Source organism: Peromyscus californicus, unplaced genomic scaffold (genome assembly GCF_007827085.1).
Source record: "Peromyscus californicus insignis strain IS unplaced genomic scaffold, ASM782708v3 Scaffold_9__1_contigs__length_137607984, whole genome shotgun sequence".
NCBI lineage: Eukaryota > Metazoa > Chordata > Mammalia > Rodentia > Cricetidae > Peromyscus > Peromyscus californicus.
In genome coordinates, this window is record NW_026294617.1 from 39,293,335 (window position 1) to 39,365,423 (window position 72,089).

Genomic DNA, 72,089 nt, shown 5'->3' on the forward strand with positions numbered 1-72,089 from the left:
ATTTTAAGGACATATACTTAACTAGAACAAAAGATCCTTTAGGAAAACATCAAAATAATAAAGCTGGTGCCAAGATGAAGTTACAAACCAATGAAGTGAATGTTGATAAGGACAGCTGATCCAAACACAGGTGGTTGGCCTATCGATTCCAGAATAAACATACAGTGAAGAGCCGCACTGGTCACACAGAAATCACCCAGAGAGACGGAGAGCAGAAGGAAAATGACAGAACTGTTAGGTGTGTATTTCAGTCTGATTATTTTTTAGAAGCATCAACTAATTCAAAAACAGAAGTTCAAACTTGACTTCCATTCACAAGCAATTTATGATCCATAAAATTTGTTCATATCACAAAAAAATTCATAATTAAAAAAAACATTGAATAGAACATGTATGTAGTTTTTCTGGAGCTAAAAAAGAGCAGTTCAATTATTTTCCTGATATACTTTTCTTGAGGGTGATTTTCATTTTATGAGATCTGATAATTATTATCAAAATAAAAATTCTTACCTACACAAGCATTTTATTATAAAATAATACCCACTGTGCTACAAATTTACATTTTATTGTAAATTTTACAATTTACATTTTATTGTAAAATAATACCAACTATGCTATAATTACCTTATTTCTTATTACTTTATGTTTTTATTTCTACTCATATTACAAATGATATACTTTATAACTAGTATTGAAATTATGACTTTAATTTAAAAACTAAATGTAGTTCTTTACACATGTATTTTTAAGCTGTAAAAGACTACTTCTCATTCTATATATTCATTTATTATCAAACACATTAAAATAAATATAAAAATGCAGATAAAATTATATTTGTCCATATAACTTGGTCTACTTCCTTTCTAAGTCATGATTGGAAATAACCACCTTGAGTAACACTGACGACAAGACACATCTGGCCCAAAAGAACAAGACAGCAGATGAGCAAGCCTCCTTCCTATTTTATATGATGTTCACACAAACAAGAGAGAAAGCAAACATTATTCCCTCTGCTTTCAGAGAACAAAAGATTAAAGCACCAGCTGGTGCTGCCTTCCTGAAGCCATCGATCACAGACGTGATTGCCTAACAGCAACTTGAAGAGGACAACATTTCATATACTGGGGTGAAGTTATATGGCAAGAAGAGACTCACCTCTTCAATCTTAGGACTTCTGGACAGACAGACAGACAGACAGACACACACACACACACACACACACACACACACCATACTCACCATGTGTGTGATCTTTGTCCACATATTTAAAGTGTATCATTTTTGACATAACTGCGTACCAGGAAACCATGACCAGCTCAAGATAATAAGCATGTCTCTCAGCCCTGACCATTTCCTTTTATATCATTTTTATTGTACAGTTACTGTACAAAATGATAGGCTTTTATAATGGCATTTTCATTCAAGTTTACCATGTACTTTGACTATATTTAACTATAGATTAGCCTCTTCTGTCTGCTCCCTTGCCTTTCACTAGTCCTTTTCTTATTTGCAGAAAAATATTCCTCCTATTTTCATGGTGTGTGTGTGTGTTGTGTGTGTGTGTGTGTGTGTGTTGTGTGTGTGTGTGTGTGTATGTGTGTGTGTGTGTGTGTGCAGGTTCCACATATGAGAGAAAATATGGTACTTGTTTTTGTGAGATTGAGTTGTTTTGTTTAACATGATGATCCACAGTTACATACATTTTCCTTGTAAATAAAATAATTTCGTTCTTCTTTACCCTGTGGTATATGTGATAGTTGATCATGATTGTCAGCTTGACTGCGTTAAGAAACACCTAGGGCCACTCCTGCCAGGGAAGCAGGTAGACTACCTGCAGCCCTTCACCTCTCCAATTCCCCAGTCTCATGCCAAGCTTTGCAACAGAATGCCTGCTGCAGCCTCCCTCTCCATTTACCTCTCTCTCCAGCTAATCCCTCAATAGTCCTCTCCTAATTGTCCTCCTCCACTCTTTGGTTTATTTCAATACCCGAATATTGAATATCCAGCAGGCACTATCTAGGAACTCACAGGCCACTTCTGACAGGGAAGTAGGCAGATTAACTACATGTTCTCACCTCTTCCTCCATTCCTCCAAGTCCAATTCCACACTCATCCTCAACTCTCTAGACTTCCTGTGCTTTCTCCTAACTCTATGCTTTCACTCTCAGGGGAATAACTAAGCAGATCTTGGGTGGAACACTCAACTTTCTGCTCTCTTGGGAAAGTCCAGCCAGGTGCCGAGCCCATTCCCAGTCCTAAGTTTCAGGTCCCAATAGACAGAAACACATTTTACCTGAAACTGTAGTCCTCACACTTATCAAGAATTCAGAAGATTTTCCAACAGGCAACACAGCCACCACACTCTTCTAAGAACCTGATAGAATACAGAAACAAAGGAACAAAATACACACCCAACAAAGATAAGACCAGCTGTCAGCATATGGAACTACAATCACTACAATCCCAGATGCCTAGATGCCAGCATAAAAAGCACAATCAATAACAGCCAGGACAATATGAATGCACTAGAGACCAGCAACCCTACAACAGATCCGGAGTATTCCAACATACTTGAAACACAAATAAAGACTTTAAAAAACCTTTATAAATATGATAGAAGTCTATAAAGAGGAAATTAATAAATTCCTTAAAGAAATCAGGGAAAGCACAAACAAACAACGGAAGGAAATGAATAAGACTGTGAAAGTCCTGAAAATGAAAGACAGACAATAAAGAAAACCAAAACTGAGAGAAATTTAGGCCGGGCGGGTGGGTGGGGTGGCATATGCCTTTAATCCCAGCACTCGGGAGGCAGAGGCAGGCAGATCTCTGTGAGTTCCAGGCCAGCCTGGTCTACAGAGTGAGATCCAGGAAAGGCACAAAGCTACACAGAGAAACCCTGTCAAGAAAAACCAAAAAAAAGAAAAAGAAAAATTTAGGAACTCAAGCATGAGCCTCAAGGCAAGCTTCATCAACAAAATACAAGAAACAGAAGAAAGAATCTCAGGCATTGAAGACAGAATAGAAATAAATAAATACATCAGTCAAATAGGTTATTTTTAAAAAACTACTGCCACAAATTATACAGGAAACTTGAGACACTATGAAAAAAAAAAAACAAATTTAAGGATAATACTAATAAAGGAAGGAGAAGAAACCCAGGTCAAAGGCACAAAACATATTTTCAATAAAATAATAAAAGTAAATTTTCCTAACCTAAAGAAGGAGATGCCTAATAAAGTACAAAAAGCACACAGAACAACAAAATGACTGGATCAGAAAAGAAAGTTCCCTTGGCATATAATCAAAACACTGAATGTACAGAACAAAGAAAGTATATTAAAAACAACCACTATGGAAGTCAATAAGGTTGTTCCTCAGAAAACTGGGAATCAATCTACCTCAAGACCCAGCTATACCATTCTTGGGCATATACCCAAAGGATGCTCCATCCAACTACAAAGATACTTGCCCAACTATGTTCACAGCAGCTTTATTCATAATAGTCAAAACTAGAAACAACCTAGATATCCCTCAGCCAAAGAATGGATAAAGAAAATGTGGTACATTTGCACAATGGAGTATTACTCAGTTGTTAAAATAATGATATCTGTAGCCTCCAACTCCAGATCCTTCTGCCTCTCCTCCTTCAACAAATCCTCCTGGCCTGCACCTAGGCCCTCTGCAAATAGTAGACAGTTGTGTAGCTTAGTCTGTTTGAGGGGCCCCTGGCAGTGGGATCAGGATGTATTCCTGGTGCATGAGCTGGCTTTTTCTGGAGCCCATTACCTATGGTTGGACACTTTGTTCACCCTTGATCCAGTGGAGAGGAGCTTGGTCCTGCCTCAACTAAATGTACTAGTTTTGGAAGAGGGGGATAGGGGTAGGTCTTGGAGGAAGCTGGGGGGAGTGGGGTGGAGGGTTGAGAGGGAGATCTTTGGTTGGTATGTAAAATGAATTAAAAAAAATTAAATAAAAAATAAAAGAAAACACCCCCCCCCCCAAAAAAAAAAATAATGACATCATGAAATTTGTAGGCAAATGGATGGAACTAGAAAAAAAATCATCCTGAGCAGGGAAATCCAGACCTAGAAAGACAAATTTTATATGTACTAACATATTCACTTCTAAGTGGATATTAGCTATTAAGCAAATGATAATCATGCTACAATCTACAGACCCAGAGAGGCTAAGTAACAAGGACAGCTCTAAGGGGGATGCATGGCTCTCCCTGGAAGGGGAAATAGAATAGATTTTGTAAGTGGACTGGGGGCATGTGGAAATGAGAACAGGTTCAGGGATAGATGGAGGGAGAGAGGTATGGGGAGAAACAACTGGAATTTGGGGACATTTGGGGGTGGCAATGTGGAAACCTAGTGCAATAAAGAATTCTATGATGGTGATCCAAATGAGGACTCCAAGTAATGGATGATATGGAGCCTGAATTGGCCATCTTCTGTAACCAGGGAAGGCTTCTAGTGGTGGGACTGGGACACCAATTCAGCCACAAAACCTTTGACCTATAACTATCATGTTTGTAAAATATGCTGGCACAATGGTGGTATAGAACTTCTGGGAGGGGCCAACCAATGACTGGTCTAATTTGAGGCCCAAACCATGAGAGGGATACATCCATATGCTGCATCTAAGAAACACATACCTCAACATCAAGAATACACATCACCTAAAGGTAAAGGGTTGGAAAAGAGATATTCCAAGCAAATGTACTGGAAAAACAAACTGGCATGGCTAGTAAAATATCTGACAAAATATACTTTTAAACCAAAACTAATCACACTACATACTCATCAAAAGAAAATCTACCAAGAGGATACTGCAATTCTTAACATCTATACCCTGAAACAAGGCTACCCATATTTGTAAAAGAAATACGGTCTACAACTTAAATCACATACTGACCTAAAAAACACTGGTAGTGGGAGAATTTGATACCACTATCTCACCAATAGACAGGTCATCCAGACAAAAATTAAATTAAACAGAAATTCTAGAGCTAAAAGAAATGGACCTAACAGATATTTACAGAACATTTTATCCAAACACAAAAGGATATACCTCCTTCTCTTCACCTCAAGGAACTTTATCCAAAATTGTTCACATATTTAAGACAGACACAAAGTAAGTCTTAACTTATACAATAAAATGGAAATAACACCCTTCATCCTATCTGACCTCACACAGAATAAAGCTGGATATCAACAACAACAGAAATAACAGAAAGTTTACAAACTAATAGAAATCAAATAGCTCTATACTGACTGAAAAATGGGACAAGCCACAAATTAAAAAAGAAGTCAAAGACTTTTCTCAAAATGACTGAAAATGAATACACAACATACCCAAACTTATGGTATACAACGAAGGTAGTTCTAAAAGGCAAGTTCATTAAGTGCCTAAATAAAAAAAATTATTGGAGATATCATCTCATACTAGAAACTTAACAGCACACTTGAAAGCTCTAGAACAAAAAGAAGAAATAATCAAATTCAGGGATGAAATCAATAAAATAGAAACAAAGGAAACAAAACAATAAAAAGAATCAATGAAACAAAGAGCTGGTTCTTTGAGAAAAATTAATGAGATTAACAAATCCTTATCCAAATTAACTAAAAGGCAGACAAAAATATCCAAATTAACAAAATTAGAAGTGAAAAGTGGGACATAACAATAGGACACAGAGGAAACCAAGAGAAACATACTTTAAAAACTGTCCTCTAATAAATTGGAAAATCTAAAAGAAATAGATAATTTTCTCAATGCATATCACTTACCAAAGTTAAATCAAGATCAGATAAGCATTTAAACAGACCTCTAATTCCCAGTGAAACAGAAGGACTAATGAAAAGTATCTAAAACAAAAGAAGCCTAGGGCCAGATGGTTTTAGTACAGAATTCTACCAAACTTTCAAAGAAGAGTTAACCCCAATACTCCTCAAATTACTCCACAAAATAGAAACAGAAGGAACATTGCCCAAATTCATTTTATCAGGCCACAAAATACACTGATATCCAAACCACATGAAGACCCAAGAAAGAAAGAATTACAGATTAGTTTCCCTAATGAATATAGATGCAAAAAATACTCAATAAAGTACTTGAAAATCTAGTCCAAGAACATATCAACCACCATGACTAAGTAAGCTTCATCCCATAGATGCAGAGATGCTTTAACAAATATAAATCAATAAATATAATCCACTTTGTAAACAACTGAAAGACAAAAACTACATTATTTTCTCATTAGATCAGAAAAGGTCTCCAAGAAAACCCAACACTATTTCATGAGAAAAGTACTGGAAAGTTTGGGAATATAAGGAACATACTTCAACACAATAAAGGCAGTTTACAGAAAGCCCATACTCAACATGATTGGCAAGAAGATCAGAGCAATTCCACTAAAATCTAGAACAAGCCAAGGTTGCCCACTCTCTCCATTCCTATTCAATATAGCATTTGAAGTCTTAGAAAGGGCAATAGGACAACTGAAATAGATCAAGCAGATACAAATTGGAAGGGAAGAAGTCAAAGCATTTTTTTTTTTTTTGCAGATGATAAGAGAATATACATAAGTGACCTGAAAAATTCTACCAGGAAACTCCTACACCTGATAAATGCTTTCAACAAAGTAGCAGGATACAAAATTCACTCCCAAAAAATCAGTAGTCTTCCTATATACAAATGACAAATCAACTGAGAAAGGAATCAAGGAAACAACACCTTTCAAAATTGTCTCAAATAATATAAAATATCTTGGGGAATCTATAACCAATCAAGTGAAAGACATATATGATAAAAACTTCAAGCCATTGAAGAAATAAATTGCAGAAGATATCAGAATATGGAAAAGTCTCCCACATTCATAGGTCAAGAGGATTAATAGTGTAAAAAAATGGCCATCCTACCAAAAGCAATGAACATATTCAGTGCAATCCCTACCAAAATTCCAACACAATTCTTCAAAGATCTTGAAATGACTACATTTGACTACGTATGAACACACACACACACACACACACACACAAAAAAAAAAAAAAAAAAACAAAAACGGGATAGTTATAACAATGCTGAATGATAGGGAAAAAAACTGCTGGAGATGTCACCATGCCCAATTTCAAGCTGTACTACAAAGCTATGGTAGTAGTAGTAGTAGTAGTAATAATAATAATAATAATAATCATGGTATTGTCACAAATACAGACATGTTGATCATGGAATAGAATCAAAGGTCCTGACATAAATCCACTCACCTATGAACATCTGATTTTTGATAAAGAGGCCAGAAATATACACTGGAAAAAAAGAAGCATCTTTAATAAATGATGCTGGTCAAAATGGATGGCTGTATTAGAAGAATCTAAATACATTCATACTTATGACCCTGCACAAACTCAACTCCAGATGGATCAAAGACAACAATTTAAAAAAAAAAAGAACAGATACACTGAGCCTAACAAAAGAGAAAATTGGGAATAGACTTGAACTCATGGGCACAGGAAAAGACTTTTTGAACTGAACATTGTTAAAAACAGGTACTAAGATATAAAGTTAGTAAATGGGACCTCATGAACCTGAGAAGCTTTGCAATGGCAAAAGACACTGTCATTTGAACAAAGCAACAGCTTCCAGAAGGCTAATATCCAAAATATATAAAGAACTCAAGAAACTAGATACCAAGAAAATAAATAACCCAAATAAAAATGGGGTACATATCCAAATGCAATCTTCAACAAAGGAACTCAAATTGTTGAAAGACACTTAAAGAAATACTCAACGTACTTAGCCATCTAGGAAATATAAATCAAAACTACTTTGGGATTTCATCTTACACCTGTGTGAATGACTAAGGTCCAACAAAACAAGTGACAGCTCATGCTGGTGAGGATGTGGAGTAAGTGGAACACCCGATACATTGCTGGTAGGAGTACACAGCCACTGTGGAATTTCACATGATGTTTCCTCAGGAAAATGCAAGTTAATCTTCTTGGAGATCCAGCTATACTATTCTTCGGCATATACCCAAAGGATGCTTCATCCTACCACAGGGACACTTACTCAACCACATTCATTGCTGCTCTCTTTATAATAACAAGCCAATGGAAACAACCTAGATGCCCCTCAACAGAAGAATGAATAAAGGAAACGTGGTGCATTTACACAGTGACGTATTACTCAGTCTTTAAGAAAAAAATAACATCATGAAAAAATAACATTATAATAACAAATGGAATGTACTAGGGAAAAAAGGTATCCCACACTAATAAAGACAAGTATGGTATAGAATCTCTTATATGTGGATATTAGCTGTGAAGTTAGGGATAAGGAAGCTGCAATCCATAGAATCACAGAAGGAAATTGTAGAGTAAGGGACTAGAAGGAACAGATCTCATTAGAAAAGAGAAATAGAATATATATTTATGGATGAATGGTGGGGGTTGGATGGAATGGAAGGAGGATCAGGTGGGGATGGAAACAGGAGAGAGGGTAATAGAAGGGAATATGGGGAGAGGTGGCTAAAATTAAGGGGCATTTGAGGAGTAGTATGAAAGCCTCATACAGTAGAAACCTCCTAAAGTACTTACATATATGAAGAATGATCGAAGCAAAATTGCCAAATAATGGGGAAGATAGAGCCCCAATTAGCTATCTCTTGTCACCAAATAAAACATCCAATACTGAGTTTGGATTGCATCTAATTGAATATTGGCCAAGGGGTTTCCACAGGAATGCCTCCCCCACCCCCCACCCCAACCCCCAAAACCCAGGCTTTTGCCAAGATTGCAGGTTGCTCTCCAAAACCTGACAGCAAGGCCTCATTGCTAAAGACAATGCCTATACAACACAATGAACACTGAGATGGCATGGTGGTGCCTACAAAGAGCCTTCACCCCTATGTTCCAATGTCTTTGTTACAGGAAGGTAATCTGCTCACTATTAAAAGAGAAATCTAAGCACCAAGCCATCCACAAATGCTTTATGTACAATGATGTACTACCTGCAAGATATGCTAGGGTAATGGTGGCACAAAGCTTGTGGGAGTAATCAACCAATAACTGTTATGACTTAAGGCACATTACATGAGATGGAACTTATACCTGACACAGTTTGGGTTACCAACAAGCTGAGAAAAGATGGCCCAGGGACCTAGGGCAAATCCAAATAAAACTGTTCAAAAAGAAAAAAGAAAAGATATGAAGTGGAAAGAATGTAAGAACCAGAGGAAACAGAGAACATTAAGGAAACAAGGTCCTCGAAGTCAGCACGAGCAAAGCTCATATGAACTCACAGAGACTGAAGCAGCAAGCACAGGGCCTGCAGGAGTCTACACCAGGCCCTCTGTGTTTATATTATGGCTTCCAGTTTAGTGTTTTTATGGGATTCTTAAGTGTGTAAATGAGTGGGTCATTGACTCTTGTGCCTTCTCTTGGGCTTTTTTCCTTCTGTTGGCTTGGCTTGTCCAACTTTGATGCAATAGATTTTGTTTTATTATATGTTAAAAAACCAATTAATTAATTAATTAATGAAAATATAGCAACTAGGGTAAAGGTTCACAACTGAATCATCACTTATATCTCTGTAAGATGGAAAATCAGTTTTTTTCCAATGGAATGAAGGACATTTTGTATAACAACTACTCCAGGACAGCTCTCAAGTTCAAGACTAGTTGACCAAGAACAGACTTTTAGTGTTGTTACAGTTTTGTTTTTGTATTTTTTTTTAATTTCAATGATGTATATTGTTTTTTTAGGTTTTGTTATTGTATTGGGCTTTTGGTTTTTGGTTTTGGTTTTGGCTTTTTTTTTTAAAGAAATGTACATTCATTTTCTTCATATATCTTTTGCTATCCCTTTACTCTAAGCTGATAACTACCATTGAGCAGATATGGTTTTCTGATCTGCCATTTCTTTTCTTAAATGTTTTATTTTTACTTTATTCACATGTATGAATACTTTACCTGAATGTACGTCTATGAGCACCTTTATTCCTGCTGCTACCAGAAGAGGCCATTACATCCCCTGGAACTGGCGTTACAGATAGTTGTGAGCCATCATGTGGGGTCTGGGAACAGAACCTAGGTCCTCTGGAGGGTAAGAACTTCTCTTTACTATACTGCCACCTCTCCAACCCCATAGTTGGAGGCAGTAACAGGTGAGAAAACACATTCAATGTACGTAGAAGTTCTACTGGTCAGTCTTTCTTCACCTTCTCCTCTCGATCCTCTTATTCCACCCCCTGATGCATCCATGACTATCTATTCTATTTCCCTTTCCTAATGAGAGCTATCTATCCTCACTAGTCCATTACTCTATACCTAATCTCTGTGATTCTAAGGGTTGTAGCTTCATTATCATTGACTTAACAGCTAATATCCACATATTAGAAAAAAACTTGCTGCATTTTCTTTCTAGGTCTGGGATACCTGCATACATTCACACAATCTTAATCACTCAAAACACAGCTCTTTGCTTTCTCTCTGCAAAAATGATCTATTTGCATACTCACAACAAATGAAATTAAGGAAAATCAGACCATCCTGTGCCTTCTCACATTCATGGCATCTAACACCAACTGCACCTTTAAACTTCTAGAACTGCCCTACTTTTCCCCTATTCTACTCATGTTCACTTGAACACAAACACATATTTCATGCCTCCTTCCCTCTTAGCCTTCTGACCCACATTTCTCACTTTTAGCTAACAGTTTATTTACTGAAAATGCAGACACAATCAAAGGACAGCTTTCCAACAGGTGAACAGCATATCCACTATCTATCACCAATGACCAAACAAAGCAATAGGGTTTAAAATAAGTCCACAAAAATATCATTGAGCTCATTTTGTATTGGTCATCTTTTTATTTTAAAATGTTTCTCCTTCTCCAATCTTTACAGACTCACCTATGATCTGTTGTAAAACATTTCCATGAATGCACTCTATGGCTCTTCCTAAACTTCCTAAATAAACTCTTTGAAAAGTCACTGTAGCACAATGTACCTAGATGTTGAATGGATGGATAGATAGATGATACATAGATAGATAGATAGATGGATAGATAGATAGATAGATAGATAGATAGATAGATAGATAGATAGACAAATACATAGATAGATACATAGAGTGATAGATAAGGTACATATGTACATACATAGATGATGGATTGCTCCATTCATTAATAGTTGACTTTTAATTTTCTAAGTCATATATTTATATTCTTCACTATAATTGCATACTTATAAGTAGCATTTCCCCAACTATGATCCCTGGGTAAAGTGATCTTTCAGAGATATTTTTGGTTTCATGTAATCCACAAAGGAATCTAACATGTCCTTATTATATATGGTCAATAAAACTCATGGATTGTTGATGTCAGCAAGATTAGCATGATGATATTACAAAGAAATTCATGTCACAATGATGAAGTTTTAACTACATATATATACTCTTTATTTTCGAGTTGATTTGACATGGAAGATCATATTTATTTCATTGGATTTGTAGAATCGCTGAAATTCTATAATCGAAGAAATCAACTGTGTCTTAGGGTTTCTGTTACTGTGATGAAAACACTATGACAAAACATGAAGAAAAGGTTTATTTGCCTTACACTTTCACATTGTAGTCCACCACTGAAAGAAGCCAGGACAGGAATCTAGGGGCAGGAGCTGATGTAGAGGCCATGGAGGGGAGCTGCTTACTGGCTTGCTTTCCCATGACTTGCTCAGCTTCTTATAGAACCCAGGACCACCATCCCAGGGATGGCACCACCCACAATTGGCTAGGGCCTCCTCCATCAATCACTAATTAATAAAATACCCTACAGCTGGATCACATGGAGACATCTTATTTTCTCAATTGAGGCTCCCTTTTTTCAGGTGACTCTAGCTTGTTTCAAGTTGACATAAAATTAGCCAAGACAGACTGTATTTGATCCAAAATCTCTTTCCAATATTGTTTGTTATACAGGATTGCTTAATGAAGATAAAACATAAATGTATGAAATACAGTGCATGTAGAGATCAACCCTATGAGTACACATTTTTCTAGGTAAAAAAAAGTTTATCTGCATGCCAGTTAGTCTAAAGAAAAGTGGGAAGGTGTAAAGCAATGTGATGATATTTTATTTGTGCTGTAATGTGGGGATATTTTATTTGTGCTTTAATAAATAAAACTTGCCTGGAGATCAGAGGAAAAAGCGAGCCACAACACAGAAGTCATGCAATGTTAGCACCTGCCTTGAATCCTATCACTTGGCAAGCAGGATCTCTGTGTGTTCAAGGCCACAATGGAAGCAGAGCCAGGTGTGGTGGCACACGCCCTTAATTCCAACACTAGTTAACCATGGAGGTCTGGAGGTCTGTACAGACAGACAGGAAGTGACAGAGCTGGGCAGGAAGAGGAAGTGATGTAGCTGAATAGAGAGAGAGCAAATCAGATGGTAGAACAGCAAGGTATGTAGGCATGGGTAGACAGGAAGTAACTAGCATTTGGAAGCTGCAGAGTTGGTGAGGTAAGGTTGGCTGGTGGCTTTCCCTATTTCCCTGATCTCTCTAAGGCTTTTACCCCTATATTTAGCTACATGGTTTTTATTTAATAAGACAATTTAGAAAATCATCTACAAAGTAACTCTTCAAGAGTCTACATCCTTGGGGGATCCAGGGTTGTAACTGAAGGCTTCAAATATACAAGCAAATACAATGTTTTAATATAGGTACATTTCCAAACATGTTTAATGCTCCTCAAGAAAACTGGTATAATAGGAAACAATAGCAGACATAGTTTAAGCACATCACTAATGTGTTTATCATTTAACAAATACAGATATGGATGCCAGTGTGTTTCTATTATTCAATTTGTGGGAGGCACTGGATAATATGTTATAATTTATTATAGAAAGGTTATTATTAGTCACAATTATTTCTAAGAACCATGGCAGTCAAATATAAGCAGCTTTTTTTTCCCACCCCATGGAACCTTCTCTAAAATCGACCACATACTTGGCCACAAAACAAATCTAAACAGATACAAAACAATTGGAATAACCTCCTGTGTTCTATCAGACCACCATGGTCTAAAGTTGGATTTCAACAACAACAAAAACTACAGAAAACCTACAATCTCATGGAACTGAATAATACCCAACTGAATCACCAATGGGTTAAGGAAGAAATAAAGAAAGAAATTAAAGACTTCCTAGAGATCAATGAAAATGAAGACACCACATATCCAAACATATGGGACACTATGAAAGCAGTACTAAGAGGGAAATTCATAGCACAAAATGCCCACATAAATAAGTTGGAGAAATCTCACACTAGTGACTTAACAGCACACCTGAAAGATCTAGAACAAGAAGAAGCAAAGTCTCCCAGGAAGAATAGACGCCAGGAAATTATCAAAGTGAGAGCTGAAATCAATAAAATAGAAACAAAGAGAACAATACAAAAAATTAATGAAACAAAGAGTTGGTTCTTTGAGAAAATCAACAAGATAGACAAGCCCTTATCCAAAACTAACCAAAAGACAGAGAGAGAGCATCGAAATCAACAAAATCAGAAATGAAAAGGGGGACATAACAACAGACATTGAGGAAATCCAGAGAATCATCAGGTCATACTTCAAAAACCTCTATTCCACAAAACTGGAAAACCTAAAAGAAATGGATAACTTTCTGGATAGGTGCCACATACCTAAGTTAAATCAAGACCAGATAAACTATTTAAATAGTCCAATAACCCCTAACAAAATAGAAAGAGTCATTAAAAGTCTCCCAACCAAAAAAAGCCCAGGACCAGATGGTTTCAGCGCAGAATTCTACCAGATCTTCAAAGAAGAGTTAATACCAATACTCTCTAAATTGTTCCACACAATAGAAACAGAAGGAACATTACCAAACTCCTTCTACGAGGCTACAATTACCCTGATTCCTAAACCAAACAAGGATACAACAAAGAAAGAGAACTACAGACCGATCTCCCTCATGAACATTGATGCAAAAATACTCAATAAAATACTGGCAAACAGAATCCGAGAACACATCAAAACAATTATCCAACATGATCAAGTAGGATTCATTCCAGGGATGCAAGGGTGGATCAACATACGAAAGTCCGTCAATGTAATACACCATATAAACAAACTCAAAGAAGAAAACCACATGATCATCTCACTGGATGCAGAAAAGGCATTTGACAAAATCGAACACCCCTTCATGATAAAGGTCATGGAGCGATCAGGGATACAGGGAACATACCTAAACATAATAAAGGCAATTTACAGCAAGCCAACAGCCAACATCAAATTAAATGGAGAGAAACTCAAAGTAATTCCACTAAAATCAGGAATGAGGCAAGGCTGTCCGCTCTCCCCATACTTATTCAATATAGTACTTGAAGTTCTAGCCAGAGCAATAAGACAACATAAGGAGATTAAGGGGATACAAATTGGAAAGGAAGAAGTCAAGCTTTCCCTATTTGCAGATGACATGATAGTATACTTGAGCAACCCCAAAGATTCCACCAAGGAACTGATACAGCTTATAAACACCTTCAGCAACATAGCAGGATACAAGATCAACTCAAAAAAATCAGTAGCCTCCTATATACAATGGACAAAGAAGCAGAGAAGGAATTCAGAGATACATCACCCTTTACTATAGCCACAAATGACATAAAATACCTTGGGGTAACACTAACCAAGCAAGTGAAGGACCTATATGACAAGAACTTTAAGTCCCTGAAAAAAGAAATTGAAGAAGATGTCAGAAAATGGAAAGATCTCCCATGCTCATGGATAGGCAGGACTAACATATTAAAAATGGCAATCTTACCAAAAGCAATCTACAGATTCAATGCAATCCCCATCAAAATACCAACACAATTCTTCACAGACCTGGAAAGAATAATACTCAACTTCATATGGAAAAACAAAAAAACCCAGGATAGCCAAAGGAATCCTGTACAATAACACAACCTCTGGAGGCATCACGATCCCTGACTTCAAGCTCTACTATAGAGCTACAGTAATAAAAACAGCTTGGTACTGGCATAAAAACCGACATGTGGACCAATGGAATCGAATTGAAGACCCTGACATTAATCCGCACACCTATGAACATATAATTTTTGACAAAGAAGCCAAAAGTGCACAATGGAAAAAAGAAAGCATCTTCAACAAATGGTGCTGGCAAAACTGGATATCAACATGTAGAATGTTGCAAATAGATCCATATCTATCACCGTGCACAAAACTTAAGTCCAAGTGAATCAAGGACCTCAACATAAATCCAGCTACTTTGAACCTGTTAGAACAGAAAGTAGGAAGTAGTCTTGAACGCATTGGCATAGGAGACCACTTCCTAAATAGAACACCAGTAGTACAGACTCTGAGAGAAACAATCAATCAATGGGACCTCTTGAAACTGAGAAGCTTTTGTAGAGCCAAGGATATGGTCAACAAGGCAAGGTGACAGCCTACAGAATGGGAAAAGATCTTCACCAACCCCACATCTGACAGAGGACTGATATCCAGAATATATAAGGAACTCAAGAAATTAGACATTAAAATGCCCAACAGTTCAATTAAGAAATGGGCTATAGAACTAAACAGAGAATTCTCAACAGAGGAAACTCAAATGGCTGAAAGACATTTAAGGAATTGCTCAACACCCCTAATCATCAGGGAAATGCAAATCAAAACAACTCTGAGATACCATCTTACGCCTGTCAGAATGGCTAAGATCAAAAACACTGAAGACACCTTATGCTGGAGAGGATGTGGAGCTAGGGGAACTCTCCTCCACTGCTGGTGGGAATGCAAGCTTGTACAACCACTTTGGAAATCAATATGGCGCTTTCTTAGAAAATTGGGAATCCATCTCCCCCAAGATCCAGCTATACCACTCTTGAGCATATACCCAAGGAATGCTCAACCACACCATAAGAGCACTTGTTCAGCTATGTTCATATCAGCATTGTTTGTAATAGCCAGAACATGGAAACAACCTAGATGCCCTTCAACTGAAGAATGGATAAACAAAATGTGATACATATACACAATGGAATACTACTCAGCAGAGAAAAACAATGACATCATGAGGTTTGCAGATAAATGGATGGATCTAGAAAAAATCATCCTGAGTGAGGTAACCCAGACTCAGAAAGACAAACGTGGTATGTACTCACTCATAGCAGGATACTAGATGTGGAACAAGGATGATTTGTCTGCTACTCACATCACCAGGGAGGCTACCTGGAAAACAGGACCCCAAGAAAGACACAGGGATCGCCCAATGACAGAGAAATGGAATGAGATCTACATGAACAGCCTGGACATGAGTGGGGGTAGTGAAAGGCGAGGGTCGAGGGAAAGAGAGCTTGGGGGAGCGGGAGATCCCAGCTGGATCAACAACAGAGAGGGAGAACAAGGAATAGGAGACCATGGTAAATGAAGACCACATGAGAATAGGAAGAAGCAAAGTGCTAGAGAGGCCCACAGAAATCCACAAAGATACCCACACAACAGACTGCTGGCAATGGTCGAGAGACAGCCCAAACTGACCTACTCTGGTGATGGGATGGCCAAACACCCTAATTGTCATGCTAGATACCTCATCCAACTACTGAGGGATCTGGATGCAGAGATCCATGACTAGGCCCTGGGTGGATCTCTGGGAGTCCAATTAGCGAGAATGAGGAGGGTTAATATGAGCGAGAATTGTTGAGACCAAGGTTGGATAAAGCACAGGGACAAATAGCCAAATGAATGGAAACACATGAACTATGAACCAATGGCTGAGGGGTCCCCACTGGATCAGGCCCTCTGAATGAGTGAGACTGTTGATTGGCTTGATCTGTTTGGGAGGCATTCAGGCAGTGGGACCGGGTCCTGTGCTCATTGCATGAGTTGGCTGTTTGAAACCTGGGGCCTATGCAGGATTGCTTGGCTCAGTCTGGGAGGAGGGGACTGGACCTACCTGGACTGAGTCTACCAGGTTGATCTCAGTCTGTGGGGAAGGCTTTGCCCTGGAGGAGATGGGAATGGGGGGGGGGGGCTGGGGGGAAGGTGAGGGAGGCGGGAGGGGGGAGAACAAGGGAATCCGTGGCTGATATGTAGAACTGAATTGTATTGCAAAATAAAAAAAAAAGGAAAAAAATATAAGCAGCTTAAAATGTACATCTCTGGTTCACACATTTGATCAAGTAATTCTATTGCTGTCCTACTTAGAAGTCAGATTTTCAGGGCAAGAAGAACCCTTGGAATGAGAACATTGTTGAGTTACAAGCTGTGGGAATTTAAAGATATAAAGGGTCAAAGAACCAAATTCCACAGGACATGGAAGCACAGCAACTATGAAGCATAAACAAAGAAAGACTTCAAAAATTAAAGTGAAAATGTAAGATAATAATGTATTTAAATGATTTGTATAAAATTTCAGATATTACTGAATGATTTTAGCCATGTGAATCCTATTATTGTTAACAACATTAAAAATTGTTCCAATATATAACTGCTTATTAAAAATGGCATTTTGAATGATATTTATTGTGGATATTCTTGAGAGTTTCAATTTTTAGCCTGTAACATTATATCTCTGGGATTTGAAATCTCAGAGGAAATATGCAAGTCCAAAAGGATACTTTATAATTAAGTCTGTGTGATAAACTCCATTCCAGAATTTGGAAGGCCCTGTATCCCAGGGGCTCCCACATCAGTCTTGACCTCTGGTATGTAGGAACTGTCAGTGACCCCTGTGCACACACATGTAGACATGACTTTATAAAAATCAAAACAAGCTTTTTTGAAATATCTTGCTAATTTATCATATCCCTGAATGTCCTTTTTTTTTTTTGGTTTTTTCGAGACAGGGTTTCTCTGTGTAGCTTTGCGCCTTTCCTGGGACTCACTTGGTAGCCCAGGCTGGCCTCGAACTCACAGAGATCCGCCTGCCTCTGCCTCCCGAGTGCTGGGATTAAAGGCGTGTGCCGCCGCCGCCGCCACCGCCGCCGCCGCCGCCACCACCATCCGGCTCCTTATGTTTTAAAACTGAAGAATATCTAAGATATTTTTGTAAGGACACCAAGGGGTAGAATGATGTATGGTTCATGCTCTTAACATCTTTTAGTACATAATAAGTTTAGGCTTGACTTTGAGAAAAACAGAAAATCCCAAAGCATTTATTCCCTGTTTTCATTAAATAGTATCTTCAAATAGATGGTCCAGGAAATTCTTAAAGATGGGTTTAATTTTGCCCAAGTTGAAGAGTAGTCATTCTTTAAAATAGCACACAGTTCCTAACTGATACATCTACAACACAACTCCTGCACCCAAGCCCCAGGGATCATTGTGGAAGAAAGCGCAGGAAGATTGTAAGAGCCAGAGGAACAGCCAGTTCTGTGAGATTGTGCTTCCTAGAAATGCCAGATGCTACACCCATAAAGCCTCACCACCATGACTGCCTAAACATGAAATGAACAAGCACAAGAACAATAGATACACATGAAATTGATGGGGAAAGCCCATGAGGTTTCAACCCTACAAAGAATACAGACTAAAGAATGCAGAGAGTATGAGAAAATCTTCTCCATGGAGGAGCACACCAACCAGTTATTCAATATCAGATAGTCAGCACCGAAAACATGCATATAAATAACACTATACAGATTGAGAAGGGTAGAGTTATGTACTTAGGAATATATATGCAAATGTACATGTACATACACACACGCATGCACACACGCATGTATATATGCATGTATATAACAACAAGTAATGAGAATAAGAGGTCATGGTTTTAAAAAAAAGAGGGTTCTGTGGGAGGATTTAGATGGATGAAAGAGAAAGGGAGAGAGAGATGTAATTTTATTATGATACAAGAAAAATAAATAAATGGAACAGGGTTGACTCTGGCCCTGATAAGGTCCCCTGTTCTAAGTGTGTGTGGTGGAATTGACTGCTTTGACAGACAAGCGCAAAGAATAATGTTTTGGAAACAATTCCTCTCTTAGATGTGAACCTTTAAAACACCAATAGTGCAACATCTTTTTGTTCTGGTTCACAGAGGCAAACCTGTGAGGAAGGTGTCCCATGTCCTTGACTATGAAGTCCACTTATGAGAATGAGATTCAGGACACTTTTGGAACACGCATGCTTCGTATCAGTATTGTTAGCTTTTAACTCATTTCAGTGAAAGAGTCTACTGTGAGCACTAAGGAGACTAAGGAACTTTCCAGTAATCATTTCTGTAAGGATTTCATTACCATCCTTTTCAAGAAACATTTGTCTCATGACTCTAAGGGGTAAATAAGGCAGGGGAGGAAAGAAACATGCTGGGTGGTTTTTTTTTTTTTTTTTTATTGCTAAGCTTGGAGCTTTTAAAGTTAGACCCTCCTGTGCAGACAAAGCAAAGTACTTTTACAAGTCAATTTTGTGTTTGCTAAAGTATTTAGTTTCTGACATAATAGGTTTTCAAGTGCACAGTGGTTTAAAATATGGTGGTTTCTTGCATGTGTATTATATATATATATATATATATATATATATATATATATATATATATATATATATATATATATATATATATCTTTGACCACATAGGTGTGTGCATGCCATATTTCTACTAGCTATGTGTGTGTGTGTGTGTGTCATATGAGGGCATGTCAGTGATGTTTAGTTGCAAGTTCAAGGACTTATGGTGTGGTTTGTTGATAAATGCTTAACAGCCATGCCTGTGAAAAGTATGGTTTGGAAGTACAGTGGAATTAAAGTGCCCATGAATGGTTCCGACTCCACTTGGATTGCTTTATGCCTAATGTGGGCCAGGCAAGGAGTGACTGAAGCTGACATTGCAGAAAGTGCAGTGGGTACAGACAAGAACATGAGGAATCTCGATGAAAATCTGTGTCCACCAAACAAATGGGAAACCTAATCTGTCTACCTAGTATAGTAACACATGAAGTTTTTAGATAACACCACTCCAGTTAAAACAGACACCACAAAAATGCCTGGTTGGTCCAGCATTGCCCACAGCAGAAAAAGGCTGAGGGCTGAGCCCAGCTTTACATAGTTGTCTGCCTGTAGTGAGTACCACAGCAGCCCAAGCAGTTTGGTGTCAAAGACATCTAATATGAACAAGGCACCACCTTGATTCTCTGCTGGAGTGGCATCACAAAAAACTTACAGAGTAGAGAATCATCGAGACCTTTACCACTATGCAGTACTGATGAGCTGTTCTCCATCACAATGTCAGCCTGTGTTCTCCAAGGGCAGCAGCAATGATCCAGAATGAGTAAAAACATATGCAATACAGATCTGACAAAGGTCTAATATGTGAAATATGTAAGTAACCCCCAAAATTTAGTAGTCAAAATAACGCACATAATTTGTCTTGAATAAAAAATAGTCATATATACAGGTGATAAAAGAATGACTCTTATGATTTGAGAAATCTCAATACTCATATTAAGTTGCACAACTCCAATCCCAGCAATTGAGAGTCTGAGACAGGAGGTAGAGGAGTTCAAAGCCAACCTGTATTACATACTGAAAAATGTCTAAAAATATGGTCAAGTTAGAACATGGACAGTCATTTCACTAAAAAAAGACATGCAAAAGGAAACTAACTATATAAAATGTATTTGGTTAAATATATTTCCAAGGAGTTGAAAATAAAATTAGAGAAGCACTAGATGCTGTTGAAGGTGTAGAGAAACTTGGAGAATCATACACTCTGGTGAAAAAATAAAGCGATACCTCCACATCCAGTTCCTACAGCACTGAATGTGATGCCTTCATACAGCCCTCAAGGTTCAAACTCAGGTATTTACCCTGGAGAAATAAAAACTTCCATGTACAGAGAAACCTATATGCAAGTGGTTGTAGCAACTTCATTCTTACTAGCTCCAAACTGGAAACATCTGGAAACAACCCAGATGTCCTTCAACTGTTGAATAAATAGTTAAAATGAACTTTTGTATATACATGCCATTGAACAGTCCTCAACCTTAAAAATGAATGAATGAATTAGAAAATGCAACCACAGAGCTGTATCCCCAGAGAATCGCAAAGTCCTAGAAGACTGCATGCTTCATAATTCATGCTTAAATTATAGAAATGGATATCATATTACAAAGATTTAAGGATATGGGACACTGAGGCATGGCCAGAATACAGAAGGGCAGCATCCTGGTCCTCGGGATGACAAAAGTGCCGTGTCCTAAGTAAGTCTGTCAGGGTGAATCAACAGCTTTGCAGGACTGGACCAGGGGGACCGTAAAGGACACCTGTGGCTTCTCTCAGTTGTTTCGTATGACTACTGGTGACATCATAATTATCCCCAATAAAACACTTAATATTAGAATGTGACCAGAGCGCACACAACGAAGCAGAATTACACAAATGAAACACATTTGTGAGCAATACCCGTACTGTTTGTTGTCACAATCTGAGTAGAAACCTCTTTGGCCACATTGATCTGTTCTCGACACTTACATTTTCTTCATCCTATACCTCGTTTACCCTTTTACTTTTGTACTCAACTTAGTGTTAGATGTTACATGGGGGTTTGATTATTGGAAGCAATAGGTGATTTTTATTTCTTCAGAATTAAAAACAATATCATTTTATAACAAATTTAGGACTTTGTCCTAATGGAACACCTATAAATAAGTTTTATAGTATGGATTGATGGCAAGTGTTAACAATTTCTTAAAGACATGGAATGCAAACTATAGTCAACAAAAAGGATATAAATTCTGGAAAAAAATCTTTCCCATTTGTGCAGATAAAACTTAACAGCTATGAAATAAATGAAGAATACTGTGATAATTAAATACTTAAACTACTGACACTGGTAAGAGAAAGTAAGCTATATGCCTTGAAATTTACATATTTTAGCAAATGTACTATTTATTTGATGTCAATGACATGCTTGCCCTTCCCATTGTCCACTGGACTGGCACACAGATCCAGCTTCCATACATATCAGTATACCTTTGATGTCCTGATTTCTGCTCCTTGCTGTGATCTCTTCCCCTCCCCGCTTGGTTTTAAATTCACAAAGTGGTAGAATATGTTAGAACATGTTCCCCTGCCTTCCCTGTTACACAAACCATCTGATAGACTGGGTTCCTGCTCTTCTTTGTATGCATGATTCTTCTCACTATTTAAAAAAAAAGACTTGTGTAATGAACAGAAAATAGCACTGTCCTTTCATTAGTCACAAACCCAAATACCACAAAATTAATTGTGCATAGCATTCTAATCAATGCCCTAGATTCCTTTAAGTTGTGACCCTATAAATCTAGAGTAAGAGAGTAAAGTTCATACTAAAAACATTAGTGAGCATTAAACCAGTCACTCATTATTTAGACCCTGATATTTTGTGAAATGTTTTAAACAAAAATTTCAGACATAATAAAATGACTAAAGCCACAGTAAGTGAATCAACTATGTTCAAACTGACCAGTAGTGAAAATCAAGGATTTTATTGTTGTTGTTAAATTCTAGCATAGTGGGCCAAATAGAAGCTAGACAAATTGTGTCTAACATGGAACCAAGTGTGGAGAAAGACTGTCCTCATACCTCTTGTTTGCCATCTGTCACTCAGCCCAAATTTGCTTCAAGTGCATAACAACAAAGACTCAATGATGATGGCAAGTTTTCAAAGTCAAATGTTAGATAATATTTAACTCAACAAATAACACAATGACACATTTGCTAGTAGAGACTGCAGAAAAGACAGCCACTTAGGAGAGTATTACATAAACTCGATTCTTTGAAACCCAAACAGTAACAGTACTGTGTTATAGACTAGCTGATGTGATACGGATGGACTGCAAAAGGAAACTTCACATTTGACAAGAGCATTGACAATTTGGCAAGGACTTGAATAGAAGAAGACAATTAATTCCTTGGGGTCACACACACAAAAAAAATACTTGCAGTTAGGGTTTGCATATGAGGGGACATTTGCTGTTTATCTTTCTGTACCTGAGTTACAACACTCAGTTTAATTTTTTCCTTTGAATTTCAATTCTTCTGTATAGGCAAGAAAGAGTCAGTTACATATAGGTGCTATGTGTGCTTGTCCATTCATCTGATTAGTGGGCATTCATCTGATTATGTTGAATACCTGCTCTGTAGTTCAGAGGCTACAGGTGGGGACCTACCATGATGGTTTTGCACAGTGGATATGCTGTCAAACTGCCTTCTAAACACTCATGTTTACACACTTCCATTTGTTCTATGGTCGGCCTTGGTTAAATAGCTTCTTTGTACACTGGGCAGTGGTCAATGAAGAGATTCATAACTGCTCAGAGTCCTGAGGATAAATTACTGGAAGTGCTTAGCCCTAAATGAGATATCAGTATCAACCCCCTTGCCAAGGCTCAGGAAATATCCCAGGAGACTAAGCAGAAATAATGTAAGAGCTAGAAGATGTCGAGGAGTGCTGCAGAAGGTTGTCTTCTGGACATGACATGACTATTGCACTCATGAACACAGCAGCTGTGATTATTTGAGCAGGATTGAGACCGGAGGAATTCCACATGGATGTGGGAGGAGCTTATGAAATCTCACCCCTAGTTGAGGAGCTACTGGTAGCTGATAGTGGCTGGGAGAGGGATCGTCATTTGTTTTGGTCAGTGTGGCCACTATAGGTTGCCCATGTTCTGATTCGTGACTCCACATTTAAGCACACACAGATAACAACAGTTGGATGCGGTGGGATATAGAAAGAGGGGTCATGAGATTGGAAGGAGACACATGAGAAGGGTCCCAGGAGAGAGGTGGGAGGGGATGGAATAAACATATATGAAATTCTTAATATATAGGAAAAAATTCTTGATGTTGGGTTTTATGCCTATGTGTACACTTATTTCCCATGACTTTAACTGGTTAGGAGACATGTCTTTGAATTTATTATTGAAAAGAAAGTGAAGAGTGAGATAAGTGATGAAATAGCACCTCAGGTATGAGAATAAAGTAGAAATTAAGAGAGAAAAGAGAGCTGTTTCTAGTCTCTGCCTTTTTCTTCAATCAGGAACCTAATCTCAATAAACAATTAATTGAGTCAACGTATACGAAATATAATAAAAATAAACAGAATAAGACAAAGCAGTTGAACAGCCAATTAGCAAATAAAATTTTTCAAATTTGAGGGTGCCACTCTCCTACCTTAATGAATCCAGCGCTCTTTGATCACGTTATGAGCATGTAATTTGATTTTAGACTTCACACAAATGTTTGGATTTCACAGATCTTGATTTCCATCAGGGAAGCAAGAAAATATTATTTGGGGGGACTAGGTGCTACTCGAACCTCTCACAACCATTTGCCTGGTGAAATCTGAATTTAAACTGGAAGGCAAAAGGTAAGTTCTTTGTGTTTCTCAGCACTAATACCAGAAGGACTCAGAATCAACTGTCACTAGATATTTTTGCAAATAGTACGTTTTAATTAAACAAAAAGCAATTATTTGAGTGGGACCTAGTGATACAAACCAATATTCTAGCTGCTTAGGAGACTGAAACAGAAAGATTGTAAATCCAAGGCTAACCTGGACAAGTTAGTAAGACCCTGTTCCAAAACCAAAACAAAACAAAGTAAAAAAAATAGGATGGAGGATATATCTCATTGGTATAGAGGGGTAAAGGGTTTACTTTGTCAAAAATGAGGTCTTGCATTCAACACTCCCAATAGTGCAAAAAAGGTGGGGGGCCACTAAGAGTATACCCCTACAATTCCAGTGCTTGTGACATAGAGGAATGAGAATAAAGATCTTAAGGCTAGTCTTGGCCTCATCCATAGGGAATGTAGATGAACCTGGGATATATGAGACTCTGGATTACAGCAGCTAAATAAAGTAAGTTTTAAAAATATGGAACTTCACACTATGAATGTAACTTTTTTTTTAAGATGAGGTTTTCTTGACTGGCCTTGAGCTCAATATATAAACCAAGATAGCCATAAACTCATAGAGATCCTTCTGCCTGTACCTTCTGAATGCTAGGATTGAAGTTGTATGCCACCATGTCCAGCTAATGTGACTCTCAAATGACAAGTTTTTATCTATTTTCCCTTTAGAGAAGAAATGGATATTTGCTCAGACAGAATTATAAATAGACTGTATTTCATGATAAAGTAAATTCAGCTAGTAGAGCAGGGTTGGTGTCTAAAAACTGCAAGAATATAGACATACCCTCCTCTACTGTATTCCCTTTGCTCTGATCTCTACAAAACCACTGTTAAATGAAGGCGTTCATCATCTTCTTAGGTTCATTTGACCCTTGGGGGTTGTTATGAATATTTCTCCTTAAGGATTTAGGGAAATTTTCTTGGCATGAATAATTTTCCTGGCTTGTTATCCGGTGAAAATGCTTGACCCTTAGGCCAACTGCTTTTCCATACAGACTGTTTTTATAATGAAAGAATGTATCTTGTAAGCATGCCCAGAGGCGTTGCTAACAGGACCATCACATAAACACTTCAATATTTTATCTTTGACTCTTGTTTATGTAAAATGCTCTGGGTTTTAGATGGAAAAATCTAATTCTTAAATTTGATAAATAATAAATCTTGTAAATAATTGCTAACTTTAATAGTATTCTTCAAAATTTATTTTATTAGAGAAAATCACATAAAATTACCATATTTATGGTAAAAAGTATTTAATAGCACTAATTTTACATTTTGACCTAGCAGTTTCTTCTTTTGTATGAGAGCCAGAGTAAGGCCTAATGCTCAGTTTGAAGAGAAAACACAAGCCCAGAAGGTCTGGCCCAGTCCTTAGTCAGCTGTGTGTTATGGGCAATGTATGTAAGTTTTGTTGGGCCTCAGTTTCTTCAGCTGAAAATTTGGGCATTCATAGTTTGCTCTGTACCACATTTTTGTGAATATAAAGGAATTGGTAGGTGGAGAAAATTGGTATGTGGCCCTAAAGACCACAGAAGACACATTGGGAATCATTGTCTTAGATGGAACTGGCATTTGATTTCTCTCTTCCCTCTGAATTTTTTTTTCTCTTGAATTCCCTGCTGAGTGAATTTGATTTTTTCCCCCTGTGGACTTCTGGTGCATGCTTACTGGACTTTCAAGCTTTATTTTCCTCTACTGTGAACATAGGGAGCTTTATGGAATGGAGTCCCTGCCCCTTCTGAACAAGGAAATCAGCTTAGGCAAGTTTGTTTCACAGCTCACACAGCCAGTAAAATGCAAAATCAGGACAAGGATTCAGTGATCTTCTTCCCTTGCTGGTTCTTAGAAGAACGTTTAAAATTAGCATGCCTGTGCCAAAACCAACAGCATTAAATCAAAGTTACCATTCAGAAGGAAGTTTGATTTATCAAAAATTTCTGTAATAATTAATCTTTAGCAAGCAACTATCACACACTGTATTGGTCAACAGGGCTAAGCCAATCTCCAATCTACAGTATAATTAATATATACACTTCTATGTAGACAAACATGCTTTCTAGGATTGTCACAAGTGTCCCTACTTTACAGACAGGAAAACTAAAAATGAATAGGTAGTGAGCTTCAATGTGTGACCTTGTTTCTATAAACAAAGAAAGCAAAACCCCAAAGTTTTTCCCTCTGAAATATTATATTCCTGAGAGACGTGTGCTCTCCTGGGCAGAATTTGCAGATCTAGTACAAAGGGAAATATTTGGCCCCTTGTTATAAAATTAATAAAAATTTAGAACAAGTATGTGACCACACTGTGTGGAATCAAGAGTGCAAAGTCTGTGTGCTGGACCTGGGAGGTGGCCCAGCAGCATGACAATAATCCTGTCCTGACTGGACAGACTCTTAGTCTGCTCTCTGTACCTGTGCTCTGTAACTCTGAGTAAGGCAGCATGGTAGGAAAAGAAGAGCAGTGTTCAGTCTGTTTATTATGTCTGCCTGGTTGTCAGCAGAGGGATCCTGAGGCAATGCCGCACTGGGCAGGACAGCAAAGGTATCAGGTTGCAGTCCCTCCTCTTGGAAAAAAAAGAGAAGTACAAACCACTTTTTTTTTGACTATCAGGATGTAGGGCAAAGAAACAGGAAGCTTTGGGGAACTCCAGGCACCCACAAAGGGGGAATCACCTTGCCCCCCTCATAACGGCAGTCAAAATTTATGAAATACTCTCTTGTACCTTTTCAGCTTGGAGGAGTCTGCCTAAGAGATGTCTGAAATGAACCAGCCTGACTGGCTACTCCAACACATTCTCTTTCTGAAAATGATACTCAAAAGTAATCTCTAGCCTTTTCCCTCTGTAAGTAGAAAATGCCTGTGATTATTTCTCAGACCCTAGCATGATCCTCAGTATAATCCCTATGATTCAGGTCAAGCCAACCAGGTGTTTACTTGAATATAAAACTGATGTAGCCCTGAGAAAAGGCCAGGTGTGTTTCCTGTCTGAAATGGTTGGTCGGCTCTTCCAGGTGCCTATTCAGGGCACCGACTGGGATGCGTCTACTGCCATCTCTTGAGATTGTCATTTTAAATAGTGCCTCTTTCCTTAATCCCTAGCCATTTGATGTACTTTTTTATGTCTCCTGAATTTAAGCATCGGAAATAAAATGGATACAATCAAAAGTTCTAGCAGTCTTTCAACAGCACATTGATTGGGTGCATGTTCAGACTGGCTTCCAAGGGTTCATGTTATAGTTCCCTCAGGATTTCTACGAAGCAGTTTAGTTATTGTATGCTTAATACAGACGTCACCAAAAATGTGAAAAGCAAGGAAAAAAGTGACTCCAACTATATATTAAACATAAAGTGTTTGCTATTCCTTATTATCTAAATGTGTGCACACACGTGGAAAGAAAGAATGCTTCTTTGCTGTTTTGGAAGTGCATACAATAATTTCTATTAGAGCGTTCTCAAGATGTCTCTGTTAAAAGTGTTTCCTGCGAAATGAGTCATCTGTTGCGTGTCTTCACTCTTCAAGAGCTCCTCTGCATGACTTGTAGATTTATCTGAATAAATTATCCCTGCCTTTTGAATTATTAATCTTGGCTGCATGATATGCAAATCAGACTGCACTGGCCGTGTCCAGCGACACAGCACTGGGTCAGAAGCTGTCTCCAGTTCCTGGCAGAGTTTCTGTCAAGAGAGAGGCTGTCAGCAGAATGGTAAGGGACACTATAGCCCATGCCTCCTGGACATACTAAGGAAGGCCAGGCTTTGTGGGGAGGGTTTCTTTTGAAAGTGGCTTGTGAGCTGAATGGTGCTCAGGGAAATCTTCTTAAGTAGATGTGAAGCAGCAAAGGGCAATGCAGTCACATCTGACTTTCACATCTGCTTCCAATGGCTCACACTAAATGCACTGATTTGGTGGTTAAATACTAAGTTTACTTTACTTTAAAAGGTCCACTGTATTTGATAATGCCTCAGCAAAAATAATTAGAATGATTTAAATAAATAAAAGTATTTACAGAAGAGGGGAACTATCTTGCACCGTGAAAAATAACTTACCAGGTAAATTTAAAGAAAAATATAATAAGGTGAATTTTAAATCATTGCAAACTTTAAATTTTGTATTTACATGTAGCAAAATGAGTGTATTCAAGAATAAGATTTTCTAAAGTCAAAAATTGAAGAAGTGATTGCTATTCTACTCACCAGAACTTTTCAAACTGTATAAGCTATTCTTTAACAATTTAATGAAAGATGTAACTTGATACATACTATAATTTTTAGTATTTCGGTGTCATTTGTGGAATATAGAAAAATGAAGTAATTCATGAGTACCAAATGCTTATATTTTTATACATGCAAATACAGTTTCATTTAAATTGTTTAATAATGAAAGTAACTTGTTAAAATATCTTTATTACTATGTAACTTTCTAGTGGCAGTTAAAATTTTAATTTCTGTTAGGCTCTCTATAATGGTCAAGGATATAGAAAAACTTTTTATTAGAATAGAGGGGATTTTTATTAATGTCAATTTTCTAAATTTCTGGTAAAGAGCATACATTATTTTTACATTTAGGAGAACTGATTATAGTGAATTTTCCATCAGTTCAAATTAAAAATGAATACTAATTGTCCCCTGCGAGTGCATTCAGCTTACTTGTAGCTTGTTAATTCTAACAGACTTGGTATTTGTGGGCTAAGAACTAATGATTTCACTTTAGTTATCAATGTTCTTTTTAAAGAACATGTTCTGTTATTGGTTCACTCGAATAAGTAACAGCATACTAGTCTGCTAGTCAGCATGTCCATTGCCTATAAACAGGATGGCTCCCAGAAAGTGAGAGGATAGTAATATTCCTTGAGAAATGCCCCTTGTATTGGGAGTTTTGCTTAAACGAACACACTTTGATTCTCTAATTTGTATAATTACGTCATAACAAAAACACACTCCAATATACACATTACTGAATTTGGAATACATTATTCTCAAAATAGTGTGTCCTCATGAAGTTGAATCAGCCTACAAATATTGGATAGCCTATCTCAAGAAAACCCTAACCTGTTAATATTATGAATGTGGAAAGGGCTATAAGAATGACTAATTGAAACATTTATATTAAAGAAATAGCTTATAAGACATCTTGAAAAGTAGAACTGCATTTTAACAAATAAAATTTCAGTAATATTAAAGTATAAAAATATTAGGACTGATTGGTTATTGAGAGCCGCTGGTAGTAAAAGTCCATGGAGTATACAGCAGTGACTTTGGGAGCAAACAATATAGGCTGGACCTATTATTGTTTCCATTAATTGGTTTAAATTTTTTCTGATGTTTTGCTATTTGTATCCACACTGTATTATGCAATTAATATGTACTTTATCCACACACTTTTGTTTTTGTTTGTTTAATTATTTCTTGTACTTTAGAGATTATATTATAATTACATTATTTTCCCCTTCCCTTTCCTCTCTCAAAACCTTCCTCTATACCCTTCCTTGCTCTCTTTCAAATTCATGGCCTATTTCTTCATTAATTGTTGTCACATGCATACATGAAAATGTATATTCCAAAATACGACCTATTCAGTCTATATAACATTATTTACAAAACAACTTCCAAAACAAAGACTTGGGGCTTATTGTGGAAGAGGGGGCATTGTTGTGGTAGACTGTAAGATTATAAGAGCAGAGAGTTTCCCGTGAGACTGTGTCTCCTAGTAATGGCAGAAGCTGAACCCACAAAGTCTCACCAACATGACTGCCAACACTGGGCTGAACAAAGACAATAGACATGCAGAAGTGGATAGGGAAAGACCACGAGTTCTCAACCCAAAAAAGAACTACAGTCAACTAAGGAATGTCCAGAGTGGGAGCAATAGTGTTACTCAGGGAAGAGCATACCAACTGTTTATCCAAAGCCACACAGTCAACCTGAATATAGACACTTTGAAAGTTGTGGAGGTAGTACTGGGTGTTTGTTCTTAAAGCAAGATTCACTCTGTGAGAAGCAAGACAAAAAGGTACAGATTAATAAATAAAAGTAATCAATTAATTTAGCCATTTATTTTCCTTAACTGGCCCTGGTAGTCTCTGTTTTTACTAAACCATCAGTCTTCAGACTTTCAAGATCACTGGAAAACAGAATTCTCTATCACTTCCACTTGTCCCCTGACTTGATGATTGGTAGCTACTGGCAGCTGGGCATCGAGTTGCACATGTCTTTGTGGATATATTTTCCATTCCATTTTGTGATCCATATAAATTACATAAACCCATGGCACTTCCTCAGCTTAAATGGGATCCGGTATAATCAGAGAAAGAGGAAGAGGAAATTTAAAATGAAACAAATGAGTTTCTTATCTCAAGGAAACTTTCTAATGTCTTAATTTTCATTTAATGCATGCACCAGCAAATCAGTATTTCCTACATGACATAATGATCACAAACTGAGTCTTGAAGAACTTCAACATTAAAGCCTAGACAAGTAAGGATTAGCTACAAAAGAGCTGGCAAATGAAGAAAAGGGAGAAAGAGATTGCAATGTTCTAGAAGGCAAGGAGGAAAAAGCTTCCAGACTCATGGCATTGAAAGCTGCAGCAGATTTGAGTCTAACAGTGAGAAACATTCATTGTCTAACGAGCCATGCATGTTTAAAAGTCCATATCCCTCCTTTTTTTTTGCTGTTTTTTAATTTTTGAAAATTTCACCCATAAGTACTACAGTTTCATCATTTCCCCCTCTGTCTCGCCCCCATCCAACTTCTCTTGTGTTCTTCCTTTCCTCAAATTCTTCTGTAGTTTTTAGTTAGACACACATATATACACACGGAAAGACATATATTTAGTGAATAGATACATACAAATATAGATACATAGATAGATGTATATGTATATGTATACATAACCCATCATTAAGTCCATCTAGTGTTGATTGTACATACACATGCTTAGAGGTGATCACTTGGGATTCAATAACACCAGGAGGCTCATCCCTAGAGAAAACTAATTTTCCCCTCTCCCAACAGTTGTGGATTGCCATTAACTCTTCATCTAAGGGTGGCTTCTTCTAAAATCTCTCCCATTCATACTGGCATCTCAACAGGTGTTGTCATAATGTAAGTCTTGTTTAGGCAGGCATTTTGTTGAGATTTTCTGCGTGCAACTTCCCTGCCATGTCTAGAAGACACTATTTCACAGGAGGCACCTGTTCCTCTACCTTTTAAGTCATTCTGCCCCCATTCCACAATGTTGTCTGAGCCTTAGGTTTAGAGGTTGTAGATGTACTGACTGGGGCTGGATAACCTACGGTTACTTATTCTCTAGGTTTACCAGTTGTGGATATCTGCAATAGTCTCCATCTGGGAAAAAAGGAACTTCTTTAATGAGGGGTGGAAGCTATTCTTATCTGACTGGACTGATGTACAGGGTCCATTTTTTAATTTTTTGTAATTTAAAAGTTTTGTGTTAATAACTATATGCATACTTTGGTGTATTTAAAAACTAAATAAGTATGGACAGACAGACAGATAGAACACAAAGATAAATCAAAGGAGAAATAACACAATAAAAGTGATCTGGAATCTTACCGCTAATTCTGGAGCCATTAGTATTTTGGTATATATCTTTTTAGAATTCTACATGTTTAGCAATTTCAGATTAAACTCTATGTAAATGTCTTAAATCCTTAAACCAATTCTTGAAGTTACATATTAAAGTTTGCTTTATACAAATATGTTTATAAATCAGAGGTCTCACTACCATAGTGACTGATTTTATATATATATAAATATAATATATATATTATGTGTGTCCTATTATATACAGGGTAAGCTTTTATGGTGAAGTAGATTGGTAGATCTCATTTTGTGGATTTACTATTTCTCTAGCCTTGGAGGAAGTATTTATGAAATTGCTTTATAAGCAGTCAGGTTCCGGCCCTCTCTATTCAGCATGCAATTCCAGACCACATACTATCTATTAGCCACTGTGCAGATGTAGAAGATAAGCAATGAACAAAACAACTTTGTAAAAACAGGTAAGACAAAATTTAATGGGTAAGGAAAGCATGCAGTGAGGGCACCTAGTTCATTTAGATTTGGTGGACAGACAGCCGACTCAGGGAAAGCATCTTTGAACTGGCATCTGAAAGAAGTACAGATAAAATATGTGGGCATGAGCGGGAAAGAGCAGTGAAGAGATGCAGGCGGGGCCAGGGCAGTGGGCCTGCTTTGTGCAGTCAGAGGGCAGGAGGAGGGCAGAGCTAGAACAGAGCGGGTGAGCTGAAGTGACTGCGGGGGCGGTGGGCAGACTGTAAGAATCCGGACTTCAGTCCTTGGAAGGATTTTAACACAGGATCTCAATGTGATTTGATTTTTGAGCTATAGATTTTTCAAGACTGGCTATTTGTGGAAAAGCTGAAATGAACAAGAGCCAGAAAAGGCATGAGGGTACAGCAGGAAAATATGACAACTGCTCTCTTCCGCAGACTGATGGGATTATATATAGTGAGCAACAGTGACAGATTTGAGAAATACATAGAAATTAAAGTCAACAAGGCTTGGTAGTTTGTTCTTGATGGAGATTAAATTGCGGCTGACTGTAAGGATTTCTGTAGTAAGCATTTGGATAAATGGAAAAAATATTTTACTGGTAAAGGTGCTTCAAGATTGGCTAACAAGATAGGATTTCTGAAGTCAGAGATGCCTGTAAGAAACGAATCCACAGCAATAGAATAAACTACTAGAATTCATTAGACAGATCTGAGATAGGTTACAAGTGTGGGAGTTGTTGTAGATAAATAGTCAATAAAGCTTGAACATGAATAACATCACCCAAGACGAGTGGAGAGAAGGGAGGTCAGAACTGAGACAGGACATCAGTATCTCACTCTTGAGCCACAAAAGATGCAGAAAGCACCCAGGAAGAGGAAAAGAAAGCCAGGATTCTGCCTTTTCACAAAAGGCAAATGAAGGGTGTATTCCTAACAATCTTACTGCAGGCTAATAAATCAACTGGCAAAAACTGACCACTGGATTGGTAAATGTGGTGGCTGTTTGAAGAACTCAGAGTCACAAACCAGATTAGGGAGTACTAGACAGAAAATGGGGTCCAGATGACAAAGCCCTTGGTGAGACATTTCCCCAGAAACCAAGCCTGAAGAGGAGGGCAACCTGGGATGCAGGGAAAGTCTTTAAACCTGGGACAAAATTTTCAGATTGATAGACAAGGGTGTTTAAGTGCTGGTAGGCAAGATACAGACGGATGGATCTAGAAATAAACCTGGAACATTGGGGATGTGACATCCAGTGTGTGGAAAAAGTCTGAAACATCCTGGAGAAAAGGAGTGATCCAAAGAGCAGGTGGACCTGAGAATGGGTGGCTCCAGAGCCAAAGAAGAAGACTCTCCATCTTGGTGAGCTAAGCAGCAAAGACAGCTGTCTGATGGTTGTGGTGAGCAGGGTGGAGTACCTGGAAAGACGTCTGAAAGCAGAAAGATATGAAATTAGAGACGTAATGAACTCTACTATCATCTACAGAGGAATTGAAAGTGAAAACACAATACTTGGTTCTCCAACGGTGTTTATGGGAACTGGCTCAGCATGAAGGCCTGAGGTGGTTGCCCAGTGCCCATGTTAAAAAGAGAGGTGGGTCATGGAAAACCCCAAGGCTGGAGAGGCAGAGACAGGAGGATCCCTGATGCTTTCTGAACAATTGTTCTAGCTGAATGGTGAGCTCCCGGTTCAGAGAGAAAGCCTGTCTCAACAAATCAGGGATTGCGTGAGGAAATATATGCTAACCTCTGGCCATCACATGTACAAATACATATGTGAACACAAAGGCACTTATACACATACACAACACACACACACACACACACACACACACACACACACACACACCTCACAAGAGTAACGATAAAATACTGATGTCATCTACAAATTTATGATGTGTTTTCATAAATAAAACACTGCCAAATTACCAGCAATAAACTTGAATAAAATTTGAATTTGCCAAAAGTAGATATATTTTATACATATCTTCCTCATAGAAAACTCTACTGAGTGTATAAAAGCTTCATATGAAAATAGGTCAGGTTATTTGTACTTACAATGAAATAATTATTTGGCTCTAACTAATACTCTGAAACCTGCTTAACAGGAAATTTTTAGAAAATTTTGTTTTCAACCTTGTTTTCTCTATTAGAAATAATTGGGATCTAATTTTTTTAAATCAACATATTTCCAGATTACTGAAGTCCTTGAAATATTCCAACTATAATGTAGCCTCATTGCTAGAGATTGAGAATTTATCAGAATATTGGAGGTTTGGATCAGTATTTACAGGGTCTTACTACAATGTTTTATTAGTTGGTGTGTTGCTGAGTTTAAAGGTCAAGGTGACATGACCTAGAATTACCTGGACATAGGTTCTCAATGAGAGACTGTCTACATTGAGTTGGCCTGTGAGTGACTGTCTTAATAAGTGATGTTGGAAATGCAGCCCACTGTAGATAGTACCATTTCCTAAAAATGTGGAGAAATCCAGCTGAGTAAAGCAAGCAAGGGAATGAACACACACACATTGATTTCGCTCTACTCTTGACTGTGTATGTGATGCACTAGTTGTTTTCCATGCTGTCATGGACTAGAAACGGAAACTGTGAGCTTAAATAAACTCTCCCTAAGCTACTTTTTTGTCAGGGCATTTTGTCTCAGCAAGAGAAATGAAACTAGAAAAGTTAGGAACGCGGCCTCAGCGAGGGCTCAGTCTGAGTGTTGTGCTCTCAAAATCCACAAGCTGGGACCTAATCGTACGGGATGGCAGAACTTCTGTGAAAGCAAAGGGTTTTGCTCTCATAATTTGGATAGTGCCTTTGTAACGGAGGATGAAGGGAGCTGCCATGCCCTTATGTCATTGCTAAGAGAATAGCGTGACACTGAATCTGCTGGCACTTTCTTCTTGTACTTCCCTAACTGTGCAAAGAAGTAAAATAGTTCTAGTGTTGCTAAATTGCCCACTACAAGATGTATTGCGATAGCCACAGGAATTGACTCAAATAGCATGATACTGAAGTTTCTACACTTCAATGAAATCCTTCCTCAAATGATTCTACTACCAGTCCCAACTTCATACTTGTATTAAATGAAGCAGTCCTTAGAAAGTGTTCAGCCCAATGCCTGCTGCCCTCTTAGCTTTCAAGACATGGTGACCATTGTTATTTCTAGGTTTCCAGTATCTTGTTTTAAATCTGAAGAAACTGTATTTTAAAGTGGAGTAATATGTTCTAAGTTTAATAAAATGAGAAAAAAATGTTTACTATATACAACTAGGTAAAAGCTATTCAAAAAGACAACTGTATCCAACAGCCCTACTCCATTTCCTGGGTTAGAGTTCAATTCAGTTTAACTCAGCAAAATTTGTAGAGATCTGTGTCTGGCCCTGAAGATACAAAGGTGAGTTAGAGTCATCTTCTTGCTTAATTAATCACTTTCTTTTACCTTTTTATTAAGCCCTCTTTTTGTTTCTGTGCTGAGCTCTGGCACGTGTTCTTCCTGTGTCTGGAAACAACTCTTCTTCTGGTAGAGATCTAGTTCTTATTTCCCAGACATCAAGCTGCACTCCATCCCAAAACTTGCTCACATTTTTATTATACTTATTATTTATGTATGTATTTACGTGTGTGTGTGTGTGTGTGTGTGTGTGTGTGTTTGTGTGTGTGTGTGTGTATGCTCATGCATGAGCATGCACATGTGTATATGAGCAGGCACAGGTGTGGAGGTCAAAGAACAAATTCCAGGAGTCAGTTTTTGTCTTCTAACATTTTAATTAGTACTCATTTTTGTTCATATCTATAATACAGCATCCAGTATATTTTTCCCAGGAAATCATCTATTGACTCACATTAGCCACCCTGCTCTACTCTTTGCTATCACACCCAGCGATAAGGATACAGTTTGAACATGTTCAATGAAGCCTTGTTGAAATAATATAGTTGCATACACATATAGTATTTGTGATTGCATACAGTGTACTAATGTGTACGAACATGTGCTTTTTTTTTTTTTTTTTTTTTTTTTTTTGAGACAGGGTCTCACTTCATAGCCCTGGTTTGTCTGAAACTCACTTTGTAGACTAGGTTGTCCTGGAACTCACAGAGATCTGCTTGCCTCTTCTTCCCAGCCCTGGTGTTAAAGGCATGCCCCATCATGCATGACTAATGTATGTATTCTTCACCAACTCTCCACAGTTAAGTGTTAGGTTTTCAATTAGTGTTCTACCATTTGTCCTTGGTCACAGTCTAGTGTTTGATCTTGTATTTCCTTTCTGCTTTAGTCACAGAATTCATCTTGTCAAAACTGGCTGGCTACAGAGAATATCCTGAAAAAGTACTACCTATCCACATTTTACGGGATGGAGTTCATTTTCGGGATGTTTGGGAATATCACCGTGGTGTTCGGGTACCTCTTCTGTCTGAAGAACTGGAACAGCAGCAACATCTATCTCTTTAACCTTTCCATCTCTGACTTTGCTTTCCTGTGCACCCTTCCGGTGCTGATAAGGAGTTATGCCAATGAGACCTGGATCTATGGAGATGTTCTCTGCATAGGCAACCGATACTTGCTTCATGCCAACCTCTACACCAGCATCCTCTTCCTCACTTTCATCAGCATCGATCGATACCTGCTCATGAAGTATCCTTTCCGAGAACACGTTCTGCAAAAGAAGGAGTTTGCCGTTCTAATCTCTTTAGCTGTCTGGGTCTTAGTGACCTTAGAAGTCCTACCCATACTCCCTTTCATAAATTCTGACCCAACAGACAAAGACTCCATCTGCAAAGACTACGCAAGTTCTGGAAACCCTAAATACAACCTCATTTACAGCCTGTGCCTGACTTTGCTAGGCTTCCTCCTTCCTCTCTCTGTGATGTGCTTCTTCTATTACAAGATGGTAGTCTTCCTAAGAATGAGGAGTAGGCAGCAGGTAACTGCCCTGCCGCTGGACAAGCCTCTGCGCCTGGTAGTCCTGGCAGTGGTGGTCTTCTCTGTACTCTTCACACCCTACCATATCATGCGCAATGTGAGGATCGCCTCACGCCTGGACAGCTGGCCACAGGGATGTTCACAGGAAGTCATCAAAACCTTGTACATCGTGACCCGGCCTCTGGCCTTTCTAAACAGTGCCATCAACCCCATCTTCTACTTTCTCATGGGAGACCACTTCAGAGAGATGTTGATTAGTAAGCTGAGACAGTATTTCAAGTCCCTTACATCCTTTAGGACATGAGCTGCTGGATGCTGGTCTTCACTCAGCTAAATTGCTCTGCAGCTGAGTTAAAACCAAGTAGACCACTATCTCCAGGCTTTAGCTCCTCTGTCACCCACAATGCTGGAGTACAAGCTGGGTCTTGACACCCAGCTAGTCTGTTTAAATAGGTATACATATATCAGAAGAATAGCTATCTGTCCTTATTTTAGGTTGTACCCAGAGTATGGGAAAATATGCATTAAAAAGTATTGATATCTTCACCTAAGAACTGAAAAAAGTGAACTAACGCTGTCAATGTTTAGGAGACTTAAGATTCAAAACTTTGTTAATTTTAAGAACTCTTCTCTCAGTGTAAAAGAAATAAAAGATAGCTAGATTATCATGCTACATGCATTTCATCATTGGCCAGGCTGATTATCATGGTTAGGAAATATTCTATGCTATTTTTATTCTTGTAATATTAAAACATTATGTGAAAAATAAATGGAACTCAATCTACACCATTAACTGTTATTTTTGGAAATTGTATTCTTGAAAAATGTAAATAACAGCAATGCTTAATAAAGCAATATAATTTGTTTCTCTGTACTAATCATGGACTGTAATTAACCTGTAATGTATCAGTCCTTTTCTTTTAGATGGACTATATAGCAAATAGGAATCTTAGTTTGTGTTGGCAGGATGTAAAATGTTCAGCAAAGGAAATTGGTAAATTCTAATTTGTCTCTCAGGAAATTTGGCCATGATGAAATTCCATAGTAATTTTACTCAAATATGGAAGACACATGCCAAGGATGGATTTAGAAAATCCACCATTTCAGAACTCTAGATGTGTTGGAAACTCATAGCAAAATAAAGCACACCAAAATGAGTTCATTGTTTCTATGATGATTGTGCTGTCTGGAATTTTGATGTCACATTCTGATGCTGTGGAAATAGAGTAAACGTCGCCTCCGTTTCCATCTCCTCTAAACAGAGAACTTTAAAACACATTATTGGGGCTTCTGTTTTTTCATGGGAAACTCTTCACATGTTTTTCACATGTCCTCAGATCTTACAGACACTGTTTTTTTGGTAAGAAATGTGACTAAACCATTAGCAGAATAATTTCCCCATAGAAGAAAATAGGCTTAAAAATATAAGGTAATCCCCCTCCTCCCAGGCAGGCCAAGCCAAGCGATCCTGCATAGGTCCCAGGTTTCAAACAGCCAACTCATGCAATGAGCACAGGACCCGGTCCCACTGCCTGGATGCCTCCCAAACAGATCAAGTCAATCAACTGTCTCACCCATTCAGAGGGCCTGATCCAGTTGGGGACTCCTCAGCCATTGGTTCATAGTTCATGTGTTTCCATTCATTTGGCTATTTGTCCCTGTGCTTTATCCAACCTTGGTCTCAACAATTCTCGCTCATATAAACCCTCCTCTTTCTCACTAATTGGACTCCCAGAGCTCCCCCCGGGGCCTAGCCATGGATCTCTGCATCCAGATCCCTCAGTAGTTGGATGGGGTTTCTAGCACGACAATTAGGGTGTTTGGCCATCCCATCACCAGAGTAGGTCAGTTCGGGCTGTATCTCTACCATTGAGTCTACCAATGACCTCATTCTGCGGGGGAAGCTTTGCCCTGGAGGAGGTGGCAATGGGGGGTGGGCTGGGGGGAGAACAAGGGAATCTGTGGCTGATATGTAGAACTGAATTGTATTGCAAAATAAAAATAAAAATTAAAAAAATATATAAGGTAACTCTACATCCCACACTAGCTTGAATTACCATTTAAAATATTGTCCTACTCATTGTCATAGGAAGACAAGGAAACCAGTTGAGACAAGTGTACAGACAGAACACAGGAATGATGAGATTGCATTAGAAAGTCACATCAAAATTAAGCCCAATCATGTACACTACACTGGTCCTGGAGTACAGCATGTTCCTTTTTCACCCCCGCTCCTCTTGCTCTCTTCTGTCCATTATCATCAGCAGGAGATGTATTCTGTCATTCAGTGAGGAATACGAGCTGTTTAAGTATTGGCGCAGCAGGTCAGGAAAAACAACACAACATGTGCACATGCATAAAATCAAGTCAGCATTTATTCAGACCTGCCTTCAATCCTGGGACAGTCTTCCTTCTGTTCCTATTCCAACATAAGAGATCCGGAAGCAATCAACTCCCAAGGTTTCCCAGCTGCTGTCTCTGACTAGATCTGCAGGTGCAAATTAGTCTAGAAACCTTGCTATGATCTGAGGGTCCAGTTCACTTTCTAATCCATGGTTATTAGTACCAAACCAGGTGTTCTCTTCTTTTTCTTTATTTTGGATTTCTATTAGAAATTTTTTCAGAACCTTAGAGGGAAAGACATATTATTGATTAGAATTCAGGCACCAAGTTTCATTCTAAATATTTAATCCAAATGATGGCACTTCACTCAGGGAGAACTTTAAAGTACGCCAGGCTCGGCTCATGAGAACTCACAGAGTCTGAAACAACAACCAGGGAGCCTGCATGGAACAGACCTAAGCCCTCTGCATATAGGTGACCACTGTGTGGATCGCCCTATATTTTGAACTCCTGGCAATGAAAGCAGAAGCACTTTGACTGGCTTTTGGGAACCAGTTCTCATGCTGGATTGCCTTTGTCCAGCCTGAATACAGAGAGGTGCTTGGTCTTGCGGCAGCTTTATATGCCATGCTTTGCTGAAGCCCGTGGGAAGCCTGTCCCTTGCTGAGTGATTATGGAAGAGGGGTAGATAGAAGGGCAGAGGGGAGGAGTGGAGAGTGAGTGGGAGGGGAAACTGCAGTCAGGCTGTGAAATAAATAAGTAAATAAATAAATAAATAAATAAATAAATAAATAAATAAATAAATAAATAAATAAGAAAAAAAAAAGAATGCCAGGCTCTGTTGCTTTGTACATGAACTATCATCAAAGCTAGTGGTGTTAATAGATGCCGAAATCCAAGTGTGGAGTTTAGTGGTGGCTCAGGGTTATATGGCTGAACTCCAGAGACCATGACTGATAAACTCACCACACCACAAGGGCAAGGAAGAAATAATACTTCCATGTCAACTTTAGATCATCTGTGATGATGTTGACTTGGAAGATCATCATGTGATTAACCTCAGTGAAATCTGCTGACATGGAAACTATGGAAGAAGACTCCAAAACCATGTGAGGATGGACTTTTGTCTGATTCATTCCAGGTACAGAGGCAGGATATGAAATTCTTTAATAGTTTTGAACCTTGTCATAGAGGGTGGAACCCAGGAACAACATTTTCACAAGACACAGCAAGCTTGAGGCTATGTACTCTGTCTAGATAGAAGTTTTCTTTTTTCCTAAATAATGAGCACCCCTGTAATGTTTGTATAAAGGATCTTTAATAATGTAATCCTGCCCTATGACACAGAAAGTCCTGTTTTAATGAGATTTCCAGCAAAATCCATGAGCCATAGCCGTATTCACCCACACACTAATCATACAAAATGTACTTAATTAGAAGACCTATTTTTCTGGCTTTGTATTGAAAGTAACTTTATGTTTAAATCACAAAATTTCTTGGGCTATTTGCTCTAGCTAGAAAAATAGCGATTTGACCTGGTTTCTAAAGATGGTAAATCATTTCACATCAACTTTCATGTCACATTGGCCCATCCTACTTGGGTCAATAAGTAAAATGTACTGCTACAGTGATATATTTGCATCATTCTCAAGGAGAAATGAAGCAAGGGATATTCTGGGCATAGTTTCTAGCTTTGCTACATAAACTCACTAGGCCTGTGGCATTCCTCTCCCCCATGTGCTACTGATGAAACAGGCCTTAAGAGATTTCATAAAGACGTTTCCAGAAACAGGGTCAGAGATGACTCTGAGTCTTAGATCTGCCTGACTTCAACATATGCCAGAATCTTGCTCTAGCATTCTGTTTGAACATGAATTCGCCATGGCGTTTCCTTGTGAAATGCTGCCCAAATGACCACCTTAGCCTTTAATCTCGAGAGATCTAAGCACCGAGGTGTTTGCTCAACTATGGGTCACAGTTGCTATATGAGAGGACTGATCTCGGGAAAGATTTTTAATTGTTTTGTTCCTGAAAAAAAAAAATATAGTTTTTGTCATATAATGTTTAATCTTTGAGACTAGAGCTTGAAGTCAATGTAAAGAATGTCAACTTCACGACTTTCTATGGAAAGTTGTATTAAGTGTACAAAGGTATGTGTAATTAAAAAGCCTTCACTCCAGTTCACTCATGGCTGTGAGATGATGATGATGATGGTGGTGGGGAAGGAGGAGATGAGCCATCTTGACACTTGATCAGCCATTGCTGATGCTGTGGTTAGCTCCCACATACTGCGCAAGCTTCCTGTCATGTTCAAATAGGTGATAAACATTTTATCAGAAAGTTAGCAAATTCTGTAAGACTAATGTATATTTGTGGAATTGTCACCACACTTAACATTTACTATGTCTGCCACTGGGGAAAGCAGCATGTGGTTTGCATGCAGAAAGGGTTCTCTGAAGGGTAAACAGAATGTCACCACTGTCAAAACACAGTCACAGAGGCAAATTCAGTTGTTTCTCATCCAGGGAAATGGTCTTACACACAGAACACAGGCAGTGCTAAGGACAGGCACAATGTTAGTCCCATGGATTTTTTTGTTTCCTGGCTGGAGCCTGCAAGGATAATGTCTGAATTATTTGAAGAAAGGTGAATATGACCTGATTCCAGATGAGTTATTTATTTCCAATATTGCAAAGCACTGAGGCACAAGCAGCATACCTTTGTAAACAACAAGCATACACAGTAGCAAAACCCCCAAGTAATGAAAGACAAACGTGAGTATTTTCACACACTTAACCTAAAAAAACAGTAAGTTATTTTGAAACGATGACATGTATAATCATCTGGTAATGGTTTTGGTGCCTGTGAGAACCTGGGATACTAGATGAAAGGGAAGATGTATGGGGGTAAGGAAGTAGTCAGAACTCTTGGATTCAACAATCCCAAGGGGATGCATGCAAATGGATCTGGAGCAAAGGAAAAACAAAGTGTGAGCTTATGTAAGAAAGCAAGTGAGGCATGTGCTTTCACAAGCATTTGGTGTCCCATATTAATTCTTGTGCAGGATTTTAGAGCTTCTGAGTAGGCACAGCATAAAAGAGGAAACTCATTGACATATTACAATTCTATCATGTTCACAAATGAGTGGAGCTGACAAAGTCTCACTATATTAGTCAATCATTTTCTTCCTGTGTTCCATTTGCTCATTAAACTCTCTACAGCAGGGACTGATAAGATAAAGTAAAACACTGATAAGGAGATGGATCCTAATTCATTAAAAATAAGCATAAAAGTCATGTTTTTATATACAGGTGGAATTCTGTGACAGCTTGCCTGCTCTGCGATGAACCCATTTTTTAATAAATATCTTTTGAGATTCTTAATGTTTGCCAGGCATTCTGTTGTATATTGGGCTATAAATAAACAATACTTCCTTTTGATTATCTCAGGGTGTTACACACACAAACAGACATGAGTATTATAGTCTAAGCAAATGCAGAAATGTACCAAGGTAACTAGAATTGCGTGGAAGAAGAAATGTAATTCCAGATCATTGTGAATTTGGAGATAATCAAAGTCCTACAAAGGTCTGTCATGTTCCAGAGTATTGATCAGAGACTGAAGCTGGGGTTTGCCTGTGCAAAACAATGGGACAATATGGTAAAGACAATGATTCCACCAGTGTGCGGTTTCAGACATCATCATTGGTGTCTCTGGGAAAAGACAGTTGTCACACTTGAAAGTTGAGCAGCTTGCACTGCAGTACAGATAGAACCTTCAAGAGTTTTTATTTAGATCAGAACTTTTTAGAAAGCTCTTTTTTCTTTTGGAGGGAGAAGGCTTAAGCAAGAAAGAAAACAAAACTTACTGAATGGTTAAGTAATTATTTTATCAGACATCATCTTACCCTTGTCCCACTTTCTCTGTTGCCTTTTTTTCGGCATAAACAGCTTCCAGTATACACTTCAATTTCCTCGTTTTTCCTCCCAGAAATTCATTCTCATACATTGTCTTTTGCATGTGACTTTTCTTTTTTCTTTCTTTCTTTTTTTTTTTTTTTTTTTTTTTTGGTTTTTTCGAGACAGGGTTTCTCTGTGTAGCTTTGTGCCTTTCCTGGAACTCGCTTTGGAGACCAGGCTGGCCTCGAACTCACAGAGATCTGCCTGCCTCTGCCTCCCGAGTGCTGGGATTAAAGGCATGCGCCACCACCACCTGGCCAACTTTTCTTAACAATATGGTTAACTAAACAAGATCCAAATAATACCAACACCAATCAACATGCCAATGCAGAAAAGAAAAATTTCGAAGGCTCACTACTAGATGAAGAGCTTGAGACAATCAATGACTATTGAAAGAACAATCAATCTTCTCCAGGGAAGAGGTCCCTGATAGGTTACATACATACATACATATGTATATACTTAAGAGTAACACTAAATGGACTCTAGATTTTATACACACACACATTAATATACATGTATATTAATGCGTACAGAATGGGTGCAACAATAATAATTAAGAAAAAACTTGAACTTGAGAGAGAGAGGGGATGTGGGAGGAATTAGAAGTGGTACTTGGAAGCACAGAAATCATGTAAATATAGTACTTCCATATCAAACTCTCCAAAAAATTATGAACTTAAAGAGCACCATAATGGATAGATAACATATTAAATTTTAGGTATGTAAAATAAACAGTAAAATAATCCCTACAATATCATATCACAAACAGAAAAATGAAGTGATTTATCTTGAGAACAATGAAAGAATTTTAAAATTTGACAGCAACTGGATTATGTTGAATTTGAGAAGGGATTGTAAGTTGACGTTTATGCTGCATTTAGTAATATTGATATGATGCAAAGATCTAAAAGTATTCATTTTGCAAAGCTACCAAATAATTACTAAGTATGTATTTGGGAATATATTTGATCTTTGAATGAAGTGGCTTCATTGGAAAGCATTCACTTGTGTTGGTAAAATATTTTTCTCAAAAGGAGCTTTTTATGACTATTTTTTTTAAATCATTTGACATTTCACCAGGCTTTCACAACTCAAAAACTTTCTCATTTTCAGTAAATCATCTCATTTATGAGAAATCTTTCTTTCCCAAGATGGTATTTAACTGTTTAACTCCAAGTATATATTGGAAAATTAAACAAATATTAGCTTAGAATTTTATGGAGTACAAATGATAAAAGTACATTGAACTTGTATAAACTGAGGCTTTTGGCACCAGATGTATAATCTCACAGCATGACTGCTCCAAGGTATGGTCAAGCAAATGGTTTTTGTTGTAGATATGAGAAAGAGCATAGCAACATGCATCTAGAAGGTCCCAGAGCAGAGAGAGAAAGCAGTAGACTGAACGTGGCTAGGAGACTGCATTCGGTCACGCCAGAGAAGAGAGTGGGGGAGAATGAGAGAGGAAGACAAGGAGGACCAAGAGTGAGGACCACAAGAGGGCATAGAGGCAGGATTAAGAGAGGAAGACAAAAGAGGGAACATAACCAAAGTAGCAGGGTTCTAAGGAGAAATGAGGAGCTGGGCAGAGGGAACTCCATGGGACTGAGAGCCCCGAAAGCCAGGATGCCAGCATGGACTCTGGAATGTGTAACAGGCATTTGTGATCTCTAGGGAGCCCGGAGGACCAGTATTCACTTTGGTGTTCTGATAGGCAGCACACATAGCCTTTCTGTCAGTGATAAGGAAAAGGTTCCTTTGGTAGAGGGGAACCAGCTTTATGAGTTCCTGAGGCACGCTGGCTTTTGTATAACTGCCAGAATCTGAACTGACAGAAAGCTGTATTAACTTTCCAATAATCTAAAAACCTTTACTTTTTTAATTTAGAAAAATAATAATAAGATAACAATAATAGCAAAACAATAGTACTAGCATTCACATGAGCCTAGGTTCATTCTCCAGCACCACTTTACAAAACAAACAAACAAGCAAAAACAGTAAGTGAAACTTCAATATTGCTTTGATGTAGGCTCAATATTTATCAGTTCAAGGAGACTTTTTTAAGATTTTATTTTATGTTTATAGGTGATTTGCCTGCATGTCTGTGCTTCATGTACCAGAAATACTCATTGAAGGCCAGAAGAGGACATCAGATCCCTTAGAACTGAATTTACTGACTCTTGTGAGCTGTCATACTGGTGCTAGGATTTGAACCTGGGTCCTCTGGAAGATCAACCAGTACTCTTAACTGCTGAGACAGCTCTCTAGCCAAGATTTTTTTCTTCTGTCACCTCACCTATATTACTCTAAAGTACATCCCAGACAGTGTATCTTTTGATCCATAAATGTTACAAACTGTATCTGAAGGAACTTCTTTTGAAATAGAGGGCTAATAGAATGTGTAATTGTTTTTGTCTTCCAGTCACTCCAGTTTAGAATCACTCATCCAAGAACTTTCCAGCCCCTTTGGAGTGTACCCTACCATTTCAGAGTGTTTGTTATTACTTATATATTAAACTTGGCCATGCACAAACCTTAGAACAGTGGTGTTCAACCCTTTGGGATTAAACAACTCTTACACAGGAGTCGCCTAAGACCATTGGGAAACACAGGTAGCAAAACTACAGTTATGAAGTAGTAACAGAAATAATTTTGTGGTTGGGGGTCACCACAGCATGAAGAACTGTATTAAAGGGTCACAGCGTCACAGCGTTGGGAAGGTTGAGAACCACTTCCTTAGAGTGGTAGTGCTATACCATGAGCTGAGACTCAGCCGTGCTACTTGATTAAGTCTGCCATATAAACTAGACAAATTCTGAGATTAGAAAAGAATATGCAGTCTCAGGGCACTGACAAACTCATGGGACACAGCTGAACAGTCATGTTCTTTTGCAAGATTCGTACAGGAGCTACATTTTGCCTCAGAATTAACTTCAGGGAAATGATCTATGATAAAGCTAAGGCAATTAACCCTATAATAATTTTATGTCAACTTGACACAAGCTAATGTCATCCTAGAAGAGGGAGCCTCAGTTGAAGAAATGCCTCCTTAAGATCATGCTGTAGGGCATTTTCTTAGTGAGTGGTGGGGTAGGGCCCAGCCTATTGCTGGTGGTGCTGTCTCTCGGCTGGTGGTTCTAAGTTCTATAAAAATGCAGGCTGAGAAATCTACAGGGAGCAAACCATTAAGCAGCACACCTCCATGGCCTCTCCATTAGCTCCTGCCTCCAGGTTCCTGTCCAGTTTGAGTTCCTGACCTGACTTCTCTCAGTGAGGAACATTGATGTGGAAGCATAAGCCAAATAAACCCTTTCCTTCCCAATTTGCTTTTGGTCATGGTGTTTTATCATAGCAATAGTAACCCCAACTAAGACAACTATGAATAAAGAGAGCATTCTGTAAAATCTAATACATATAGCAGAATGGCCTGTGGATGCATCTGTGGTGGGTTGCCTTGATTGTTACTTGATGTGGGGCAGCCCAGCCCACCATGGGTGGCACCATTCCCTGGGCAGGTGGCCCAAGGTTATGGACTACAACCTAGAATTCAAAGCCAAGTAAATCCTTTCTTCCCACAAAACGCTTTTAGCTATAGTGTTTGTTAGAGAAACAGAAAGAAATCTAGAGCAGATACTATTGCTTTAGACTTCATCTTCCCAAAATTAGTATACTACTAAAATAATTCTCAGTTGTTAACAAATTACCTAGGGAGGATATTAGGGTGTGAATGTTTTGAAGGTGGTAAGGTATTGAGGGTGGAATTCTTATAAGAGGAATCACTGCCCTTATAAAAGAGTAATGAGAGAACTTTTTCTCAAGAAAATGGCTGTCTGTGAAACAGGAAGCACCCTGCATTAGACTTAGAATCTGCCAATATCTTCGTCTTGAACTTCTCCACCTCCAAACTGTGAGCAATATATTTTTGTTACCTATAAGCCTCACATTTTATTAGCAGGGAATTTGTTGTAGTGGGTAGAATGGACTAAGATTTTTGAATATTTGAAAGAGCTACCTAATAAGAAGGAATTAGATTTTTACAATTGAAAATTGTAAAATATTGAATTTGTATTGCTATGAGGTAGAGTGTGTCCAGTAAGCAGCATAAAATTTAAAAACAGCATCCTCCAGACACAACAGGAATTGATACATATGAACTCACAGAGACTGCGACAGCAATCACATTCCCAGCACAGGTTCAAACCAAAGTCCAAGCACTGAGAAGGGGAAGTAGACACTAAGTCTCTGCCATAACTAAGGAGATATTAATAAGTGATACCTGTTGGGGAAGGAAAAGAATAAATTATATCAACCGTACTTCAAAGTAGGCATCATGTCCAGGAGTAGTTGAGTAATACAAAACAAACACCATGATTATTTTCGTGTGTACTTTTTGTTTAGTTTAGTTTTACTTTGCTATTTTTGTCTAATTGTTTTTGTTGTTGTTTGTTTGCTTTGATATTTATTTTGTGGCTGTTTTTATTTTTTGAGAGAAGGAAAGAACTTGAAGTTGGGTGGGAAGGAGATGGAAGGATCTGGGAGGAGTTGGGAAAGGGAACAGGATATGATTAAAATATATTGTAAGAAAAAAATAAAAACAAAAAAAAAGATTATTCCAGTTCCAGAAAACAACAAACTCTGTCTCAATGACTGTCTGAAAATGAAATGGGCTACCTTGCAAAGCAATGTGTTATATAACTGAAGACATTGAAGAAAAATCATATTTCAAATGAATTTGAGGTTCTTTTCTGTTTGGAGATTCTATAATTGAAATTACTTTATGTAGAAAATAATCTCAAACTTCTTGTACCTGAGGCCAATTGAACAATTCTTTTTAAAACATTATCAGGCTAGGGAGAGCTATTGTTTGGCAGTGTGCCTGATGTACGTGCATGAAGACTGGAGTTTGGATCCCCGGGACTTACATAAAAACAAAAACCTGGGTACAATAGTGTGTCCCTGGAGGAGCAGAGACAAGCAGATCCCTGAAGTTCACTGGCCTGCCAGCCTAGCCAAATCAGTAGGCTTCAGGTTCAGTGTCTCGAAAAATAGAAGGTGGAGAGCGACTGAAGAAGACATTTTGTCTCTACTCCTTGTTTCCACATGCATAGCCACATGCTCATGCACATACTTCCAAGCTCATATAAGATACCCAGCATATGCACAAATAACACACACACACCCAACACAGACACACACACACACACACACACACACACACACACTTCTCATTCCTTTCCAAACTGTCATTGTTCTATCCAGGGTCTCTCTATAACATTTTAAACTCATCCAGATATAGTATTTATTGAGTGTTAACTATTGCAAATTTCAGTGGTTCTAACGGAATGGACTCATTGCCTCCTAACAAATTTCAAAGTAGGTATTACTGTCTCCATTTTAAGGACTAGAAGGTGAAGACCTTTCTGAGTTCAAGTGTGCTGCAAAGGTCTGCAAAGTTAATGAAGGAGAGGACTCCTGCAGCCCCAGAGAAATCAGCATACAGGGTTAGGAGCATCTCTGGCTCCAGTTCAGTCATCACCGGGCTACATCTCTCCTCGAGGATTCTTTGCACTACAAATTGTGCAATGGCATCCTTTTAGGGAGAGTTATCTGCACTACCAAACTCCAAAGGGAGAACAGAGATGGCATGAGATTGTAGGAAGTAGTTAGTTTCTGGTTTTATTATCGCAACATCAGAGAACTCTTTCATACAGCTGTGTGTGTCAATCTAACTCTGACCACACAATTCGTTTCTACCACTTCTTCATAACACTTGGTATTTCTTAAATCTATTCAGCCATTTCTTCTTTCACCATTTGTTAGTGTTTTGTTTCTAATAATCAAATCATAGTTCAGTTAGTTGAATGGTTTATTATTCACAAGTTGCATAAAGGGAAAATTAATAAAGAAAGCAGAAAATGGAATCCTCGGTTCTTTCAGGAGAGACTTCAGAGGTCAAGGTTCTGTGACTCACGGCAGAATGCATAGACCCAGAGACCAGCATCATGGACAATCATTAAAACTATGTCATTCAGGCTAAATACAGCATTAAGAAATAGCTTCAGTAAACTTTCCTATTAACATTTAAGCAAAAAGTACTATGAAGGGCTAGGATGATGGCTTAATGGTTAAGAGCAGCTGCTGCTCTTGCAGAGGACCTGACTTTGGTCCTCAGCATCCCTATGAGGCAGCTCACAAATGTCTGTAATTCCAGCTGCTCCTTTGGCACCTGCACACATATTTGCACACACACACACACACACACACACACACACACACACACACACACACACACATTTTAAAATAAAATAAAACTTTTAAGTATTTTGAGCAATGGTACAATTTTTAACAATGTCATTCTTGAATTTCATAGTGGTACTAACTTTCCAAGGTCATGGGTGATAATTTTCTCATGATCCTGAACTTCTTGGACATCAGAGTCACTAATCAGAGCTACTGAACATGTTATTTCTATACACATGCTAGAGTTCCAGTGATCAAAATGTTTCAACTGAAGTTGAGCAGGTGGCTCAAGCCTGCAATACCAACAGGAGAAGCCAGAGGCAGGAGGATAGGCCTGAGTTTGAGGCCAACCTGATATAAGTGTATGTGATGTGATTTCTAGGCAAGCCATAGTTATAGAGTGAGATCTTTGTCTCCATAAAATAAAAACAAAATTAACAAAAAATTAAATAATTCTAGTTTAAAAGAACAAATGTTAGGAAAGATCATGATGAGGAATATAAAATATAAATATATTTCTACCTTCTGTGCTACTAAAGATGAAGTGATGTCACAGGCAATGTTATTCAAAGTGAAATACAAATAAAATCTGAATTATATGGGTGTTTAACAACAGATTTTCCTTCCTTGCAAATGTCCCACTTCAGTATTAAAATCTATTTGCATTCTTCCAATACAAACAGACTGGCAGAAACAATTGCATGTGTCTTAAATAAGAACAAGAAACTGTCACAAATTTTTAAATTTATCTGAGCTACACACATACACACCACACACACACACACACATGCACACACAAACATATTACACACATATATACAAACATACAGACACTCACACACACAACACACGTGCACGCAAGTACCCTCATACATACACACACTCACACAAACACATGCATGCACACATGCACCCCCCACACACACATTCACATGCACATGTGTACCCAAACCCCTACATACACACTCACACAATACACATACATACAGACACACACACAACACACAAACAACACGCACTTGCATGCACACACCCACACACAGCCACACACAGTCACACACCACACACACACACATACTCAACACAATACACACACATATACACACATACTGACACACACACAACACACAAACAGCACACACACACATGCATGCATGCACCCCGACACAGCCACACATACTCACACAACATATACATAAACACATATACATACACACACACACATATACACTTACAAAAGTAGAGAACTGGTTTTGTAGGTTTTCTCAGTTTGGTCAGGGTCAAGGCTCCACAGCTAAGCAGCACCCTTGACTTTTGCTTGCTATGGAGACTCAGGCTCAGATCCAGATCCAGCCCAGGGCTCCACCCCAAGTCCCAGTCTCAGTTCACTTAGCCTTTGCTCCAGTCCTCAGACTAAAGCTCATCCTAGTGCCAGGCAGGGCCTGTGCCCAGTCATGTTTCTAGGAAAGAACATGGCACAATTCTACTCTTAGGCTCAAAGCTGAGACAAGCCCAGCCTCAGCTCCGAGCTGAGCATACACCCTGGGACAAGAAGAGACCCAGGCTCCTGAGCTTTTGACCTTAACCCTTTGCCCTGCTACCTAGAAGTCACACCTGTATGAACACTAACATTTTGAAGTGAGAACTGTACTAAAGTGTGGAGCAGGTACATGCTTAAATCAATTATACTTAGTTTCTAAAACTCCAGCAAAGACAAGGCAAATACTAGATTCTCATGCATTTTGGGAGAAGGTTCTGTATTACCCTTGTTCTCTGTAGTTTGCTTACATGTGAAAACTTCATGACTGTGCTTTAATCATGGGTGTTTTAGTGGTTTTGTTCAATTTCTCAGTGGCTGTGTGTAGATGGCTGTGGCCGTTTTCATGAGTGCATCTGACCAGAGTGGACATGTCTGTCTGGTGGCACTGATTCCCTTCTGTTCTTTACTGTGATGGAGTTTTGGAGTCATCACCTCTCATATTTCTCTCAGAGATTCAGACAACTTCTCATTTTCTTTCTTCTCCTTCATTTCTTTCTTCTCCTTCTCCTTCTCCTCCTCCTTGTTGTTTTTCCCCTACTTTTCCTTCCTTCCTCATTTTCTTCTGTCTTTCTCCTCCTCTTCTTCTTGAAAGTGTCTCAGTGCTATCCCCGGCTATTCTGGAACTCACTATGTAGACAATGTTAACCTCAGATTCATGGAGATTGACTACCCCCTCCTTGTGGGTGCTGTGACTAAAGTTATGCACCATCACTCCAGCTGCAGACATCTTTCTAAAGATGTCTGATAGTGCAAATTTATGAGAAGCTTGGGTTATTTCATCATCTGCTTTTACTCCTCCACAGTTACAGAGGAATTTTAATAGGGTACATGTTCAATAAGAAGTCATAACTTTCGGGCTTGTATTCATTCAGGGTTCATAGAAAAGTTGTCTCTTTCATTCCAAGCTCTCTGAAAATCCACCAGGACTCTTTATTTTAACACTCAGATGGTCATTTACCATCAGCATTCAAACTAACAATAATCTCTCTAAAAATAGTCTTCCCCTCCTCATAAGACCTCCTTCCCTTTTGTGTGGGAAACATTCTCATATCAGCACACATTTTCTCCTAATTATCCTTAAAACTCTATGTTCAGCAACCTCTGGAGGATAAGCCTTTTGTAGCTCAGTCTTGAAGATCTCAAAATCTTAACTGTTATGATGCTTGGCTTTTGAAATTCCTGACTCATATGAGTGTTTTTAAAATAAAATTTGTATTTATTCTTCAAAAAACCCATACATGTACACACTGTGTCTTAATCATATCCATCCCCGTTCTCCTCTTCCAACTCACCCAATAACCTCCCAAACAGCTCCATCCCAACTTCATGGCTTACTTATGGGTGCCTTTATTGATTTATTAACCCACTAAGTCCAATAAGTGCTACTAATACACTTAATACGTGAATGGTTTTGAGGTCATCCACTGGGGCATAGGCAAGTTCCAGTGGCTGTCTTTCCACAGAAGGAAGTGATTCTCTGTCCCTGGCAGTCATCAGATCCCAAGCTCATCGGCTAGGGGTGGGGCATGAGCAACCTTTTTTTTTTTTTTTTTTTTTTTTTTTTTTGGTTTTTCGAGACAGGGTCTCTCTATGTAGCTTTGCTCCTTTCCTGGAACCCACTTGGTAGCCCAGGGTGGCCTTGAACTCACAAAGATCCACCTGGCTCTGCCTCCCGAGGGCTGGGATTAAAGGTGTGCGCCACCACCGCCCGGCCTTCTGCTGTTCTTATACAGGCAATCACAACTGTTGTGAGCTCACATGTGCAATAGTCACGTCATGTCTAGTATATAGCACTTTACAGTGCTCTACCCTACTCTCCAGCTCGAATATTTTAACCCCTCCCTTCAATGTTCCCAACTGCATCGAGAAGGAGGTATGGGTGAGTTGTTATAGACATCCCACCAGCAGCTGAGCACCCGTAGTAATTTATTCTCCATACTTTGAACAGCATGAGTCTCTGCATTAACCACTAAGCACTGTAATAAGACACTTCTCTGCTCAAGGTTGAGAGCAGTACAAATATGTCACCCAAACCATAGATACTTACAAGGCAGCTTAGCAATATGACCATTTAGGAAATTAGCAGTACTTCCCTGCTTCTCCAAGGCTTATGACTCTAGCCATGGGTCTTGACCATGACCAAGCATAAATTCTTTCCTGTGGAATTAGACCTCAAATCAAATCAAGAGAGCTTTTGATTACCCCATAAACATTTTGCCATTATTGTACCAGTGGAAACATCTATCCTGACAGGTCAGTATTGTAGCATGCAGTGTCAAGTCCTGGATAAGACCACTAATGCCAGCAGCCTGCAGATCTCCTACACTATGAAAGCTAGCTATCAGGGAGAGAATTTCCTCATTAGTTCAAAATGATTTCTCTATTTACCTGTCTAGTAATGGTGAACAGCCAAGTGCAATGGCTATGGACATTTCTCCCCTTTGCTTTTTTGTAGTTCTTTTATATTTTGAAATTGCAATTACATTATCCCCCCTTTTTCTTTCCTCCTTGAAAGCCCCCTCATACACTCCTCCTTGCTCTCTTTCAAATCAATGGCCTCATCTTTGATTACATGTACATGAGCACACTTGCATGTGCATACACAATTGGTGTGCTCTTCCCTGGGAATGAATGTGTGTGTGTGTGTGTGTGTGTGCATGTGCGCGTGCACACACCAATTATTATCTGAAACCAAATGGTCTGTCTTTCACCTCCAAAATCTTCTCTCTATTCAATATTTTAATGCTTTCACTGTAATATGTCTTTATGTCATGGGGAGTTTCTTTTCTGGTCCTGTTTATTTGATATTCTGAGGCCTCTTGTACCTGAATGTGTATCTGTTTCTCAAGATTTTGAATTTTTTTTCTTCTTTGATGTTATTGAAAATACTTCATTTCTATGCCTCTTTTTTCCCCTCTGTGCCCGTATCAGAATGTTAGGTCATACAGTTTCTCAGAGTTTTCCCATGTTCTGTTCATTTTCTTTTCTAAATTTGTGCTAGTCTTTACCTTGCCATTCAATCCCTCTACCTTATCTTCCAGCCTTATGCTTTGTTTTTCACATGACCCGTCCTATGGGTGAAACTTTGCACTCAGACTTTTATTGCTTTATTGAGTTTTTTCAATTTTAGCATATTTCAGTTTGGCTTTTATTCACCAACCCTATATGCTTTTTAAATTGCATTGTTCTATTTTGCATTTTCCTTATTTTATTCAACTCTCTGTTTTTTGTTTTCCTGGAGCATACCCTTGTCTTCTTTGAGTTTTTTAATATAGTTATAATCACACAGAATCTCACTGTGCAGCCATGCTGGCACAGAACCTGCCGTGAAGATCAAGCTGGTCTTGAGCCCACAGATATTTGCCTGCGTTCACCTCCCAAGTCCTGGGGTTGAAAGTGTTCACCACAACACCCAGTTGTTGTTTTCTTTTTTAATTATGTGGATATGTGTGCCAGTGTGTGGGCTTGTTCATATTAGTGCAGTGCCTGTAGAGGTGAATGATACACTTATATCCTCTGAAGCTGGAGTTATAGGCATTGTAAGCCACCCAACGTGAGTGCTGAGAATCAAACTCACTTCACCTGGACGAGCAGTCCTCACTCTCAACCACTGAGTCGTCTCTCCAGCCTCCTCTTTTGGATTCTTCATCTGGACCTTCTTCTGAAACATTCTCCCTGGGAGCCATTATTATGAGATTACCTATTTGGGGTGGATACGTGTGTGTGTGTGTGTGTGTGTGTGTGTGTGTGTGTGTGTGTGTGTGTATGTGTGTGTTGCATGTTGTTTTTATTTCTGCATCACCAAGACTTAAATGTACTGAATGTTCTTTCTTTGTTTCCTTTTCTTCCTTTTTCCCTCCCTCCCTCTTTCTTTCTTTTTTTCATGATTCTTAGTTTGTATGATCCCTGTCTTCTCTGACTGCTACAAAGTGTAGTGGCTGTGGATAATATGATTTCTTCTGCAAAGTTGTCTGTTTCCTTCTGTCTGTCAGCCAGCTGTATTGATCAATTTTTTCTGACCTTTGTATTAAGTATTCTAATCTATGTGAGTATGCTATCTGTCTCCTGTAATGCTACTTACTCCTTATTATCATCCAGAAAAGTAAATCCAGTATCTAGTTAGCATTAGTAGAAGTCAAATTGAAGAAATGAAAGTGCCGCCCCTCAAAAATAAAAAAAAAGCTTTGGTTCAAAGAAGTGCACTGCTTTTGGTCTAAAGCAGTCCAGCAGGAAACAGCGAGGGCAATGCAAATAGGTGACTATGACTCTCTGCCATAGGGACATGCAAGGACATAAGTTTCTTCCTTTCCCATTTCTCTACTACATCCAGTAATTTCTTATTCACATTTGCAAGTACAGACACCACTGGCATCATGTCATAACTTGTAGCATGAGAGAAGGGACAGGGATAAGAGTTTCCTCTTTTAAGGACACAAAGCAAATATCACTCTTATTCATTTCCATTAACTAAAATCCAGTCTGATAATTAATTCTGGCTTCTGGAGTGTGTCACCAATTTAGTTTCTAGTGTGTAGGTCAGACAGGAGAAGAATGGTATATTTTAAAGGAACGAAAGAACCGCAATACTGAGACGAAGAGTAACGACATCACTTGTTGGTCTAACAACTGCAACTTACAAGTTTTCAAATGGGCCAGTAGGCAAGAAAAAAATCTTTGAATCCAGATGATCCAGCATATTACTTATAAACCTTGACTGCAGTTATTCGGGACAAGCAAATTCTCCAGTGGTGGGTGGGTTAGGAGATGTTCTGCTCATTGCAAATATTGAGCAACATTCCCTGCCTTGAGGCCCTGGATGCCAGCTGTAACCCTTATCCGAGATGAGACAACCAAAACATACCTCCAAGCACTTTCTAAAGGAGGAATGGTTCAAAGTAGCAAACTTGTCCCAATTGAGAATTACTACTGTAACTATACAGTGTTACCCTGGGTATTCTAGCCTATGAATGAGGTTAATCCTATATCCTATGCCCTAATCCTTTTACACACATGTGCGCGCACGCGCGCGCGCACACACACACACACACACACACACACACACACACACACACACACACAGGACTGTAACACTCATAATAATATGAGAGAGAAAAAGAAACACATTCTGCTTGTGCATTAACAACTCTTTTAGACATCTTGTGTGGCTTAGCTGGCAAGTCCTCTCTTGTCTGTTAACAGATGACTGAGCTGACTAACACCCAAACCTTGAAGTACAAGACTAAACAGGGGTGACAAAATAGCAATATTTGCTTTCAGATGGTTGACAGAAAACACAGTGTCAGTTTAATGGACAGAGCACTGGGGCCTGGAGAGAAGGCCCAGTGGTTTAGAACACTTGATGTTCTTTGCAGAGGACTTAGGTTTGATTCCCAGCACCGATGTGGTGGATCACACCCACCTGTAATTACAGTTTCCGGGGATCTGATTCCTTGGAAAAGCAACAGACTAGAAACAGCGTGACCCCTGGCAGAAGTTAACAGTTGCAAGTTCAGAGCAGAGAGAAGACCTGTGATGCAGGGAGGTGAGAGGAGGAAGCGACCTCTTTCTCTGCACACATATCCACCATGGGGAAAAAAAAAACATTCATGCATATAAAAAAATAAAATAAATACGTCTAAAAGAAGTATAAAAGAAGACTAGAGTACTAAAGAAGAGTTCCTGGGGAGTATATAACCCCCGGGTGTTTGAAGAAAGGCCCAAATATGGTGATATAAATTGTTTCTTACCCAGAAAGTTGTGATTAATATCCTGCTGGGATAATCCATTTCAGCAAAAATATGTGCAAAAAATATACCAAGGTCAAATGTTTGGTCTTGCATATGTAGGTAAGGGACTCTTAAAAGAGAGTTAGATGCAGAGTGATTGGAAAGAGGCTGCTGAAAAAAAAAAAAAAACGTGACCATGCTGAGGGTCCACAGCAGGGAGGCTCACTGTGGGCATGCAGAAAATGTGGACCTGTGGAGGCTCAGTAGCTATGGCATATCAGAAACTAAAGGCTACAGGAGTGTGTGAGTTGATCCCATTTATCTATGCATAGTAATTTGAAGCAGTAGTAAAAATCTATCAGAGGAATATAGTTCCCAAAGCATGAAAAACTAATTACAGTATCCAGTCAACTTTTTCTAGTAGCTGAATAGGACTACATGCACCTACATGCTTGTGGATACAATTAAGACATTTCCAAAATATTCCAGTTAATGGTTTTAAATGAACATAACATGGAAGTCTGAGTTTAGACAGTTGGGTACCATGAAAACTCAGAATCAGTCAGCCTTCTGATGGTGAGTTTCCAATGAAGATGCATAATGTATTCTCTAAGAATGGGACAGACTAGAAAGTGATATAGAGCTGAGCACAGCCCTGAGACACTTCGCTCTTTGAGGGTGGAGGTTACAAAGTCATGCTGCTATAGTAACCACCTTGCAATCAGGAGAGAAATGTGTTTTAGTTCAAATGAATTTTGATAGATTGAGAAAAAATATATAAGTTGTCAATAACACACTAAACAGGGAATCAATTTGATCAATATACTTGTTAGCATGCCCTGGGACTTCTGATAAAGAAGATTCTTACTGCTGTGTTTACATAGCATCTGTGTGAAGCTAAAAGTTGGGGAGGGGGTAATTAATCAGGAATGTTTGTGCAGTCTGGAAAAATATGTATCTTCCACCTCCCCTTGACTGATATAGGTGCATAATTCAAAGTTCAAAGTACAACATTATTTAGAAAGCTGACTGTATTGGAGAGAATTTTATGGAGAAAAACCAAATCCCTAGAGTATTGGTCTGCTCGGAGGAGGCAGAATTGAAAATGTCCTGTGAGGACTGTTAGTCCTGCTGAGCCTCACCTTGTGTTTATCACACAGCTGGTGGAGTTTCCCATGCGGAGGGTGGCATCTTTATCTGCTGTGTTCAGACACTGGCTGGTGGCCTTTCACATGCTGGAGGGTGGTGCCATTATGTGCTGTTCCCCACTCTTTCCTTTGGAGACGTAATGAAGCTTTCGGGGTTCAGCTACAGGGTTAATGTGAAAGATCACACCTGGGTCCTCACTGATTTGACTCCTGAGAATTTGGCTGGCACTATGCTTCCTCTGATTGTGGGCAGATGTGCCTGGCATCTGTGACAGAGAAAAGGAATGACGCACCACAGGCACACTCTAATGAGGCATTTTTTATTCCTACATTACTCATTCCCAGCAGGGCAGACTCTTGAGAATCACCTGCAGTGTTACTAGAATTCAAAAATTCTGATTCAACTAATCTCTTCCAGAATAAAAATTACCCAGTTACCTGTAGTGTTTAGTTAGGATACAGAAGCTCTTTCCATCAAAACATCTTTATTTTCATTTTTTGGAACTGGCTAAGAATTACACCTCAAACACTGGTGTTGGCTTGGAACTCTGAAGAGTGGCATAGTATAAAAAATAAAATAAGCTGTGCTGATATATTGTGCACCCCAATGAAACTTATCTGGGAATCAGAGGACAGAGCCAGGCACTAGATTAGACATAGAGGCCAGACAGTGATGGCACACATGCCTTTAATCTTATCACTCAGGAAACAGAGATCCATCTGGATCTCTGAGAGTCCAGGGTCACACTGGGAACCAATCCCAGGACTTGAGATCTCATGTCTTTGCCTAGGAAGCACACACGCCTTTAATCGCAGGAAGTGACATGGCTGGGTGGAGAATGGTATATAAGGTGTGAGGAGACAGGAACTAAGCAGCAGTTCAGCTGAGATCCATTTGGGTAAGGACTCAGAGGCTTTCAGTCTGAAAAAACAAGATCAGCTGAGGATTTGATGAAGTGAGGTTGGTTATGGCTTGTTCTGTTTCTCTGATCTTTCAACTTTCAACTTTCAACCCCAATATCTGGCTCCGTGATTTTTTTTATTATTATTAATAAGACCATTTAGCAATTTGTGTTACAATAAGCTCTTAAAGAAAACAAAGATGCCAATGGCTGCCAGCAGAGTTCGGTGGAGTCTAAGAGACCCATGGAGGCTCCAAAGGGTGATGAAGCAGTGGAAAGAGAGTCTACAGAGCCTGGAGTAGCTCCTGACAACCAAAAAAAAAAAAAAAAAAGGAGGGGTGGGGCAAGTCATATGAGAAGATGCCTTTAAAAAGTGGACTCACAAGACTGGAAAGAAAGATGGAGGAACAGAGTCACATGAAACAGAGAATGACAATCTATGCCCTTTGCCAAGGTGTCTGTCCCAGCCAACCGGCTGCAATTACAAAACTTGTCCTTGATGAGCCTTGGGACTGGCACCGTAAACAGGGAGATGTACGGTGGCTTGGAACTCCATCAGAAACAGGTCATTACAGAATAGGGTCAGCACTATGCTTCCTGGCAAGCTCCGGACATGGAGCTACCATGGCTGCAGCCTCTGCTGCTTGCCTTGTTGGGAGATGGAGAGCAAGGGGCAGGGGAGCTGCTACAAGCACAAAGGTGGAGCCTGGGAGCCTTGGGTCAGCAGAGGGTGGGAAGTTGTTCAGCAGCTGGAACCTAACACGGATCCTGCCCCCCACCCTCCAAACTCCACTCCCTCCACCTCCCACTCTCAAACCCCTCCCCTAACCCCCATACCCTGCCTAGCTGCAATACACCAGGACTCTGGAAAACAGCAGGGATATCCAAGACGAGTCTCAGCAATGGTTCAGTATTTATGGTTCTTCTGAGGCCAGAGACCTAGAACCAGACAACAATTCTTTATAATAAATGTTTGCATGTGGCCGGGCGGTGGTGGCCCACGCCTTTAATCCCAGCACTCGGGAGGCAGAGCCAGGCGGATCTCTGTGAGTTCAAGGCCAGCCTGGGCTACCAAGTGAGTTCCAGGACAGGCGCAAAGCTACACAGAGAAACCCTGTCTCAAAAAAAACCAAAAAAAAAAAAAAATTTTTTTGCATGTAAGGTTGTTTGGGGAAAAAAAAAAAAAAAAAAAAAAAATATATATATATATATATATATATATATATATATATATATATATATATGACACACTGCAGTTTCCAATGCTACTATAACAAATGAGCATGCAATGGAGAGGTAGGGAAGATGGAGAAATGGAGTGGTGAGTGCTTGGTGGAGAGAGGTGGAACTAGATACAAGATGGTGGTAACAGATGTGAGAGAAGGCTGTGGTGGAAAAATGGAACATGTTGTTGCTAACTAAGTACAGCTGACAGAGTGGTGTGTAGCAGGCTGGAGCTTGTGCAGACTCAGTCCCTGAACACACTGCCCAGCTGCACCTCACCCTGGTTCTGAGCAAAGACAGGGTATCCAAGATGGAGAATGGTTCCTTTTCTGCATTGGACCTCCTTGAAAGATCTCTTTGGTCTGTGCTGGCCCTGGAGGCCATGTTGGTATCCACGATCTGCTGCCCAAAGCCCTGTTGAAGCCTGAGGTTCACGTGGATGTTCTTAGTCTGGGCTGCCACTAGAGGCCATGTGAATGTCCTAGGCCCTTGCTGCTGCCAGAGACCACGTGGACTTCCACAGTCCATGTTACCATAGGGGGCCATATTAGTGTCCATGGTCCCAGTTGCTACCAGAGGCTACATGGATGTGAGTAGCCTATACTATTAACTATAGCCATATCTGGGTCCTCAATCCTACTGCAGCCAAGGGCCTTGTTGATGTCTGTGGTCCATGTTACCACTGAGGGCCATTCAAATATCCTTGGCCTGTGCTGTGGCCTGAAGGCATGTTAACTGATATCCATGGGTCATGCTGTCCACTTTGATATTCACCAGGAGCCACGTTGATGTGAGTGGCCTATGCAGTCAACTGAGGCCTTGTCGATGTCCTGGGCCTGTGCAGCTGCCGAGGGCTCTTTGATGGTGTCCATGGTCCATGCTGACTCCTGAGACCATGTGGATGTCTGTGGTCTGTGCTGTCACCGGAAACCATGTGTAAGTCCGTGATCTGTTCTCCTCCTGACTGTACAAAGCAAGGAAGCTACTTTTGCAGTGGCATCAATGACAGCAGACTCACAGTTGAGAAAGAGGGACATAGAAGACTTCTGTGACCACCTCTTACCCTCCCCCACCCCCCAACGTATACAAAAAAGTAACAGACTAGACAGGAAACCATTGAAGAGAACTCTTAAAAACTTCGATCAGGATGCTGAAATGTAGCTCTCTACAATTGATGGTTTCTGGCAGGTGGGGAGGGGGGAGGTGATGAAAGACTCAGTTTCCTTTAAGGGGCTGGCCACTGGGAGTTTGACCACCATCAAGTGAGTCTATAGACAACACACATTGGACTTGTGGGGGTTTTCTTCTTCTTTTTTGAGGGAGGTAGGTCACAAGGGTGGGGGGGTGGAATTCAGAGGACTAGGAAGTGTTATTGAGGTGCATGATGTAAAATTCCCAAATAATCAATAAAACTGTTATGTGGAAAAAAATAAGTTCTTAAGAATTTGCTAGTCCGTGATCAAAAGCTTAACCTTCCATTCACAGCTACACTGTTAGGCAGTGAAGCCAGAAGCTATACTTAAGATGCATGTGTCTGGGGAGCCTTTCCAACAGCAACAGCGGCTGCTGCTGACGACATTTTTGCATGCACCCTCACTGTTTAACCGGCTAGACAACACTACAGCTCACAGTTGTGAGCATGTAATGTCTGGACTTGTGGCTGGCACAGGCGGGCTGGAAAAGACAAATTCTTTGCTGTGCAGATGTTAGTCTCGGATCAATGACGCCCTAGCGTATGTGTGGAAGTAAAACCCCTTTAGGGTGATAAACTGAGGTGGCCTCACAGTGCCAGGGTGACAGAGAAACGATTGGTAATTTTAGGCTTCCACCAGGGCTCTTCTTAACAGTGGCTGGATTAAACAGCCCGGAATCTAGGGACAAATGAACTGCTGATAACCAGAGTCTTGGGAAGGGGGTTGGGAGGTGAAGATGAGCACAGAGTGACAGATGTGAGTTTCGGAGTACATGACACTTTCCTTAGAAGCCTGAGGAACCTATCCCAAGCTCCATAGAAATCATCTACCACAAATGACATGCGGCTTGCAGGCCTCCTGCCCAAGACATAGGCTGTGGCAGCACTTGGTGTCCCTTCAGAAAACCTCCCCTCTCTGCTGAGGGAGAGGATGGCAGCACTCTAGGAAGGACACATCGCAGAGACCTGAGACACCATACACAGAGGGCATTTATACAAAGTGTGGCTGTAGTTTCCAAGTTAATGCTGTCTAGAGATAATTCAGCCACCAAACCTTTTAATCAATACACATTCACTTTCTGTGTTTAGAACACAGGCGAATTCTAGACCACCTCTTAGCTATTGCCTACCTGCTTTAGAGTTGCTATGACCGTGACATTTCAGCCTGAGCATGTTCTGTCTATTTAAAGGGAGTTAATGTGTTTTCAAACATATGATAAATTGTTACCACCACAATACAGCAGAGAAATTAACACAGTGGCTGTGGATGGCACTTGGTTATTGTTTTTGAGGTAAGAAGTGTTTAAGAAAATGGAGGGGCTTAGACCTGCCTCAACTGAATGCACCAGGCTCTGCTGACTCCCCATGGGAGACCTTGCCTTGGAGGAGGTGGGAATCAGAGGTGGGTTGAGGGGGAAGGCTGGGAGACAGGAGGAGAATCTGTGGTTGGTATGTAAAATGAATGGAAAATCTCTTAATAAAAAAATTTATTAAAAAAAAAAGAAAATGCCTAATAACCCAAGTTAGCCTGCAAACCACTACGTAGCCAAGGATGGATTTGCCTTAGACACCTGATCCTTCTGCCTTCACTTCCTAAGTCCTAGGATTATAGGCTTGTGACACTAGACTCAGCCTGCCACTTACTCTTGAACTTCATATTGAAGGTGTCATATAATACTTACATTTTGATGGCTAAATTTCTGCCACACAACCTAATCCCTCTGCTGTTCCTGTCTGTGCTGTTACAGTTCACTGGTTTGTGTTGAGTGGGGTCATGAAGCTGTCGTTTCTGCCACAGGAGAACAATGGAGTGTCCATGCCCAGGTTTGTTATCTATTCAGGGTATTGTTGTTGTTTTTTGAATAAATATGTAATAAATATTTTATTTTTGGAGACAGGTGTTCTCATTTTTCTTGGTATGCATGTAGAAGTAAGACTTCTTTATAAATTGGTTAAGTACCTTTACTGGAAACTTCCAATCCCTAGTCCAAAAAAAAATACCATTTACATTCCCATCAGCAATTCACATAGAATAGAATCAATCTTTGATGGGTTAATTTAAATTACTTTACACAGGAAGTCACTTAAAATTTAATATCATTATTCTCTTCAGAATTATTTTAAGTAGACTTACTTCAGGAAATTACCAGAATTTTAAGCAATGACATTTGGCAAATGGCAGACAAGTTCCTGCATCAAATGTATTATATAAAATATATGCCCAATTCTGTAAGTATACTTTTATTGCTTGATAGTTGAATAAAAATAGATTAACATGAAAATGGATATTATAGTGTTATTACTTTTCACATGGCAGGTATTTTGGAATTCATTTCTTATTATAACACTCTTTAACCTTTTTTCTCTTGGTCTTACTGTCCACTGTTTTCTTTGATTTCCGTCCTCTGTTTATGCTTTAGTTTTCTTCCTCCAAAGACCTTTGCTTTGTTCAGGCCCTTATCCTGGTGCCTGGGTTGGTTCAGTAGCCTCTGAATTGATTTTTGCCTTTGGTTTGAAGTTAGTTCTCACATTTCACCCAATGTCTTTTTGTTGTCCACCAGCAAGCCATGCCTAAACTGTCCGGATGCACTTCCCCGGTGCCAGCTTGTATTTCTGAGTGACTTCACAGAATCTGCTCTACTTTATTGCAACTCATCTTATTTAAATTTTTTTTAAAAAAATTAATATTTAATTTATGTGTATGTCTGCACGAACTCTATGTATGTGTGTACGCCAAAAGTGTTCCAGGTGCCTGGCTGTCACTGGGGTTACAGATGGTTGTGAGCTGCCGTGTGGATGCTGGAAACTGAACCCAGGTCCTCAGTAAGAGCTGTAAGTACTCTTAACAGCTGAGCCATGTCTTTGGCCATAAATTTTATATTTTAATATTGTCCAGAGTCCCTTGTATCTAACTGGGAGCCCCTCGAGGTTGTAGGGCCATCCAGGTAACTTGCCCATCAGCAGAACTTACTATCAGTTTCTGCACAAAAGGACTTAAACTACCCCCTTGTGGTGGTTTAAAAGAAAGTGGCCCCCAAAGGGAGTGGCACTCTTTGGAGGTGTGGCTTTGTTGGAATAGGTGTGGCCTTGTTGGAGGAAGAGTGTCACTGTGGAGGTGAGCTGTGAGGTCTCATATAGGCTCAAGACACCACTCAGTGTCTCAGATCACTTCCTGCAGCCTGCTGGTCAAGATGTAGGACACTTGACTACTTCTGCAGCATGATGTCTGCCTGTATGCCACCTTGTCCCACCATGATGATAATGGACTAAACCTCTGAATTGTAAGCAAGCCACCCCAAGTAAATGTTTGTTTGTTTGGTTGGTTTTGTTTTTCATAAGAGTTGCCGTGGTCATGGTGTCTCTTCACAGCAATAGAAATCCTAACTAAGATGACTCTGAATGAAACTTATTTCTCCTATTGACAAGGAGATTGGTGTCTTCATGGAATTGAGATCAGCTAACATGGTTCTCAAATAACCACTCAAATTACAAAGTCTCCAATTTTGGCTAATATTTTGTTATGAATGATGTGGCTGGCCATTGTATGAGATTATATTTGTCCCTATTTCTATTTGGGTTACCTAAAAATTGAGAACAAAACAATAGAGACCAAGAAGTGTAGACGAATTTCTAAACCGTCTTATTAAATAAGAAACACACAGCCAAATACACAGGTGCAAGCCGTAGAGATCAGAGCAATAGCCACCAACTAGCCTTAACTCACTACATCACCGTAGCTTCCCAAGGGAGCCTCTTCCTGTCTAACCTGCGCCTTTATTGCCTTGCTGTTCTGCCTTCTCATTGGCTCTTAGCCCAGCCACCTCACTTCCTCATCACTGCCTGTCTATACAGACCTCCAGGTCTCTATGGTTGGTAATGGGATTAAAGGCGTATGTCACCATGCTTGGCTGTGTCCTTGACCACACAGAGACTCTGCCTGCCATGTGATTGGATTAAGGGTGTGTACTACCAACTTCTGACTTCTGTTTATGGCTATGACCTCTGATCTCCAGGCAAACTTTATTTATTAACATACAAATAAAATATCACATTTCAGCACAAATAAAATATCACCACAAAGAATTGAAATTTTCAAAGTAAGTCTAAACCCATATGCAGACCTAGGGCTGGAAGGGCCAAACCTGAAGTTCCTCCCCATCTCTGGGTGTCAGAGAGTTAAGTAGGCAATGTCAGGGAGTTAGGAAAACAGATTTTGTGAGTGTCATCTGAAGGGAGGAGCATGATGCTCCATCACTCCAGCCCAGAAGGCTTTCAAGGGAAGGGAGCTGCTGGAGGCGACTCTCTGACTCGTGCCAGGAAAGCAGGGGACAAGGCCTGGCCTGGGAATCCGTGATATTTGTAATGACTGCACTTACGAAATGTGCGTGCCTTCTTTTATTTTATATATTTTAGGGTTGCTGAGGATTCAGCATAGGGTGCTGAACATACCAGGCATGCACTCTGCCACCTCCCCAGCCCTTCTGTGCTCTTCATCCGTGGGATCCTCACCAAGATAAAATCTGACTAATAAGAGGCTAAAGGGAGGTCAGAAGCTGCCAGCTGGAGCAGAGACCCAGCCCTGCTGTAGAGCTGAGGCTACAGTCAGGCCAAGCCCTGTAATGTGTGGGGCTCTACAGAGAATAACCATTTTGATCTTGACCTTTTTTTAGAATTTAGGGAATTTTATTAAAAGTAACGAACTAAACACCAGCACAGTGGGTTTTCAGGACCATGACTTGAAAAAAAAAGGAAAAATGGAAGTACTTTATAAAAGTGTCCAAAAGAATTCTACTTGCTTACTGTTGTGGTTACAGCGAATTTTACGTATTTTTTTTCAAACTTCTCAGGGTGATCACCTGCATGTGCACAGTCTATCACTGTGCAAGCCCACATTCCTGAATGGATGTTGAAATATACTTTCACGAACTTAAAAGTCAATGAGGTTAAGTTGAACTTGCTGCTCAATTGAGCAACATTCCAGAATCACATTCCTTATAAGTCATCATATAAGAATGATTGATGAAAGTAAACAAAATGATAATAAGTGTGTTAATGTTTTGATGTTTCTGTTTTTTCATTTACAAAAGAAGTCCCTGTGGATACAAATCTTGTCCACAATATAAGGGCAAGCTATGTGCTTTTACTGCTCTCTTGTGGTCCTCCTTTGTCACTGCAATGTCTCTGACTGCAGGTCTTCAGCAGGCTATTTGATAAAGGAAATTTAGAATAATGGTCTTCTATTCTAAAACATTTTCTCAATAATAAAATCACAAACTTGGCCAGGTGGCTTTATGTAGTTAATTAAAATATTTCCTCTTGTACTGATCTGTCAAGACGACTGCCTAGGGAAGTGTGCAGATGTTTCCATGCCAGAAAACAGTCCCGGTTGGCAAGAATTTTAATTCAACTTGTTGGTAATTGGGCATGAAGACATTTTGGTGGTGAATTAACATCTTCTTCTAAATGAAGTTTATGTAAGTATTCTGCCCTAAGCTTTGATCCTTTGTAAATGCAGTTCTTCCCCTGCATTTCACAGAACATCTGGGGTGCTGGACACTCACTGTGCTAACCCATAAATTAAGGACTTACAGCAGTGCGTGGCCAGACCACCATGTTGCCAGAGGGTCTTCCTTGATGCTTCTCATGCTTGCTATGATCTGAGACTAAGCCGAGTCCCTCTCTATCTGCCCTGATCCTTAACCTCAGCCTCCTGTTCAGAATGTACCTGCAGACTCTGCTTCTGGGACATTGATTCTTCAGCTTGAATTGATCTGGCCATTACAGGACAGCTAGCTCTCATTAGCCTTCTTTCCCAAAGCTAAGAAGAACAGAGAAGTGTCCAGATGTTTTCACTCCAGAAAACAGCCCATGCTGACCTGGGGTATCACTGTTTAGGTCACAAGGATGTGCAAAAACACCCGAAATCATGTATAAAGTCTGTTTTTTTGTTTGAATGATTTTTTTGTCTTTTTGTATAAAGTCTGTTTTTTGCTTGTTTGCTTTGTTTTTATTTTGCCTTATAGTTCTGGAGGTTGGAAGTCAAAGGCTGAAATGTGTACATCTCTCTCTTACGGCAGAAGGTGAAAAGGCAAGCAAGCACATGTAGGAGGGTCAGGAAGGGGGCTGCTGAACCCCTTCTCATCAAAACCCTCTTCTCATGATAACCAGTCCACTCCCATAATAACTGACAGTATTAAATCATTTGAAGGGTAGCACTCTCATGTCCCACTCACTTCTGTTAGGGGTTACCTTTCAGCATAAGCTTTTGGGGACACATTCAAGCCCCAGCACAAGGTGCCAATCCCACAATCCCTATTACTCAAGCAATACCTAAGCTAGACCGTTCTGGACCCTCTGATAACACACAGCTTTTCCAGCCACTCCCGGAAAGTCCTTACTAACTCAGTGGGTCCAGTTGAGTTCTGACTTGCGCATTTCCACAGACTGCCAGATGTGTTGCTGCCAGTCCTCCTAAAATCACGCTTTACAGACCACTATTCTGAACTCTCTCTCCTCCTGAGGATTCACATTGAGGCCTGTGCAAAATGTAATAACACTTTGCAGGGGTAAACCTTAAAATTATGGCGTCTCTGCACACAGAGGTCGGTGTAAACATGTCATGTTTCCTGGGGATACTGAATTCTGATGACGTAATGCGGGATTTGAGAGTGACTTAAATGGTTAATAGTTGATAATTCTATAAAACATGTAACTAAGACCGTCTCACTATTTTAATGATGGGCTTCTGACACTACTGTGATTCCCTTGTGGCTCTGACGAAATGCATGACAGAACGCAATGGGGGGTGTGTGTGTGTTAGCCCTCAGGGCCTGGAAGGCAGGGAGTTGGAGTTGAGATCTTGAGGTATTTGGTCAGATTGCACCAGGAGGTGAAGACAGGTGGGCCCTGGGATTCCTCTCACTTCTTCTTTTTTTCATCTCTTTCTAATTCAGTCTGGACCCCTGTGGTGGTTTGAAAGAAAATGGCCCCCAAAGGAAATGGCACTTTTAGGAGGTGTGACCTTGTGGGAGTAGGTGTGGTCTTGTTGGAGGAAGTAAGTGTGTCACTGTGGAGGGAGGCTTTGAGGTCTCATCTAAGCTCAGTCCACGCCCAGTGTCTCAGTTCATTTCTTGTTGCCTGTGCGAGACGTGGAACTCTCAGCTACCTCTCCAGTACCATGTTCCACCAGGATGATAATGGAATGAACCTCTGAAATGTAAGCCACCTCAATTAAACGTTTTCCTTATAAGAGTTGCCTTGGTCATGGTGTCTCTTCACAGCAATAGAAACCCTAAGACAGCCCCAACCCATGGGAAGTTGCCACCAACATTCAGAGTGGTCTTCCCTTCCCAGTTAAAATTCCTTGCAAATGTTCTCAGACCCATCTAGAGGTGTGTCTCCCGGGGATTCCAAACTCAGTCAAGCTGACAAGGTAGTTGAATCATCACAACTATAAATCACAAATAACAGGCTTCATGCTTGAAAGAGCTCAGAGATTCCTGATCATGCTTTCATATTCCTGACAGATAACATAAACTTTACCTTCAACTGTAAGGAAAAAACAATTTTACCACCTTTCAATCATTTAACACGTTTGACATTTAGTTAATAGCTGTAATGATTTTTCCTTTTCACTGGAAGGTTAAAATTTTTGAAGCTTCTTGTGATAATAGAAACAAGTTTCAACAACAACGGAGCTTGTGTGTGTCCAGTATTCTAGACAAAGTGTATACTCACCATGCCAGGGCAGTCAGCTCCTGGCTAGATGGCTCTGCGGAAGGACATAGACTATTTCCAATTCATGTGAAGGGTAAGATTCAAAGGCCTAGCCTGAGCTGAGCTGGCCTCCTGCCAGGTCCCCTATACCAGGCCCCACTCTGCAAACCATGCTATGGACTTTGTGTCCTGCTCCTATGGCAAGGTCTGCAGACCTTCTCACCATGCTGAGTCTGTCTGCTCACGGTAGGAAGTGGCGTCCTTCTTGGTTCTGATTGCTGTTGTAGCCGCTACCTCCTTTCCTGTAGAGGAGGGGAAGAGGTCGTCAGCGACTTAGGGCTGAGGTGCTTGTAGGTGCCAGGTGCCCAGTGCTATTTACCAAGCGCGGGAACGAACCACGAGGGACAACAAAACCCACTTTCAGAGTTCAGTGGGGGACAGGAAAGGACAACGAGTGAGCGAGCTGGACCACTGGAGAAGAAGTGTGCAGAAAAAGGGAGGGGGGATGGGTGGAGTCTGTTTTTAAGGATCACCTCCAGCATTCAAGCATTCCTATAGGGGTTTACATAGCTACATCAGGGATCCGCATAGATTACGTGACCACGATAGGCATGAACTACGTAGGACGTAGGCCCTGGAGTGACTGGGCATTTTGCCTGACTGCTAACAGCACGTGCGCGGTCATGTGACTCTAGAAGCGGCCAGGAGGGTGTGGAGAACGATAACACCCAGGACTGTTTTTCCCTGAAGGTCAGAAGGAAGCAGTGTCATGGGAGCATCTGCAGCATTTTCATAGCAGAGTCCAGTAACCGCAGCAGATGCTCTGCTGATAACAAGGACCCTGGCCTCTGCTTCCAGCCTCCTGTTCTACTTCCTTAGTTTTAGTGTTACGCCTGTATTAGTTTTTGTTAAGTCCCTTTAAAGGGGCCGGGCGGTGGTGGCGCACGCCTTTAATCCCAGCACTCGGGAAGCAGAGGCATGCGGATCTGTGTGAGTTCGAGGCCAGCCTGGTCTACAGAGTGAGATCCAGGAAAGGCACAAAGCTACACAGAGAAACCCTGAGAAACCCTGTCTCGAAAGACCAAAAGAAAAAAAAAATCTCTCTCTTGTTTTCTGGTGTCTTTCTATAAAATATGGAAGCAAACTATTTTCCTATTCATCATAATATACCTGGCATACATCACATTGACTTTATCACATAAGGGAGATTCTGCAGTTTTCCTTCCATGGTGAGTATCAGAATAATCCCAAGAAAAGAAGATTCATTAGGAAAATTTAAAAACTCAAAGTACTGTTGGTAAACATGAATATTAATCTAAATTTTTCTGAGCTCTGAACATCCCATGTAGCTGTACACAGCCGATAAGCCTGCCAGAAGGAGATTCTGGGATTCCATGTTGACCATTCACAGTTCACTCTAATGTGAAAAGTAAAAGACAAACAACTTTTAAATAAATCCCAGGCTTGAACCACCCACACCGGCCAGCCAGCTTGTGTCCATCTTTTTCTCATGTTTCTAACCCTGCAAATCTTCCTCTAGGAGCTCTTTTCCTACTGCCCATTCATGGGGATGGATAAGCCGTGTCTCCTTCAGTACAAAACATGCCTTGGTTTCCCCTGATTTTCTTTGACTTACATGTTATTTCGAAACGGAGTATTTGCTTTTTACACTTTGGAGAGAACTCTCAGCTATCCCTTTGTTACTGATTTCTAGTTTACAGTTTGAAACCATGCTGTGCAGGATTTTTAATCTTTGTAAATTTCTTAAGGTGCCTTTCTGCCTTATAAAACAGAATGCCCTGGTAAATACTGAATCAGAATACTGAATATTAGGAGCTCAGCACAAAGGTCCTTATGTCCACAGATTACCAGGGAGACCAGAAGTGTTGAACCTGCAGGACTGTCTTTCCAATGAGAATCATGTAAAAAAACCTATTCTTCCACCCAGAAAGCTAAGAATTGGGGTGATCAGTTAACAGCCTGGTGATCTGCATTATTTGTTGGGCCAGGCCAAGTCAAGATCCTACAACCAGGACCAGAGGTGGCTAGTAATCTAAATGACCCTTATAGCCAGAGGTTCCCCCAAGCTCCCACAACCAGGACCAGAGGTGGCTAGTAATCTAAATGACCCTTATAGCCAGAGGTTCCCCCAAGCCCCCACAACCAGGACCAGAGGTGGCTAGTAACCGGAAAGACCTCTCTGCTAGCTCTGTGACTAAGACCAGACTCTAGGCCCTTAAGCTCTACAGGCAGGGTATCTCTAGAACCCATCTTCTTGGAGGAAATGGCATGTACCCTGAGTGGAGTTTCCATGTAATTATCCTTCCTTATGCACCAATGATTTTAGTACACCAGGAAACTTTTTTCCAAATTATACCGTGTTTAAATTTGTTGGGAATAAAACACCTGGCATCAGACTCCCTGAGGTTTGATCCAGGTTGTCAAAGTCAATCCGAATGTTTTCATTCTCACCTCTTCCGGGTTCACTTCCCTGCCTGCTGCGACCACCTGCTGTGTTCCTCTCATTAAAAAACTATCTTTCATCTCCGATGCCCACCTCCTTTTTCTTTGGGCTTCTCCAAGGACTCCTGCTTACAGCCTCTTACCTGTGAGTCACTGTTGTGTTGGTGTCCTGAAGTGGTGGGAGGGTAATTATGGCTCAGTGTCTTTTTTTCTTTGTCAGCTTGCTCTCTGAGCT

The 72,089-nt window shown here is 39.7% G+C and overlaps 1 protein-coding gene across 1 annotated transcript; it reads left to right on the forward strand.

Moving 5' to 3' along the window:
• Positions 1-30,173: 30,173 nt before the first annotated feature.
• On the forward strand, positions 30,174-37,804 carry Sucnr1 (succinate receptor 1). The gene is made up of 2 exons (XM_052731329.1): positions 30,174-30,380; positions 36,752-37,804. Exons 1-2 carry the CDS (start codon positions 30,174-30,176, stop codon positions 37,700-37,702), a joined length of 1,158 nt encoding a protein of 385 aa, XP_052587289.1. The 3' UTR covers positions 37,703-37,804.
• Positions 37,805-72,089: the final 34,285 nt, after the last annotated feature.

Coding starts and splice junctions, on each gene's coding strand:
- Sucnr1 (XM_052731329.1), top strand. CDS start 30,174: ATGACTGCCAACACTGGGCTGAACAAAGACAATAGACATGCAGAAGTG. Junction 30,381..36,751: donor ACACTTTGAAAGTTGTGGAG/GTAGTACTGGGT, acceptor TTTCTGCTTTAG/TCACAGAATTCATCTTGTCA.